Here is a 63,530-nt window from a genome sequence, read left to right as displayed (position 1 = left end):
AAAGATGCGGGGGGGGGGGAACTGGGGGAGTCCCACCAAATGAAACCAGCTTCTCATACAATGTTGGGGAATTTACTTAGGTCAAAGAACCTTGCAAAAGGCTGGGTAACTTGAGGATTGTATTCACCATTTTCTAACTGAGGAGCAGTCCAAGTTTGGGTAATACTAAGATTTTTATTTAGAAATATGGAAGAGTGCAATCAAGCACATGATAGTAACTCAAACAGACACACCATCCAGGACATTATCTGTCCTGGAGAGGTGACCACAGAAAGAATGTGCTCAGACAGAGTCTGAAGGAGACACAGGAGATTATCACACTGCCCATCCTTTCCTCCCAATCTAGGAGTGGATGTAAATTTAAACAGGATTTTATCAAATGCCTCTGTGCCCAGGCAGGAGGACATCCCATACCTGATCCATAAATCTCCTGCACCTTGCAAAGAATGGGAAAATCCTGTTCTTTCAAAAAGTGAGGGAGAAGTCCAGACAGGTATGGGTGTCCCTGCCTGGGCATGGAGGCATGCAATCAAATCCATGTTTAAAAGTTTCCATTCTGTTCCTAGCTCAGAGGAAAGGATGAGAAAGGGCAGTGCAATAATCTCCATAGTGAAGTCTCTCACTGGCACACTCTACTCACTATGTGCAAGAAGGAGGTTTAGGACTGATATTGTATCTGAGATCCTAGCCCCAAAGGATGTGTTAACTTGAACTGTAACAGAGGCCTGATGGTCTTCCAAGGAATCAGCAATGGGATTCTGGAACAACTGATGGCTTCAACTTCGGAGTAACAAAAACAGGGTAGATGGAAAGGAAGCTGGCTGGGAAAGTGGCAGCAGGTAGGTAGGAAGGGTTGGCTTACTGCTTTTGCCTTTTGCTTCTAGTGCAAGAGAAATTCTGAGAGTCTGGGAGAAGAAGGAGTGATCAGTGAACCCATTAGCCTTTGAACTTATCACAATCTTTTCCCCTGTATGGAACTGGAAGGGGACTCTCGGGGCCAGGCGTGACCTGCAAAAAACGGATTTATTGACAGCAAATTGTCCTCAAAAGGGCCCTGTTCCATCCCCCGGTGCCAAGCCAGTGCTGAGGGCATAAATGTTCTGGTCGGAAGTCTTCCGACTGAGGAAAATGGCACCCTCAGCAATGAACAGGGATGGCTTGGCACCGGGGGACGGAAAGGGGCCCTTTTGCGGATGATTCTCTGAGTGATAAAATCCGTTTTTCGCAGGCTGCGCGACCCTGAGAGTCCCCTCCAGTTCCCCATAACGGGGGGGTGGGGAGGTGTGCAATAAAGTTCTTTGTCTTGGCATTACTTGGCAGGAAAATTCACTGGGTGTTCCAAAGGTCATCGCCCTCTGTAAGACAGCTGACCCCGGATATGAAAATATGAAAAGATGGGAGACCCCAAATATATGCGAGGCATGTCGGGTATGCAAACTTTACTCTTAAGTCAGGCAACACGCCAAGAGAAGGGTTTCAGAGACACTGCAGACAGGGCCATAGTTGACTGGTTTACAATTACAGATAAAACAAATTCTATCCAGCCTCCATTTTGGGTTGACAAGATGCATGTCCAACCTCCTTCCCACAATTCCCACAAGCGGCCCTCCTTCAGGCGCTCCTTCCTGACTGTCTGCTTCGCCTTTTAGACTCAGACATAAAGCATGGCACTTAAGGAACATACATAGCATGCACAACAAGGGCGTTCTTTGGGTGTCAAAAGTAGGGAATAGGCCTCCCACACCCCACATCTAGTTGGTCAGCTATTCATATATGGTATGCAACAGCTGAGTCCTACACCTAGCATTTAGCATAAACAACCTGTGGTAGCATTACATGTTGGTTGCCCATTCAGTTTCTTAAGATCTTTTACATATATCCACATTTTTAAGTAAAACTTCCAGTCATCTAGGGAAAGCCGATGGCAAATTTGATTTGCTTGAATTATTTTAATAAAATGCCCTCTCGACACAACTGAAAACACTGTTTTGTATTCAAAGAGTTAACATTGGATATATACCATATTTTTAAAAGAATTATTTTTAAAATGTAATCAACTACCATGAGTTTCATATGTTCCAGCCATTTAATGCCAGGAATGAATCGTTTTGTTCACATTTGACGAAAAGGGCAGTGATATTGTCACCTCAGAGTAGGCTTGTGCCCCATATCCCGACCGGGGGGCAGGACTTTCCCGGTTTGGGGCAGGGCCACACACTCCCGCCCCGGTTTGTGGCCCCTCCCCCAAGGAACCTCCCCCCCAGCAAGGCCCTGGAGAGCAATCTCCACCACCCCCAACATGCTGTAATACCACCCTCCCTCCTCCCTGCCTGCTTAACCTAGAGAGCAGGTCTCAAAACATCGCCAACCAGAAGCTATGCCAGCCCACATTGGTATACATAACCCGCAAGAGCATTAACTTTCATAAAAACGCAGTTAACAGTGAGCAAAAAAAAAAGGCACATAATGGTTCAACATTTCACGGAGATCCAAATGACCTCACTTTTCAATCTACACACTCATATGTGTAATTCTTTATCACAGGGCTTTTTGAGGCCCAAACACCTTTCCGTAATGCAAAATCTTTAACTCCCCGAAGCGACCAATGGCAAAGAAGCAGTCACCCTCCTCCCCGGGTTGGTTTTCAATGGCTTGAAGGAAAGAATGTGCCCTGCAAGTTGCTAGGTAAACAAAGAAAGGCTTGGGTGGCAAAAGCGCACGAAATAGTTGACACCACCCCACCCCCCTTACAACACCATGGCTCATCTATGGGCATTCTGGGAAGTGTAATTTAATCCTCGTCGGCGCCAATAGCTCTTTGACAAAAAGGAGACTGAATGAGGCTGCCCTGCGGGGGCAGAGCATCTGCCAGCAGAAAGCTGCAAGATGAGGAAAAGCAGGGCTACCTCCTGTGGCCTGGCCAACATCCCTTGGCATCCCCTCCCCTCCTCCTCCTCCTCCTCCCCCCAGAGCCATCACACTCCCTGCTTTCTCTCCCCCCCCCCCCCCACCCCCCCTCGCACTGAGAACCCCTTTAACTGCCCCAAAGCCAATGCCTGGAATGCGGGTGTCCTGTGAGGCCATTGGACTTCTATGTGGAGAGATCTCTTGGTGGAAAAAAAAAAAGAAAAAAAAAAAAAAAAAAAAAAAAAAAAAAAAAAAAAAAAAAATAAAAAAAAAAAAAAAAAAAAAAAAAAAAAAAAAAAAAAAAAAAAAAAAAAAAAAAAAACACATAAACTACAATTCCCATGGAAAGGGGGGAAGGGGGGGAAAAAAAAAAAAAAATTGAAAAGGGGAAGGGGGGGGGAAAAAAAAAAAAAAAAAAAAAGGAAAAAAGAAGAAAAAAAAAAAAAAAGGGGGGGGGGGGGAGGGAAAGGAAAGGGGGAAGGGAAAAGGGGGGGGAGGGGGGGAGAGGGAAAAAAAAATAAAAAAAAGAAGGAAAGAGGGAGAAAAAAAAAAAAAAAAGAAATGTTCGGTTGGGTTGTGAAGGTGTCGGACTACACCAACAACCAAAATTATAAGTGTGAAGGGTGTGAAGCACAGGAAGGGTTTTGTAAACTGGGTGAAAAAACAGTAAAGGGGTCAATAAGAAATATTGTACCATCACCCCCCCTGTCATCCAACATCGGTTGAAGTAAATCGAACATCACACCCCCCCCCCCGCCTTTTTTCCGTTTTACCCCCCTGTCCCCCCCCCCCCCCCCATCCCCAATTCCCTTTTCGCTTGTGTCTTTTTGAAGAAGAAAGAGGGGGGGGAGGGGGAGGGGGGGGGGAGGACCCCCCTCCCCCCTGTTTTACCTCCGTTGGTCACTGGGGGGGGGTGGAGGGAGGGGTGACACCCCATTTTCGACACCCCTCCCCCTTTTTTTAACCCCACAAATTCCACGACCCACGTGTTATACCTGACCCAACCCCCCCACACAACTTTTATTATCCCCCTGTTACACACTGTGTCACACCTTCCCATCTCCCTTTATCGCCTTTCCTTCCAAAGCATTTTTTTTGGACACAGAGATCCAGTCCCTAGCTTTTACTATCTCTCTCACACCCACTGCAAATAATACACCCCCACTTTAACCCTCATGCTAGGAACTCCGAATGCTATTTGGGAGACATTGAGACTCTCTGTCAGGATGGCCTGAGGGCCACAATAGACTACAATTCCCAGCATCCCCAGCACTAACCCAGGACAGTTAAGCACTCTCAACGGATTCTTTCCTCAAGTGTGGATGCAAGCTTTGTGAGAACTCTGGGCATTCAGTCCAGCATTGTTTAATTTTCTGCAGTGCATTTTGATAGCAGACAAGTGAACCAGGCATCCTCCTCCTTTTCCAGGACCATGTCCTCCATTTGGATCATGGCTACAGAAGCATGGATTTAAATAACCATGGTGTTTTAGCTTTTATTTTGGCCATGTCCTACATTTTTGCTTGGGTGCCCACATTTTGGGGTGAGGGCAATGGTCACCTTGGTCGAGAGCTTCCAAGGGGTTTAACTGCCATTCTGCTGTGTGCTGGAAACAGAACCATTGCATTAAGCCAACGACAGTTAAAGTGGTCTCAAACCAGATTATTAATCAGTGTAATGCAGCCCAAAACCTTTGCACTGATATTTCAAAGCCCAGCCTTGGCACCCCACAACAAACTACCAAATCCCAGGATTCCATAGGAGGAGTCGATGAGCATGAAAGCCATGTGGCAGCAGCCTAAGTGTGCTTAATGCAGTTCTTAAGATGGTGCACACCTCTTGCCTACAGAGTCTCACAAAGACTTTTTTTTTAACAACTCCCATTTCATGTCTCCTTTCATTATGGGATGAACACAGACAACACACACAAGTCAAAATGAAGCAAAACCAAAGTCCCTTGACCAAAGGTTTGTGTGGAAAATAAGCCTATGAAACATGCAAGAGCAATGTTACAAAAAAGCCCTTCAATGCTCAACATGTGCTGTTGGAATGGGGGGAAGGGGGTGGGCCCAGAAAGGGAAGTACATTTCCGTGATCTGTCTACAAATAATGTCAACATGTCCTCCATTTTGATCATGCCTAAGAAGCATGCATTTATATTAACATTTCTAAAAAAAGCCTCAATTTTTTTGCGTGTCCTCCATTTTTTATAAAATGTGTCCTACATTTGAAAATGTTGTCCTGCATTTGTCCTACATTTGTCCTGGTTTGGAGGTCCTTACTTATGGCAACCCTACCTCAGAGGCAAGTAGGGATGAGAAGATGTTGATGTCTTTATTCAGGAAGTAAGTTCAGCATTATGACTCAACTATGGAGCAATAGTCTCCTGGCTTTGGGAACACATTGTAATCTGTGGTTCTCTTCAAGATTCCAAGAATCTTTCCTTTCCCCCAGTACCTTGTTAAAAAAGTAATAGAATCTGGGCAAAAATCTCTGGATTTCTTATAAAACTCAGCAGGGAAACCATTCTCGCTTGAAGACTTCTTGTTTTTCTAATTACTTCTGTGATCTGATGATGTTAGAAAAACCAACATGTCCTAACATGTGACTATTGTTGCCCCTTTTAAAACGGTTAGACCTGTACCACATTGTGTAGTGGCTCTGCATTTTGTACAAGCTGAGGTAGGATTCAAAGGAAACATATTTCTATTTCTGTAGCTTTTGTTAGCCATTTATAATTGCTGCTTCTGTTGGGAAATTATATTAGCATTCATTTTCCAGGAGTGCCGGTGATTTAAAAGCCTGTGCACTCTACTTCCTTTCATAAAGACCCTGCGTTGGATCACGTGTTTGTGTGTTTCATCAATGATTTCTTCTATAAAACAACAGAATAGCTTGTCCCCTTAATAGAGAAATCCAACAGAATGGCATCATTTTGATGGTTTATTGGCTATGTCTCGGCTTGCAAACCAATTGAATTTTAGGTACCAGGCTTTGAGTCCTTATAACCCCCCCATGTAGAAAAACAAATTTTTAATACTGCAATCCTATACAGTTGTCCCTCCATATTCGCTAGGGTTAGGGGAACAAGACCCCCATGAATATGGAAAAACCACAAATAACAAAAACACTGTTTATATCTGAGAGGACACCTCTCTAGGAATCTCTAGGTCCTCCAGTGCAACTCTGTGGTCAGTGTCCAACATACACTGACCATAGAATGGCACTGGAGTAGCTACAAATGGTCTTTCAGTGCAACTTTCAGTTAAAGTTGACCACAGAGTTGCACTGGAGGACCTAGACAGTCCTAGAGAGAACATATTAATGAAATCCGTGAATAATCAAAGCCGCAAATATCAAAGCCCCAAATATGGAGGGATGACTGTACTGTACATACTTACCTGGGAGTATCTTTCATAAAATATTTTGGAGGAGACATGTATACGGCTTCTTGTTGTTAACTGCCATCAAGTCGACTTTGACTGGTGGCAACCTCATGAATGAAAGACCTCCAAGTCTCGTTAACCTCAACTGTCTTGCTTAGGTCTTGTAGACTCAGGGCTGTGGCTTCCTTGATTGAGTCTATCCATTTGGAATGCCACCATCCTCTTTTCCTACTGCCCTCTACTTTACATTATTACATTATTGTATTTTCTAATAAGTCATGCCTTCTCACAATATGTGCTATAAAGTGTGACAGTCTCAGTTAGTCATCGTGGCATCTAGGGAGAGTTCAGGCTTGATTTCCTGTAGGAACCCACTGATTTGTGTTTTTAGCAGTCCACGGTATCTGTATAACTGTTCCCTCCAGCACCACATTTCAAATGAGTTGATCTTTTTCTGATCAGCTTTCTTCACTGTCCAGCTTTCACATCCATACATAGAAATGGGAAATACAATGGCATGGACCATCCTAATTTTAGTATTCTGTGATATAGCTTCCTTTATTGTTGCGCTTCCAAGTCTCAGGCCCTGTACAGACTGGCACTTTGTGCCGGCCTGAGAGCGGAGTCAGAGCATTGCGTCCAGATGACGCATGCCCTTGACGATGCCAGCAGGGTTCCATGATGCCGCGCACCACTCCAGATGGTGCGTGGCATCATGATGCCCCTCCAGCGCTGCGCCCAGATAACACAGCACCAAAGGTGCACCATATAGCCGCACCACCATGGCCATGTGCCCCCAGAAGGTCTTCTTCTGGTTTTTTGACTGCAGTCTCCATTCTGATTAATGACTGAGCCAAGATATAGAAAATCTTGAACTATTCCACTATCTTCATTGTTTACTTTTAAAGTTATGCAAATCATTTGTGGTCATTATTTTTGTTTCCTTAGTTGTTATCTATACACCTGGTTTTTCACTTTCTTCCTTGACCTTCTGAAGTAATTGTTCCAACTCTTCTGTTTTCTGCTAGTAATATGGTGTCATCTGCATATCTTAAATTGTTTACGCTCCTTCCTCCAGTTTTCATACCTCCTTCCTCTGAGTCTAATCCTGCTTTACATATGCTATATTCAGCCTACAAGGTAAAATGCAGACCCCCTTGCCAACTAGAAAGCATTCTGCATCTCCATATTCTGTCCTAATAGTAGGTTCTTATACTGAGTAAAAGTTACGCATTAGGACACGCAAATGGTTATAGGTCAGGGGAAATGCTTTAGTAATGCCTGCTAATCATGACAGGAAATACTCTGAGATTGGTAAGAGACTTTCAGAAAGGATTTTGTTCCTATTAGTGCTTGAATAGTGTGGTTTCTTTACATAATTTACAATGCTTGTTATTATTCTTGTGATTTTGTTGTTGTTATTAACTTAGAAGGCCTTAAAACAGACAAGAGAAAAGACATAAAATCTGGGGGGAAATCCTATGAAAATGTCTCCAAGATATCTGAAAGTCCCTTTTCGCTGGGACTGTTAAAATCCAGTTGTTATGTCATCTTTTGAAATGTAACTTCATTATGCCTTTGTTAGCCTCCCAAAAGGAGCTCTTTACATGTACTGCTGTTATTTGTAAGATGCTGGTTCCAAGCTCTAAAAATACTATGGTTCATCCATTCAGTCTTATTTCTCTTTCCGTTTTTAGTTAATTGACCCTCTTGGCATCCTTTTAACAGTCATAAAAACAAAAAGATAGTTAAATTATATTCACTTAACAGGCTATAAATCCAAATGACTTTATACCTCCACCCCTTTCTTCTCACTGCCTTAAATGTGTGTGTGTGTGTGCGCGCATATTTTTACACGCACCTGCACACGCACACGCACACATTTTACACAAAAATATAAATCTCCCTGGCTAACATAAAGAGGGTAACATAAAGGCAAACATAGAGAGTCTTTTTCCTGCTGTTACCTATTAAGATACAAGGCTATCAGATTTAGAGGTGTTAATTTATGGCTTGTCTATACAATTAAAATACCCCTCATTCCAGCTGAATAAAATGTGAGCTGGCCACACATGATTCACAGGAGTTCAGGCTTTTTTGCATCCCCCCAAAATAACCCACCCTCCTTAAACTCCACAGAAAAAGGCTTTGCATTCTTTACTGGATTATCCGTGAAAATCCTCAGAAATGCATATTATTGTACATGTGGCCAACCATTTGTTTCACATGAATTCAGATGGCTGCACATTTTTGGCAGCGGGCGGGTGGATAGATGTGAATAGATGTGAATTTGCTTAGGAAAGTGAAGACAATAACTCTTGATACAAATAAGAGAAAATCCACAGCAATACACATAATACACTTTTTTGTAGTCTAGTCTACATTTTATAAGCAAATAGCTCTCCTCCCTCAGGCAGAGGTTCAAAGCAGCCTCCTTGCTTTTCCCTTCCCCTCTAGGATAGAAAAAGGTTGGGAAGAAGGGGAGGATGAGAGAAGATCAGGGCCTCCAAATCTTGTGTTCCCCTTGAGCAACTGTCAGCACCTTGGAGAGGGGAGATCTTGCCCCACAGTTTGAGAACCACTGTCCTAGGCTGAATGAACCAAAGTGATCCTTCTGGGTTTGGTTTGGCTTAAATTACTGGGGTCTGATTTGGAGGAAGAGAGTGCTCTGTTTAGGCTGACAACCAAAAGCCTCTCATTTTCATTAAGGCTATCTTAAGGGCCCGTACAGACAGGCCAAAATAAAGCTGCTTCAGGTCAATTTGGAGGCAGGCTCTTTAAATGACACATACATCTTAATAAGGCCAGAAACTGCACCAAAGCTGCGCTCCAGTCCTTGGGACTGGAGTATGGCTTTGGCGCGGCTTCTGGCCTCTTAGGATGCATGCATTATTTAAACAGCATACCACCAAAGTAACCCGAAGCAGCTTTATTTTGGCCTGTCTATAGGGGCTCTTAAGTTACTCACTTAAAGTTGTCTTTGGGTGAATTCATGTGAGATTAAGATGATGCTCTCTATGCATGAAAGTATGCTGGTCTTCTCAGATTTAAATTCTTGATTCACATGACAGAAACGCATGCCCAAGGTCATCAGTAACCATTCCCATCATCAGAGTACCTTTTCATTTTCACTTCAAAAGTGGCAATTTGTATTTGTTCCAGCTGCAGTTGCTTCTTTGGGCATCACTTGCTTCTTTTTGTCCTTCTCTATATTTGTCACGTTCTATCTCATTGTCAAAGCGCTGCCTCCCCTCGTGCCTCTGGCCACATTGCCGACCACGTATTCTGGCTGACGTATGCTCACGAAAACCTCCATGCCGCAGAAACCACGATGAGCAGCAGCACCTTCTGGTTCTTCCCGCCATAACTCTCTCACTCGCTTGTGCGCTTGCTCTCCCACCCTTTTCCTGTTTCTCAGGGAAGAGATCCACTGTGGCTTTCTCCCCATTTGAAGTTGAAATAAGTTTGTGGTGTGTGTACAAGATCCCTCTCAGTTTTTCACTTTCAGTATTATATGTGGTATTGCACCAGCTTTCATATTGGTCCATTATTACTTTGGTGATGTATCTCACCAAAGTATACCTCATCTCATTGGATAAAGTATTCTTCCTGAGTGTGCTTCTTTGTGGAGAGGAAACCTGTGTATTTCATGTGAGCAAATGCCATAGTAATGTCTGAAATGTCAAAGAACTGGTCTGCTAACCTAAAGTGGCCAGGCCAGTCATACTGGGAAATATGGCTCAGCTATAAGGACAACTTGATCCTGAGCCATTAGCAATAGTTACAAATGATGTGAGAATGTAGAATCTGACAGAAACATTTCCATTGTGAATCAACAATTATTTCAGTGTTTGAATCACAAGATTTAAGAAAGCCCAAGCTGCCAAAAGCATAAATGTCTGTCGGGCCAAGGGCAGGGCCATTCATATAGTTGATTTCTAGGGACAAAAATAGCTGGACTCAGTGGGAGGTCTAGTAACACTAGTTTACAACAGAAGTCTTTTCAGATGACAGTTACACAGAGGTGCAATAAGGCATGCTGTGCACGCTCAGCGGCACTTTTTATTCTTTATGTTTCAAGTCTGAGCCACCAGAATGAAAACAGATTTTGGGATTCACAGTCCCAATTTGAAGTCCTGCTCTGTACTGAAGACCACTGAACAACCAGTTTCTTTATTACAGTTGTCCTCTTTTCTCATTGTATACTCACAACAATCCTATATAAGTTATGTCAGACTGATAGAAAATGTGAGGGGCCCAGTGAGATCACTCTCAGATCCTCTGGGAAGGATTTGTTGCAATCACAAAAAACCAGACTAGTAACAACTTCCCAGAGGACTTTTTCTTCTGCCGCTCCAAAATTGTGGAATGACCTGCCGGAAGAGATCTGTCTTATCAGTGCTTTAGACGCCTTCAAAAAGGCTGTCAAGATGGATCTCTTCTGGTGGGCTTCCCAATCTGACCTCTCGAAGGATAGCCCTATCCACCTTAACAGTCCATTCCATTGTGATTATTTTAAATCGTGTTTTAATTGAATTTTAAATGTTAATTTTTATTATGTTAAAGGTGGGAGGGTTTGGGAATTGATGTAAAATTTTATTGTTTTACTGTAATTTTATTTCACTTGTAACCGTGCCTTGATCTCACAGAGAAGCGGAAAATACAAATAAATAATAATAATTATTATTATTTCAGTAGCAAAGGGAAAGTCTTTTTACAACAATTAAGGTACCTTCTTCCCCCTTTCAGCAGTTGGAACACAATATTGTGTACTCTTAACACTTTAACTGTTGTTGTGGCTGCTTATGGAACGTGGCTGCAGAAGCATCAAAGGAACATGCTGAATATTGGCTGTAATGCAATTAATAACTGATATAATTCCTCTGTCTAGTTTCTGCGAATGTTGTTCCATTGTTGAAGACTTTTGCAAGCCTCGCTGATTCAATGGGATTGCTCTAGTGAGGATTAGGCTACTGCCACATTGCAGAATTAATGCAGTTTGACACAGCTTTAACTTCCATGGCTCCACCCTATGGAATCTTGGGATTTGCAGTTTGTTGTGGCACCAGAGCTCTCTGACAGAGAGGGCTAAATGTCTTACTACAAATCGCAGAATTCCATAATGTTGAGCCTTGGCAGTTAAAGTGGTGTCAAACTGCATTAATTCTTCAGCATAGATGCAGCATTGGATTCAAGCCTACATATTTAATGTAGCATCTAGTTTAACCCTGCATGATGTTGTTGTGTTCAAAGATTTGTACAAAGCAGGAAACTAAATCTAGCTAGGGCAGATGTCAAGTCTTATTTTAGGGCATTCTATAGCAACAATGTTGTCCTTTTCATAGAGGACTAGTTGCTGCTTGACAGTAATAAATTACAGTGGGCCCTTGTTATCTTTTGGGGTTTGGTTCCAGGCCCCTCCATGGATAACAAAATCTGTGGATGCTGAAGTCCCATTTAATATAATGGGAAAGGAAAATGGGAAATCAAGGTTTGCTATTTGAAATTTATACTTTTTTTTAGTATTTTCAGGCTATGGATGCTTTAATCCGTGGATAAAAAAATCCGTGGATAAGGAGGACCAACTGTACAAAGAAAAAGTCCTGATGGACCAAAGCTCAGAGATCCACCAAGTGCAGACAAATTATATTCTCATAGTGGCCAACCACATATCACTATGAAGCCCAAAGTTGGACATCAGCACTATAGCTCTCTTCTGCTATTGTTCCACAATAAATGGTGTTCAAAGGGGAGTTGTCGCTGAGCATGGATGATTGATTGGCACTGATAGCCTTATCGTCTATGGATTTGCCTAATCCCCTGTAAAATGGTGGCCTCACTAGACCCTAAACTCTAGTTGAATTATTTGACTGCCCACTTGAGAGCCCTTGCGTGACAGCAAAAAGTCCAGTTGTTGTGCAGGAGTTGTAGTGAAAAGGAGGCTGTATACTGTGTATACCTCTCCTGGCATTTCTCTCCAACACGTGGCTGTTCTCATTAGTGTGCAATTTCTGTCATATGTTCGTGCGTCAGTGCTGTGTGATCTACTTTTTTCTCATCCTCCTCTTGGGAGATCTACCCTCCAGGACTTTGTGGCCTTTGAGAACTTGAGCTGCAGTTCAAAAAACAAAGCGAAGTGTCAGGACAGGACTGGGGTCGGGGACGAGGGGAAAGGGAGCATTCCAAACACACGTTGCTCAACGCCACAGGATCAAAGTTTAGATCTCCGGCCTGTTGGATTCCTCTTTAAATACGACATACATTTGTCCCCCGAGGGTTTGTTTATACTAGGGTTATGTATGTGGCTGGCTTCTTGTTTATTGGTAGAATTGTCATTGCATCAAAAGTACGTTAACAAGTCATGTGATCTTGACACCGTTACCTCTGCCTGAACTAGTCCTCTGTAGGGTGTGTGTGTGTGAGAGAGAGAAAGAAACAGGTTAGGGTAGGCTTTTGTTCATGCTGCTTTCAATCTATGGAAGGAGTTGGGACCCCTTGGTATTCTAGATTTTGTTGGTCTTGGTGAGCCTGATAGTCACACAAGTCCTAAACATCTGGAGGGCCAAATTTTTGTCAGCCCTAATTTGTGGTTAGGTACACACACACACACACCCTCCTATGGATTTACCACACACACACACACACACACACACACACACACACACACACACACACACACACCCTCCTATGGATTTGCTTATAAATTTAAAATAAACTCCAGTAGTCTCCCTTTTTATCTTAATTCTTTAAAACTGTAGCAGCCTATCAGTGGATACTTGCAACTCCTATAATTTTACATCTCACTAACTTGCTAGGACAATGGGCTTTTAACCCTGATTGCTAATTTTATTGTATTTTGGTGGATATTCTGCGAGGTCCTTGGTGATTTTGCTATTGGTCAATATATTTACACACACACACACACACACACACACACACACACACACACACACGTATATATATAACATGCAGGGGTAGCTGTGTTAGCCGTTTAACAAATAGAAGCAAAAATCCACCAGTAATACCTTTACTAACCAACCTAAATGCACAATGTATATTGTGCATATTAAATTAATAGTATCTGTAACAGCAAGCCTCTTCTACATAGGCAGAACTGACCGTAGGAGCCCAAATCTGATTTACTTGTTAATGTGCTTGCATCTATTCAGTCGCAGGTCATCCCCATTTAATTCAGTATGGATTCAGATCTGTGTGCTACAACCAGATTGGCAAGTGAACTTCTCAACCCTTTCCTCCCTGAAACAGTCTTCTATTCCTAGAAATGCTACACTGTAGGTTTAGGAATCCCACTAAATGGGATAAGATCTAGGGAGGACGGGTCCCTGATAATCAGTTCGAGGAAGATCTACTATCCTTGCAGGGCAGGTCCACAGTTCAACCTATTGGCTTTTACTCCCAGAGAAGTGTGTATAGGTTTCTTAGGGTTCATCCAGACGTTGGCTTTTTTAGCACTCATACATTCCAAGTTTGTTATTTGGGCCTGTTACAGACTGCCAAAATAAAGCTGCTTCGGGTCTCTTTGGAGGTATGCTGTTTAAATGATGCATGCATCCTAAGAATCTGGAAACTGCACCAAAAGAAGCACTCTGGTGCTTAAGAATGGAGTGTGGCTTTGGCACGACCTCCAGACTCTTAGGACCCATGCATCATTTAGATAGCATACCTCCAACGAGACCAGAAGCAGCTTTATTTTGGCAGTCTGTAACAGGCCCTACATTATGGAACCACAAGTTTGGTTGTACACACAGAAGCATTTGAATAAAGATGGAGTCAACGATCCGAATACATTGGGAACATGAGGAGAACAGGGATAGTGAGAACTAGGTATGATGGCTTAAGAGGCAGAACCAACTTCATTCAACCTGTAGCCTTTCAGATATTATACAAATAAAAGCTAAAGTAATTTCCACCTGCAGTTTTTATTGATGTTTAAATATCAGCAATGATCAATGAGACCAACAGACAAGATGCATTTGCTTGAAACAAAGTTCTGGTGTGAACAAAATGGAGGTCTTTAAACAGAGGCTGGATGGCCATCTGTCGGGTATGTTTTGATGGAGAGTTCCTGCATGGCAGGGGGTTGAACTGGATGGTCCTTGTGGTCTCTTCCAACTCTTATGTTCTATGATTCTATGTTCAAGGCATGCAGCGTTTTATCCCAGGTCTATTTGGGTCTATTCGAATTGGTTATTCACACTATCATTAATGTGGATCTTAAAAAAAAATGGGGGGGGGACCCAATATCGATTATCCTGGATTGAATGTTTGTTTGTTTTTGCAGCCCCCTCAATTTTATCAGGTGTAATCAGGATGCATATGAACAATGGAGATTCAACTCAGATCCATCTTGGATTATTTTGCAGTGTCAATAACCCCTTAATATGCTTGCTACGAGGCAGCAAAATCACTGCAATCTTGTACCATATAACTGAGGGCAAGACCCAGTGAACACAGTGGAACTTATAGCATTTGCATGATCCAAAGCTGTGACAGTTTAGTGAATCCTTCTGATTAAAAAGGAAGAGAGAATTCTGTGCTTTATTAACCAATCTTTCAGAAATTTTCCAAGAACCAATACGTAGAAGATGAAGTCTGAAATCTCATTATGTTGATCTTGGGTGCCATCTAGTGCCTATGCCTCAAGTACCAGCAAAGCATAACCTCAACTCACATGCGATGAAGGCCAAGTGACTTTGAAGAATTTATATTGTGAAATGGATCAGCCTATGTATCTGAGTGACAGCCAGTGCTGTGTAGTGGTTTGACTTTTGGACTATGACATGAAGACCGTAGAAACCCAGTGAGTCCCACTCTCTCAGCCTCAGGGGAAGGCAAAGGTAAACCCATTCTGAACAAGTTTTGCCAAGAAAACACCATGATTTTGCCAAGAAAACACCACGTCTTAGGGTCGCCATAAGTCAGAAAGAATTAGAAGGCAAACAACAATAATAACTAATCTGGTTGTCAAACTTGACCATATGTCCATTACAGTGTGGCTCTAATACATAGCTGTAAAGTCTTCCTGGAGTATGTCCACACTACAAAGTTGTAGTACATAGTTTGACCATCATGGCTCTGTCCTATGGAATCTTGCGATTCATAGTTAGGTGAGGAATTTAAGATTTCTCTGGTAGAGAACTTTATGAAACTAAACCAAACTACACATTCCAACAGTCTGTAAGATGAAGCTAGGGCCATTAAGGTGGGATCAAATTGCTGTAATTATGTGGTGCAGATCCTCTTCCAGGAGTGAGAAACTTCAATACTGCTGGGTACACTCTTCCAAGGTGGAACCTAGAAATGTCAGACTGAAAACTAGAGAGGACCCCTGTACCTTTTATGACTGTGTAGAAGAGGGAATATTTTAGCAGGTGTTGCTGGTCATGCAACCAAGTAAGAAGCAACACCTGATGAAATTTCCTCCGCTACAAAACCATTAAAGGTACAGGAGCCCTCTCCAGTTTTCACTCTGGCAATCCTATGTGGTGTTAGAAGATTGCAGCCGGACAGACCTTTGGTGCTGCAGTCATCTCCCATCACATAATTTTATAGGCATGGGGCTGCCCAGATAACATGATCTTCCATCTATAACCATTCCATGTTTTCCCATATTCTCTTGTCTTTCCCCCTCTTATCCACACAATCTATTAAGGAAGGAAAGATTCAATAGCTGCAGGGAGGCTTTTGACTGATAATGCTAGCAGTCCTTAATCTGGAAGCAGTTCAAGAAGGGGGTTGGGATGGGAAGAATCACTTCCCCTTGTGCTGGAGTTCACTGAAGGTTTGCTTGCAGTGAAAGACTAACACTTGGGTTTCCTGTAGCGACAAAGTATTAACCAGAGCGCTGGAAAGGATGGAGATAGACAGGGATTCTAAAGTGGACTGGGAGTGATGTGGCCTTCCAGAGGTTGCTGGATTGCTGTTCCTAAACATGGACTATGCTGGCTAGGGCTCTTGGGGCTTGCATTTGGAGGGCTGCATAATACCCAAAAGTGTAGCAGAAATAAATAATGTGGGGTTTTTTGTTTTGTTTTTCTGGTCTCACACATTCTCTGCTCCGTAAACAAATGGCTGAGAATGCATTCCTTGATGCTCTTTCAAGCATCTGGAATGGGGGCCAATTCTACTTCTATCTGAATGCAGGAGTGATCCTCCCAATGTGGTTAAACAGCAGCTCTCTTCTCCATTGACTATGTTGGTGACTAAGGCTGAAGGAGAGAAAGCCAGCATGGCGCAGTGGTTTGAGTGTTGGACTAGGACTGTGGAGACCAGGATTTGATTCTCAGCTCAGCTATGAAACCCACTGGGTGACGTTGGGCAAGTCGCATACTCTCATGGGAAGGCAACGGCAAACCTCCTCTGAACAAATCTTGCTGTGATAGGCTCCCCATAGGATTTGTTACCCAAAAAGCTTGGGTCCTGAGAAGACACCTACAAATAATATTTGATAGGGGAATTAATTTAGCTCAATTAGATTATACCTTTGGCTGGGGCAACATTCAGGCTGAGAGCTTAACAGTTTTTATACCAGTTCCAAATCACACAGAACTCAAAAAGCAATTCCAAATAAGGTTTTTAGTTTTGTTAAGAAAATAAGCAACATGTACAAGCACACATGTTCACATGCAAGAACTAATGGAGCAAAAGGTGGGAGAAAGTGAAAAGCGGAGGGCTTGCTAATGGTAATACGGTACCGATCCTGGTTCCAGTCAATGGGTGTCTGAAACGGAGATTGCTCAATAGCCACCTTGGCAAATGGGGTGGCTGGCTTATTGAGGAGTCTAGCAGAATGACCAGAGTGTCTGCCCGGTCCCAAACTAGACCAAATTGCTAGTGTCTAGGTGGTGGTATATATACTCAAAATCATATCTTGGGTCAGTAATTTCAGAATGAATGGATTACCTCACTGCTAAATGATTTTCCAAGAAAAATGGTCAAAGGATCGAGGAAATGCCCAGACAATTGGCATGAATATCTCAGACAAAGGAAAATTGCTACTACTGTAAAAGAGTCCTTATACACAACCACCTTCTTTGGCTGGGATCCCATCGTTGCCCTCCATAAACAAAAGGGATTATGCTGATGCCTTTGGGTGATCTCATTATGGTGGGTGCCTTTGCTTCTTTCCTTGCTAGAGCCAACTGGATTTCCAGATATGGTATTGCCCACCCCAGCGTCCCTTCTTAAATTGACATCAAAATTGAGGGGTGATCAGGGCCCTGACCTTGGGATAACAGGTTGCCATAAATCGGAAACGACTTGCAGGCACACAGCAACAATGCTCTGGAGACTTAAGCCTACAAAAGCTCATGCTGCCAACTTCTTTCATTAATTAGTCTCAAAGGTGCTACAAGATCTCTCTACATACTATTCTACAGACTAACATGACCATATCTTTGAATTCTACTACTCTGGAGAGAGTTTAAAAAGAGGCTTATTCAGGGGCTGTATTAACTCCCCTAAGGAGAACATAATTCACAAGTTAAAAATCTGTAAGCAGATGGGCAAACAAGTCAGTCAACTGTAAAAAATACTGAACAAATACAATAGTCAGCACTCATTTGAATTTCACAGCCTCTCCAGAACAGGAGCAGGATTCTGTTTATTCATTTGCTGCTCATAGATGAACAGTGCATGATAGGAGGCATGAAATGAAGAATTGGTAGGAAGCGTGGGCTGTGGTTGGGGTGTCTGTGTAACTGATGATGTTCAGCAAGCTCTGCTCACTTAAGCCTGTCACCTCAGCCGATGCCCAAATCCATCAGTGTCTGAATGCACTCTTTGTCAAGTGGCCAGAAATACTGTACTCTTGGACCAATCTACATGCAACTTTAATTGAATAGTTCTGCACTTGGAAGCAGATAGGGAGGAGTTTTCTTCCTCCAGCTACAGTAGTGGGGCCCTTTCACACTACCCAGTTATAGCACTATGATTTCACTTGAACTGCCATAGTTCCACCCTGTGAAATCCTTGGGTTTGTAGTGTGGTGAGGCACTATGAGAGGAGCTCTCTGGCTGAGAAATTTGGACAGCCTTCCCCAAACTAAAATCGAGTCATACTGCTATAATTGTGTAGTGTGAAAGGGCACCTGCTTCAGATTGAAGCCCCTCTTCCTGCAATTTGTTGTTCTCTGTGTTGTGTACCTTCAAGTCATTTCTGACTTATGGTGACCCTAATGTCCTATCAGAGGGTTTTCTTAATAAATACAATAAAATTTTCTTGGTAAGATTTGTTCAGAGGAGGTTTGCCCTTACCTTCCCCAGAGGCTGAGAGCGTGTGACTTGCCCAAGGCCATCCAATGGATTTCATGGCCGAGCTGGGATTTGAACCCTGGTTTCTAGTGTCATAGTCCAACACTCAAACCACTACGCCATGCTGGCTCTCTATTAAGACAAAATTTGTCATAATCTGGTGAGTACATTGCAATTGCTTTTCTTCTACTACTTGCTGGATATGGGCTGGCAACAGATAGTAGTCTATACATTTGCTTTTGGACTTTATCACAGTTGCCTGCTGTCCCGCCACAAATGCACTAGTTTAATAGCAGAAGCATGCCATTTTTGCACCAGTCTTTATCACATATTCTCCTTCCCTGCAGGGAGAAAGTTCTCATTTCCTCTTTGGCAAGAAGAAAAACTCTTTGCATGTGCCAAAAAAGAAATAAGAGTCCTTCCTTGTGAGGAGAAGACTGTCATTTCTTCTTTGGGAGGTGGGGAGAAAATAAAATGAAGTGGTAAAAAACAGCATGCTCTTGAATATCAACTGCAGGAAGGAGACATTGACACCATCTGACTGCCCCATTCCAGAACTAATGCATGAGAAACCTATTGCATCTGAAAACGAATGCTATAGCACAGTCTTTGGCAAAAAGTGTTTGGAAGCTTATTGACAAGGTGTGCTCTGACAACACTTTCAGGACATGGCAATGACAAGACCGAAACAGTAATGTGCAATAAGCCAGAGGCGCTATTTTCAACTTTAATTGTTGTTGAAAAACTGCATGCGATAAAGTCCTGCATTTCAAGGTTTGTCACTACAATGCATGAAGACGTCCACTGGTAATTTATTTTCTCATTGTTCACACTATGCTCCTGGGGAATTTCTTGCAAAAGTGAAAAGATACTTTTTTCTAACAGTCCCAGAAACCTGAAACTACTATAGCCCCTGGGTAGGGGACTCTGGGAGATGTCACACAACCCCCCGCAAAAAAAAAAAAAAAACCCAAACCCCTAACCTTTTTCTGTCTTGATTCATTGTGCAATTCAAGGTGCTGTTGGGAATCTGCTAAGGCCCTGGGTGGTCTAGGTCAGTGTTTCTCAGGCCATCTGATTTGGAGGACTGGCATTTTTCCCCTCCAGTGTGACGGGGATTGACACCATACTGGTGCCCATTTGCTACAATTCTTTCTTTCCAGGAAACTCACCATGGACTGGCAGCCAATGACCCAGGGACCAGCTTGTTTAGGAACCACCACTTTGAGTAGCACTAGTCTAGATATAATATATTTCAGGGACCACTGCCTCCCATAGGTTCCTTTGTGCTCCTGGGGATCAAAGGAACCCCCTATAGTAATGTCATATTCAAAGAGTGCTCAGGAGTGCAAAGAGTGCTCTGTTTGGGGGAAATACTGGAAAACTGGCTAGTTTCCAAGCACAGTCCACTTTCAGAAGCACTGAAAGGCTTATCTCTTTGGACTGGCTTGAGGAGGTCAAGGATAGATTGGCAAAGAGTTAGACGAACTGGGTGTATTTTAATTCTTCAAAGTTGATTTTTTTTAACATAGTTTATAGGTTTGAATGTTTTCCCCTCTCTTATTTATCACTTTCACCCAACCCAAATATCTGGGATAATATCTACCTGACATTGAAACAAAGAGGTTAAATGGACCAGAACCAAACTAAACCGGCAAACCTGCAGAAGCCTTAATTTTATTTATTTATTAAATATTTATTTCATTTATTATATATTGATTTTATATTGATTTGATCTGATTTGATTTCACAGTGTGCAGTCAACTGACTTAACTGGTGGCTTGCTGATTTTCACTGTTTGAGAACAGACAGCAAGGAAAAGAGTCCTAGGCTGCTATCATGAATACTACCGTGAAACTTAATAGGCTTTTGCGTTTCATTTTGCTGATGGATGTTTGTTTGTTATAGCAGTACGCTGATTTCCCTTTCCATAATGGATAGAATGACTGAAACTGGAAGGACAGGAATAGAACAGGAGGATAAAAAGCAGGCATGCAATGCTTAATTTCCAACTTACCTTAAAAGCATTTGTTGTTTAGCAATTAATTAGGGAATGTTCTCTAATAAAACATCCAAAGAATTATTTTTGTCCAGTGATTACCTTTTCAGTTATTCCATGTATATGGTTTATTTAATAAAACTGAAGTTTATTGTTAATACAAATTCTCTTTAAATACAAGATGGAAGAGGGGAAAGCGACATACATTTTTCTTCTTCCTGAGGTCAAAAATAATTATTATGCCATTTGTTTTCAAGGGCAGACATGTTGTGAAGACAAAGTCTAAAGCAAAGTACATTGATTTACAGGAAATTGCTCACTTCCATACATGCTAGTCATTTACAAATGTACTTTTAGTGGGGCCCTTCAGTGCTGATAAGATTTGCACTGGTTGAGCCAAACTTGTTTCCAATAACGTCAGTGCCTCTTAGGAACTTAAATGCCCACTGCTGGTATTCAAAGTTCAGAAAAACATTTGCTTTGCAATAGCCTGCACCGGACAAAAGCTAACTGTTCCCCCAGCTGCAAAGCATTTGCCAGAAAGAAAGAAAAATGCAAACTGAAAAAAGTAGAAAAAAGAGTAGAAAAAGAGTGTGAAGTAATAGTTCTAGGCCAGTGATGGTGAACCTTTTAGAGGCTGATTGCCCAAACTGCAACCCAAAACCCACTTACTTATTGCAAAGTGCCATGTCCCTCTGGTTTTCTAGTAACAAACTCTGTGATGGGCAACGGCACTTGTGCCCACAGAGAGGGCTCTGAGTGCCACCTCTGGCATGCATGCCATAGGTTCGCCATCACTGTTCTAGGCTGTCCGGGGATCCTCAGCACTCTTCTCCAGCACATCTCAAATGTCTTGATTCTTCCTATCTTCTTTCTTGACTGTCCAGGTCTCATGTCCATACATGGTAATATGGAATACAATGGCTTGTATGATTCTGACTTTTGCGCTGAGTTATATGTCTTTGCATTTCAGGATCATTTCTAGTTCTTTCATAGTTGCCCTCCTCATTCTTAATCTTCTGATTTCCTGGCTATAGTCCCTGTTCCGATCCATGTTTGATCCCAGATACGAGAATTCTTTTACTATTTCTATTTCCTCACTCTAGTTTGACAATGTGTAAGTTCTCTGTGGTCATAAACCTGCCCTTGCACTTTCTTCTTTGATCTTCCTTAGTAGCTGTTTCCAGGTCTGTGAGGTTTTCTGCTAGTATTATGGTGCCGCCATCATATCTCAGATTATTGCCATTTCTTCCTCCTATTTTCACTCCTTCTTCTTCCGTGTGGAAGCCTGCTTTCCTTACAATATGTTCTGCTTTTAAGTTGAATAGGTGGGGTGATAGGATGCAGCCTTGTCTGACCCCTTTGCCAATTGGGAACCATTCTGTTTCTCCATATTCTGTTCTGACAGTAGCCTCTTGTCCACAGTACAGATTCTGCATCAGGACTATCAGATGTATTGGCACTCCCATGTCTTTAAGGGCATTCCCTAGTCTTTCATGATCTATACAGACAAAGGTCTTGTTATAGTCTACAAAGCACAAGCTGATTTTTTTTGGTACTCCCTGCTGTGCTCCATTAGCCATCACATATTTGCGATATGATCCCTAGTGCCTCTTCCTTTTCTGACCCCTCCTTGGACCTCTGGGATTTCTCTCTCCATGTATGGTTGGAGCATAATTTTGCTTGTGTGGGAGATTAGTGCTATGGTTCTATAGTTGTTACAGTCTCTTATGTTTCCTTTTTTGTGGATGAGGATGTATACTGATCTTTTCCAGTCTGTTAGCATTCGCTTTGTTTTCCATATCTGTTGACATAATGTCGGTTAGCACTTTTTATCTATTTTAAAAAAGGGACCCTGCTGCCGTTCTCCTTATTCTGGATATGTCCAGAACTGACTACTGTATCATGCTGTGTGTGGAGCTGAATGTTAAAAACAAATCAGAGGCTTGAACTGGTATAGAATGAACTACCTGGTTGTTCATAGGGGCTAAACCATCAGAGCACATAGCACTGACTCAGTACCAGCTGCACTGGTCATCAGTACATTTGCAAGCCCAGCTTCAAGACTTGATCACCTGTAAAGAGTCTGGTACTAGGTAATCTGAAGGACTGCCTGCACCTGATGGGAAATTTCTCAACTCTGTGGGACTGTAGTTCCCCTTATCCTTAACCAGCATAGCCAATGGTGGACGATCATGGGAAGTGCACTTCAACATCTGCAGAATTACGTTTCTCACCCTGATGTATATAAAAGAAACCTCAGGGACATCTCTTTGAGAGTTGATTTTAAAAATGCCTTAAATAAACAAACCTGCCTAGACCTCAAGGCTGTTGAGATTTGGCTTATGTCTGCTAGTAAGTTATGTTAAGTTGGAGGGTGCAATACAGGGCCTTATTTGTGCTGGTCCCATCTCTGTGGAATGTGTGCATGACTCTCTTCCTGACAATATTCAATGGACCTTAAAGACCTAGTTGGTCCAGGCTGCTTTTAACTGACATAACCTCACTTTTCAGTGTCTTTATTACTATGGTGTTTTATATATTTTATTTTTTATTAATTGTTTTACTTTACTTAATTTATATTTTTACTTTGTGAACCATCTGGAGAGGCCTCATCTTGAAAAGTAATATAGAAATGCCTTCAATAAATTAGATAAAATATCCCATCTAGTTATATAAATTGAGGTGACAAGCTGCTTTCCCCATTTTCAAGACTTCCATGTTTTTATTCATGAATATCAGTGAATGAAATCAGTTGTTAATGCCTGTTAATGATACCTTTCAAAAATAGAAATCCTCCTTCTATCCTAATTTTGCACACAGAGAAGGCACTCCTTGCACTCAAGATGGATGAAAATGATTTCATAGGTTTTCTTTCCCAACCATCTCCAAAATGTCTGAAATAACATCAGCCAACATTGTCTCCCTTTGTTTTGTATCAGCAGGAGCCTCTGCCAGATTTTGCTGAGGGCATGACAGGTTAGGATCTAACTCACTTGAAGCTAGCAAAGATTGCATTAAAAGAAGTCACAACTTTTGTTGTCTTTGGCTGATCAAGCCTCCCACTTATTTGTTCAGATGCTATAAATAGCACTTTCACAACTTCTTCCTGTGGAACAGAACCAGCAATGTAGTGAGCCAAGCATTCTTTTACTGTCCAACCCTACCACAAATGTAAAGGAGACTGCTAAGGAAAGCACTGTATTAATGATTTTGGGAGATGCCAATACCTTTTGTTTGCTTCTTGAGCCAAACAACAGTTATTAGCATGGCATTCCTTTATCATTTTAATTCACATTCTCCTACTTTCCTAAGGCTCTATCCTTACAGTGTTTTTTTTATCATCGAAAAAGAACTACAACTGACCATAACTAATCCCTGAGTTCTATATCCTAATGGTAATCTGAATCCAAGCTGTTCCGGCTCCTTTTTTTTAACCACAAAAAAAAAGTGGGGGAGAGAGAGGAATGCTTTTAGCAACATACAGCCACAACTACCTGAACAACAATATCTAAGATGGTAGGATTTTAAAAACATTTTAATTATTTCTACAGGAAACAAACACTAGCCAGAAAGCAGTTTGGATAAATACTTAGTTTTCAGAGACTTCTGATACAGAGCTTCCTTTAGTTTCTTTTTCATATAGTCGCATTAAAAAGCAAACCAACAGCAGTTCTCCCATGTTTGTCCTGGATCCCAGAAGGATACAATTAATCACTGGACATGTATATTTATTGAAATAATTAACAAAAAATATATATCAAGAGCAAGGCATTTTGGCTTCTACCTCCTTCAGTTGCCAAGATTAATTTGAACCGCATACAAGGCCACAGTTTCAAACACACTGTTATTAGCATTCTTAGAGGGTGATGGTATTATACAGTAAGGAGCTGTATGGTGTTATATAGTAGAAACCCCTAAGTCTAAAACTTCCCCCTTTTGTCCAAAATTAATAGACAAAATAAATAAAAAATAAATAAGTCTATAAATCTAATAATTTCCCCTCTGGTCCAAGTATTGGCAAAAAGGATAATTTTTGGATTTATGGACTGAAAACTCTGATACCACACAGCCTCAACTTAGAGGATAATACCATAATCCACTAAAAATGTTGATAGCGTAATGTTCTGCACTGCCATCTTGCATGCAGCTCAGTTTCATATTTGGCAACTGAAGAGGACAGATGCGGAATATGTTAAAGTTCTGTTTTGAATCACTTCTATATATATTTATTTGCAGTATGAAATCTTCAGCACAGTTACTATCCCATAACACAAAGACATTCACATTTGGATGGCAACTTTTATTGGTTTGAGGTATTTTATATAAAAGATATAGGATTTATTTACAGACAATTACTCAGTATTTATTATAAAAGAATAGAGGTCTAGTAACTATATCAAACTGAATCTTTTTTCTATCAACACATTTTTCCAAGGCTGCTTACATTAGCGATTATGCAACTAATTGCTTCATTACCCAGCTAGCTTTTAGATTTTTTTTACAAACATATCAGATTCAAGATCGTTTTAGTTAATCAATGATCTGAAGTGTAAAACATTCACTCATCACATGTACAGATACCTGGAAATTCCCAATCCATGAATTAAAATATCCATGACATATTTCTCCAGGATAAATACTAGTTACATTAGTTCTACTGAATCAATTAGGCAGAATAGCCTTAATTTATAGCCCACAGATTACATTGGAAGATCACTGAGTGTTTGAGTGTGTGGAAAATATCCAGGTTTCCTAAAGCCAGGCATACAGGTTTCATTTACATTGGTGTTGGCATCAAGACGTGAGCCAGGAATTGTAAAACATTATCGATACAACAGGGTAGATCCTACATACCTTATCAAAATAGAATTGATGAATGGTAGTTTAAAATGTTTCAGCCAGTTAAATGCAGCACGAAGTAACAGATAAGCAAGTCCTTTGATTGCTGAATATGATGCTTCTGGTTCATGAGAAGCAGTAATGCTTAGTGTACCTGCATTTTTGGAGTTCTCCTTAGTTAATAAAAAGGAAAACCAGAAACAATACTACATGCCAGCTTAACTACAGGCTGTCCACTGCAGAAATTTTGTCTTCCAAGGTGTGGAGAGAAACAATGGAACAGAGTTTAGAAAAGAAACCTTTCCGGACTACATTCATGCATTGCAATTCCTATCCTATGATGACTGGGAGAAGGACACACAAGCAACATCTATTCTTTCAGTCTCATTTCCGTCACAGATCTTGGGAAAGATACTGCTTTGGACTACAACACCCAGAATTCCACAAGTACCTATCTGAGGGGTTCCAGGAGCTATAATCTAATAGAATAACTTGTTCCAGCCTTCTCTTCCATACTGTATGAAGGGATGCTTTATTGTTTGCAAAGTCAATATTTTTAGAAAGTATTTCATTTGTGACTTAGATTTTCCAAGACTAAAGCTTTGGACTTACAGTATATTTTTGTTGCAAGTATATAAATGGCAGAATGAGATGCATCCAACTACTGGGCTTTTAACTACACTAAGCCAAAGTCTTCTTCCCTCAAGGATTAATAGTTTTCCGAACTACAGTGGACCCTCTCCTTACGTGGGGGATCCGTTCCGGACCCCCCCCCCCCCCGCATAAGGGGAAATCTGCGTATGCTCACACCTCATAGGAAACAATGGGGCACGTGCACACAGGCACGCACACCATTGTTTATATTGTCATGCGGCTTCCGCATGTAATGCGCCCACATATGGCGCGGGTGCACTGTATTAAAGAGCAGAATGGCTAAGTCACCAGAAGCAGAAACAATTCAGGTTGCACTTTATTTTTTCATCAAATTGTTATTGTGCTGTTTTTTTTAAACTTCCCAAGAAACCTGGATATTATCACAATGCTTTTCCAAACATATAATGATGAAACTTTAATTTTAAACCTTGGTGTGTTCATCTTGCATATGTCTATCAACATACTTAACAATTCTGCGATCAATAACTCAGTCTTAGTTCCACTAAAATCAATGGGATTTCAGCCAAATGACTTTGCACACAAGTGTGGTCCAATTGCAGACTGCCAGCAACTGTCAGTGCTTATCATGACTCGCATGGCTGCCTTCAGACCATAAACAATGAGAATACCTTAAGGAATGTCTCTGATGACAAGATTAGGACAGAAGTGCTTGAACTTGATGGGGAGATCTGTGCAATATTGTTTCTGGATCTTTATATTTATTGTCTGGATTCATCGTAGCTGCATAGACTTCACTGTATGCTCTGCAGACAAGTTCTGTGGACAGTTTTATTATCTGCTGTCTAAAAAAAAGCATACCAAAAATGGCTACGTAAGTACACAACTGATGACTATAAAGCAAAAGGTTAACCTCTAAATCTCAAAATCCATGTGCCAATTTCACAAGAGAGAAGCCTTGCCTTTGGTGAAAATATCAGTATGCAAAAGAATCTTGTAGCATCTCTGAAACCAACTGGCTGAGCAAAAAAATTGTAGCATAAACTTTTGTAGACTTGGTCTACTTGCATCTAAGGAAATAGACCAAGTCTATGAAAGCTTATGCTATAACCTCTTTAGCTCAATAAGTCTAAGGTGCTAGAAGTTCCCATTGCATACTAATGTGCCAGAATAACATGGCTATGTCTCTGAATTATATCCCTTTGGTGAAAATAGTAGTACGTAGATCAGAAAAACGTCTGCTGCTCCGCCTCACTGCTGTGGACAAACAGAGCACCTATGCCATTCCCTTAGGATCCTTGAAATAGTACTAACAGCATAAGGCAGCGAGCTGCTACACTTGCTAAATAAGGAAGAGGGAGGGGGCTGAGAAGACGCACACACTGTGGCAAAAGCATTCCTTCCTTATGAAATTTCAAGGTTCTGGAGGTCTGAATTGGAAAGATGGAAAAAGGGCTGTGTGTGCCCATCAATTAAACCTTGCAGTCTCTTCCTGGCCCTTGAGGTCTCTTCCAACTCTATGATTCTATGAAATCATGTTAGGAAACCATTCACCCTCCCATCTGACTTCCACAATCTAGGCAGCGCAAAATCATCAGACATGAGAAGGAGGGCATGCTTTGGGCTCAGCCTTAAGAGCAAGGCTCTTCTTTGGTCCTGGGAGCTGGGTGATGTGAGGGGGCAGGGTTATTGAGAAAGTCACTTTATATATTCCTCACTGTCATGTAGACTCTTTGCCACTCAAAGACTGATAAAAGATGAGTGCATCTGACGTATTCACTGGGTGCAAAAGCTCCTTAAATAACCTTTTACTGCCCCCTATTATGCCATTCCCTGAAACAGTATGCATCCTAGAAGATAGAGGAAGAGGCATGGTGACTTTGGTCAAAACTCTAGGAACCTCTCACCTCTGGTGCAGTGATTGCACATTGTAAAGCGTTTATCCAAAGAGACACAAAGAAGGATAATGAATTCTGTTACAAATCGTCATCTACAATCAGAGACAACCAAAATACTTACTTAACAGCAGTGCTTAGGAGGAAATTTATCTGTGGCATTAGCAGACCATCAGGTGCTGATAAATAACGATCAAACTGGACCTAATATAAACATGAGAAGACCATTACATTCTGTGGATGTGTGAGGGGGGCAGGAGGAGAGAAAGGGAGAGAGTGCCAATGTACAATTTATAGATTTTCTTGTCAACATGAGATTCAGCTGGCATCACTCAAGGCCATGAAACATGAAATTGCCCCCAAATGTCTAGGGGACTTGGAGAGCTTTCCAGAAAATATTGCCCCCAAATGTCTAGGGGACATGGAGAGCTTTCCACAAAATTTTGGGTGGAAAGTTTTAGTGAAATTTAAAAAAGTGTAAAATGGCTCAGGAAGCCTACACTCCACTCTGATCGGACATGGTGAAAATATGTCACATGTCTCTAGAGAGCATTTGGGGGCATAAGAGGCTTTGTGTTGGGGGGGGGGGTTGGTGGAGGATGAGGCCCTCCAAAGTCTCTTGTGGGCGGTGGGTTAATGTGTTCCCCTAGCCTTGAGGTTTCCCACCACTGAATTAGAAGCATATTCTCTCCACAATGTATTGTAAACATTTGGGGTGTGGGATAGGGAGATTATCTCAAAAAGCAGCATATCTGCTGGCACCTAGTACATATTGAAAGAAGGAGTGCTTCTTCCTAGTTGTATTGCAAAATGATTGTAAGGGAGCCTCAGTGTATCTTTTGAGGCCAATATAGAAATACATTATGAAATTAACTCTAGGGCAGGAGTGGGTAACTGCCAAGAGTTGAGAAGGATCCATCAGCCACCTCCTGCAGGATCTTAGAGGGCTGCATTCCACTGCTGTGTCTTACACTTTCCTGTCTTTCCCTACTCATTTTTTTTTATTTTTTAATCTCCCCTACTTTTTTTAGTTTCACTAAGAATTACTCCCACACTCTGTAGGTCTGAGAAAGGTCCAGATGGCTGGCCACTTTTACCACTCCTCTGGCTGTTTTAAGCGCAGGAAAGGCAAAACTTTCAGCTTGGGACTAGGCTGTTGGAGAGCATTTTTAGGTGTTTTTGTTCATTGACCCCTAGTTTGGGGGCAGGGAGACTGAAAAATAGTGTTGGGGGTCTGTATGATACAGCCTGTGGGTTACACTTCCACCCCAGCTGCCAGGTATCCCCTCATAAGTCTCTGTTCTTTCCCACGAATCATTATATGGCCTTCATTACTTTGTAAAGAAAAGTTCAACATCCTGCTCCTTACTGCTAACCTTTAAGTATGCAAGACCTTTTTCTTTATTTCTCTAGCTCAAAGTAAAACAATAGAAAATAGTAATTAATAGAACAACAGACATATCACAGCATGACACACTAGAAAGGTTAGGTCAGAATGGAATTTGGTGACTATCTCTTTTATGTGTTCTAGCTCCAACAGGCCTCCCTGGAAGAAGATTAACCATCCATTAAGAAGCCAAGCCCTCCCTCCAGTTCATCTGCCTTGGTCCAGGCCTTGGAGGTAGAGAAGAACTGCTGGACCTCATCCCCTTCCCCACCACCACTCCCTTCTCCTTTTGTGTCGTGCCTTTTTAGATTGTAAGCCTGAGGGCAGGGAACTGTCCGATTAAAAAGATTGTATGTACAGCGATGTGTAAATTTACAGCGCTTTATAATTAAAGGTTAATAATAATAATAATAATAATAATAATAATAATAATAATAATAATACCAAGTAAGTACATTATTAACCATTATTACAAGGGACATATTTGCTTTTACCCTCTAAAGCATCAAAAACAGTGGCAACAACAGAAGCATCACCACCACCTCCATCATCACGCTACTGTCCAAAATGACAAAGTTTATTTTAAAACATAACACAGCTAAATATGAAATACCAGTATCTTACCATTGCAGCTTTTAAGGACATAGCATCCATACTAGGTATATTTGCCAAGGGGCCCTAGAAATACAGCAGAACTAATTAAATACATATATACAATTAGTGTATCTCTGTGTATATCACTGCTAAAGTCTAATGAGAATGTTTACCATAGCAAATCCAAGGAATTGTGTGTTTGTTATATTGACTGAGTCCTTGCTTTAAAGCTTTTTTTCCACACACTCATAAGGTATAAGAGGCCCCCAGAACAGTTTTCAAAGGTAAGCAATAGGACAGTCCCTGTCCTGCTCAGCCTAACAACCCAAAAGGTACAAGACAAAAGTTAAGGAGATTGGGATGGTGGGGGAAAATTCACATACAGTTCATCTGTTTAAAACCTATCCCTGTGGATCCCTGGACTATACAAATGAATATTTCCATGAATATATAATATAACATGTGAATCTTGCTCTGTGTTCCTAGGGTGGAGAAAACAATACTGTTCAAAAGCCATGTGGATTATGTGAGAAGCTTCAACTGCCAGAAAGGGAGAGAGAAGATCATTATTGAGCCTGTGATGGGCAGAGGGACCTAGAACCCTAGAAGATCATGCAAAACACGATCATGCTATTTTATGCCTCATCTACACAGTGTAGTGTAGTGGTTTGAGTGTTTGACTATGACTCTGGAGACCAGGGTTCACATCCTGGCTCAGCCACTGGGTGACCTTGGGCAACTCGCACTCTCTCAGCCTCAAAGGGTGACAATGACAAATCCCCTCTGAAGAAACTTCCCAGAAAACCTTGTGACCATTTCGCCTTAGGGTTGCTTTAAGTCGGAAATGACTTGAAGGCACACAACAACAACACATTCAAGACATATAAAACAGGCTTGCTTTCCAAGTCTTGAGAATCAAATATTCTTTCTTTCCTTTCCTTACCCCAAAACAGTCAAGCATATGGTAAAAAACTGTTTATCTTCACAAATGTGGAGGCAAGACACTGGGGTCATGAGTGGAGAAACTGAAGGAAACAACAATTTCCCAAATACCTTTGATGAACCAAGTTGTTACTTACCATAATATTTAAGTTACTGTCATTCATTCTATGATTTTTGAGGAGCTACTATATTTCATCTGTGTATCAGTATTCCACACAAAGCACAAAAAAACCAAAATTAAAGATTGGGATTTAAAGAATGACTCCATTATGTCCATGTGTTCTGGGAAAATTGGGATGCTAATTGTTTTAATTTGAAAGGGTTTTCAAAGCCAGACCATTATTTTGTCTTTGAAAGTTCTGAAGTCGCACTATAGATCCCACTACAATTTAGTCAATTACTTAAAATTATGTTTTGCAACACTGAAAGAATTCCTACAACTTAAGAGAGACATACAGGCATATTCTCATGTCTTTATTGGACATGTTATCAGATTGCAGCTTAATTGCATAATAACAGCAAGCTACTCACAACAACATAGAAATCAGTGAGATTCAGGATTTCCAAAATTACACCGTACCTGTTCTGGTTTGTGCTGCTGTACAACATTATATATGGAACTCAATCCCACTCTAGTTAATACATAGGAAGCTTGTTCATTTATAAGGGTATCCAAGTGTGCTTCAATCTGAAATACAAGAAATGTTTATTTATTAGGATTGTGTTTAAAGTCATTGCTCATTCCTGAAATTAGGCTCAAGAAAACCAGTTTAATACAACAAAACCGTTTTTACTATAGTACAAAATTCAGTATTTTTAACACCCAAAGCAACTACAGACTTTAGGTTTTTTAAAAAATATATATGTTGGCTAAATGTTTATTACTTGATGTCAGCTCTTCTTCCCTTTGTAACCAAGTACTTACCTAGCAATGATCTGTGTACACCTTAATTAACCCATAGTTTATGAATTTTAAGGACAACTGACTTGCTACCTCTTCAACTGGAGAAACTGTAATACAGTCGGCCCTCCATATCCACAGATTCTGCATCCATGGATTTAGCCATCCACAGCTTGAAAACAGTTTTAGCAATCCAAAAAGCAAACCTTAATTTTGCCATTTTATATAAGGGACTCCATTTTACCACACCATTCATTGTTTTTAATGGGACTTGAGCATCCACAGATTTTGATATCCACAGGGGGTCCTGGAACCAAACTCTAGCAAACACCAAGGGACCACTGTAGTAGATCAGTAAGGGAAAAGCATTAATAGTATGTAAGATTCCCAGTCAAATTCCTGAATGCTACTCATTTTCTCAAACCTCTCTCTACGTTGGGGTAGAAATCATGCAGACCTCCAGAAGTTGCCAAGATGTAACTCCTAGCATTCTACACCACTAGCTATGCTATTTTGGACTGATGGGGCTTACAGTAAAGCATCTGGACAACTGCATGATTTCCTTCCCTGTGCTATGTAACACCAGCATTTCTCTGACTGTGACCAGCTTTGAAGTTAAGACTGAATTGGAGGCTCTTTTGAACACCTCCACCATTAGAGGTAAGGCAGGTTATTGTTGTTGTTGTTAACTGCCCTCAAGCCATCCCCAACTCATGGTGACTCTATGGCCCCCTTACCCCCCACTGCTCAGCTTATGTCTTCTGACTTCCCTGACTGAGTCTAAACATCTGATGTGTGCTCTTCATCTTTTTTCTACTACCCTCTACCTTTCCTGGCATCATTGTTTCTTCTAATGAATCATGTCTTCTCATGATGTGGCCAAAGTATGACAGTCTCCGTTTTTGATTTCCAGGGAGAGTTCAGGCTTGAGATGTTCTAGGACCCATTTGTTTATCTTTTTGATGCTCCACGGTATCCTCAGCACTCTTCTCCAGCATCACATCTCAAATGAGTTTATTTTCTTTCTGTCTGCTTCCTTCACTGTCCAGCTTTCACATTTGTACATGGTAACTGGAAATACAATGGCCTGAACGATTCTGACTTTAGGGTTCAGATGTATGTCTGCTCTTCACTATATTTTCCAGTTCTTTCATAGCTGCCCTTCCCATTCCTAGGCCGGTTACAAACCGGCATTTGGGACGTCCAGAGGACGTCCCATTTTAAAAAAGGGGTGTCTCTTCTAGACGCCCCTGGGCCTAATACGGACTCCGTCCGTACAAGATGGCGCCGGCCCTTCTACATGACCGGCGCTATCTTTGCGTATCGGACGCTGAGCGTCCGTACGCGTCGCATCCTTTGTGACGTAGCGAGTGCGCCCCTGGCGCCTCGCTACGTCGCAAACGCGACTCTAAAAGAAGCTCCATTTTGGAGCTTCTTTTTCGGTCCGCACGGGAGCCGCGCCGTGTGGAGGCTCTGGCTCCCCCGCGGACTAACCGGCGGCGGTCTGTAACCCGCCCTAGTCTTCTTCTTATTTCTTGACTGCAGTCTCCATTCTGGTTAATGTCTGATCCTAGATATGGGAATTCTTTAACTATTTCAATTTCCTCATTGTCTAAATTGAATTTGTGTATTTCTTCTGTGGATATTATTTTTGTTTTCTTTATGTTCAGCATCAGACTTGCCTTTGCACTTTCACTTTTGACCTTCCTTATTAACTGTTCCAATTCCTGAATGTCTTCTGCTAATATTAGGGTGTTGTCTGCATAATTGAGGTTTTAAATGTTGCTTCCTCCTGTCTTCACTCCTCCTTTTTTTTATTCTAATCCTGCTTTTCTTATTATGTTTTCAGCATATAACTTCCCTTTGCCTACTGGCAAATCTGTTTCCCTGAATTCTGTTCTGACGGTGGCCTCATGTCTTTGAATGCATTCCATAGCTTTTCATGACCTATACAATCAAAAGCTTTGCTGTAGTCTATAAAACACATGCTGATTCTTTTTGGGAATTCTTTGGTGCGCTCTAGTAGCCATCACATGTTTGCAATGTGGTCCCTAGTGCCCCTTCCTTTTCTGAATCCTGCTTGCATCTCTGAAATTTCTTTCTCCATGTGTAGTTGGAGTCTATGCTGCAAAATTTTGAACATTATTTTCCTTGCATGTGAGATTAGCACTATTGTTCCATAGGTACTGCAGTCTTTGTATCTCCTTTCTTGTGGATTGGTATGCATATCAAGTGTTTCCAGTCTGTTGGCCATCGTTTGTTTTCCATATTTGTTGGCATATTTCAGTTAACAGTAAAGTTGCATCTGTCTGTAAGCACTGTAGCAGTTCAACTGGAAAATCATCTGTTCCCAGTTATTTATTTTTTTCCCCTCTCCTTTATTGCAGATTCCACTTCACTTCTTAGAATTTGGGGTTCGTCTTCATACGTCTCCTCATTCCAAGTATCATTCATTCCCCCATCTCTTTTTTATAACTCTTCTGTGTATTGCCTGCAGTGCTCCAGTGTCTTTTTATTTCTTCTTGTTCTTTTTTTTCTCCATAGAGCATCCCTGCCCTCAGTTTGAATTTGGTTTTAATTTCTCAGATCTTTTGATACAGGTCTCGCGCTCTTCCCTTTTTGTTGTTTTCTTCTATTACTATGCATTGATCATTGTAGTATTTCTCCTTATCCCTGTGTGTCAAACGTTGGAGAGTTGTGTTCATGCTTCTGGCTTTGTTCCTATCTCTATTTGCATTTGTTTTTCTTTTTTCTTTTATTGCATGAAGTGTTTCATTTGTCATCTATTGCTTCTTATCTTCTTTTTGGCCACTGATAGTGTTTTTTTGCATTCATTCTTAATTATGTCTTTGACTTCTGTCTACAGTTCTTAAGGTTCTTGGTCAATTATACTCAATAGTTCAAATCTGTTTCTCACATTGTCCCTGAATTTGTCTGAAATGTTATTCAGGTCATATTTTGGTATAATGATGTTTTTTTCTTTCTTCTTCAGCATAACTCTGACTTTTGTTATGAGCAGTTTGTGGCCTGTGCACAGTCAGCTCCTGGTTTGGTTTTGGCCACAAGGATAGAGCTTCTCCATCTTCTACTTTCAATTATGGAGTCTATCTGATTTTTGTGTTCATCATCTGGTGATGTCCAGGTGTATAATCTCCTATCTGGTTGTATGAAGCCGGTATTTGTATATACTCAACTATAAGTCGACCTCATGGCTAGGTTTTGGGGCCAAAATTATGGATTTTGATATGGCCCATGGACAAGTCAAAGGTAAAACTTTGGGGGAATGAAACAAAGCAAAGTTTCCAGCAGAAAAGCAAAGGAAAACAATGCCAAAGCACTTATAAAATATCAGTAGAAATAAGTGTTTGTATTTATACTGAAGGCAAGATGGATTAGAGAATAGAGGGGGAGTCAGTGATTCCAGGACAGATTACGCTCTTACCTTTCACTAGGGAATGGTTCCTTTTTTGGTAAGAGTTAAAGCACAGTATTTACATTAACCCATGGATAAGTCAACTCATTTTTGGGGGGTCAATTTTTTGATTTAAATTTCTAGACTTATACATGAGTATACACAATACCTTAGATTGTTGATGTCCCTTATTCCTATTTTCACTCCTCTTTCTTCTCACTTGCTAGCACTGCAAATGATGCTGGATACTGAATGCATCTCTTACTGTGCTGCTGAAGATATACACATGACTGAGAGCAGGTTGTACACATCATTACCTATTTCCTTGCTCTCCAATGCCTTGGAAACAGCTCTCTGTGCATGCATAAGGTGGTACTATAAGTCTTCAAAGATACAAACTTGAGGGGTAGCACTGGGATCTGTTGCAGCTATGTCTCTTGATGTAGGATCTTAGCCAATGTCACATGCAGTTTTACATTAGCAAATAAAAAAACTGTAATATGTATGTCTATTTATATATCCATTTATGTAATATCCATTATTAGATGCTCTGTTTCTATAATATATTAAGGCCTGTTTCACAAAAAAAAAACAACAACCCCTAATTGATTAGTTGGAGATTAATCTCTACCATTCAGTTCTGAGGTTCACTGGATCTCTGGTTCAGCAAAAACCTATTAGTAACATCTAAATATGCACAATGCAACTACTCCTAAGAGGGACCATATAAAACAAAGATGGAGATTCTATCCAATAAAGCAAATGGTGGATTATGACAGCATATTGTGCTGCCTTTCTTTTAAAATTAGCTCATGTTGCAGGAATGGCTGAGCTTTACATTTCCTTGCTTCACTGCCTAGGGGTTCTTTTATCTTAACTCCCCATTAATGAAGTTTTTTGTGGTTGTATGCATCTGTATGTTTGCTTTATATATAAAGCTGTGAGGATACACACATTTATGTTTTATTTCCTGTTAATGTTTAATGGCAAAGAAAACACCAGGAGATTGACTTTGGGCATTTACCTGATACTGTAACATTTCTAGTCGTTTATCTGTGAATTCAAACAGAGCTAGTGTTGTCCTCATCATATGAAGTGAATTCACCATGAAGGTTGCCATGTCAGCAGATCCTAAGTTACTAGCAGACACAGTACAAATCTGTAACAGCGGATCCAGCACACAAGAGAGAACCTAAAAAGAAGACAGGAGGGGGAGAAAAGCACACATAAAAGAAATACTGTATCTGATAACAAGTCTTGGGTATTTCCTGTTCTATTAATTTCCCAAAGAAGAGGGGCAATGATGAAAAAGAAAATCATGTCAATCTCTCAGAGAAGACTCAGTTATTACGAACACGTTCTGTCAGTTGTTTAAGCAACCTTAGGCTGGTGATGCTTGATTGGAAGAAGGATGCTGCAAAAGTAAGTTGTAGAAGCAATGCCAGTTCAGAACAGAAGGCATTTAATCGTGCTTGGTGGTCATATTTAAAGGTGCTCAGGGGAAATGATCAATAAGGATGCACATCAGACCCACATAGCAGTAGAAAAGGCTGCCAGGCAAATTTATAGAATGTCTTCCTGGGCAGTTTGCAAAGTAAGGTTCAACAAACATCAGTCTGGGATGCCTCAGGGTGGCTGTGATATACAGCCGTCCCTCCTTATCTGTGGACTTGCCATCTGTAGATTCAGCCATTCATTGAGCTCAAGCCTGCATTGTCCCCAACGACGGCATATGCATATGGCCACACTGCCACTAGGGACAATGAGTCTTGTTGTTCCTAATGGTGGCACCGCCACATGCACACACCACCACTGGGGACAACGGGGGCTGTCCCTAATAGTAGTGCACCCATGTGCAAGCGTTGTCATTAGGGACAATGTGGATCTGAGCATCCACAGATTTTGGTATCCACAGAGGGAGGGGTCTTGAACAGATTCCTGCAGATACCAAGGCTGACTGTACACCTAAGCCCAGGACAGAATCACTCATTGTGAGTTGCAAAGCATGACTTTCAGAGCTCTGTTTTTAACAAGTAATTGCAGACTCCAATAGTCATAACTGTTGTGTATCTTCAAGTTGTTTCTGACTTAAGGAAACCCTGAGGTCACAGAGTTTTATTGACTGAATTTGTTCAGGGGGGTTCACCTTTGCCTTCCTCTGAAGCTGATGACTTGTTCAATTTCACTCAGTAGGTTTCCACAGCTGAGCGAGGGCTCAAACCCTGGTCTTCCAAGCGTCCTAGTCCAACACTCAAATCACTACACCACAATGGCTCTCCATAGTTACAGAGACTGAAATGCATCAAATAAGCATGTTAGATGAAACCTTAGAAATAGTGATCTCCTGGAGACAACCTGAGCAGTAGTAATGATTGATCATCCTTTAGACACTGTCCTAAATTTGTTGTTTCAGATCAGGATATAACCCTGGCAGGATTCAGCTAATCTCCTCCACTATTCGTCCTTTTATATGTGAAAAGGGCATTTTTTGCATCTTAATCTCACTCCCCTTGCCTCAGTTCTCACTTCCCTGATTCATAAGGAGGTACTAGAAAAATAAATGGCATAATGGGACTTGTTTACAGTAGCCTCATGGAGAGTTTTCTGTACAACTCTGCAATGGACTTGGGAGACACTTGTGATATGAGCTGATTTTTAGAAAAGCAAAAAACCTACTAGAATGAGCCAAAATGAGAGCCAGTGTGGCATAGTGATTTGAGTGTTGGACTATGACTCTGGAAGCCAGGATTCAAATCCCAGTAACTCATGAAACCAACTGGGTGATCTGAAGCAAATCACACTCCCTCAGCCCCGGAGGATGGCAAAGGCAAACCCCTTCTGAAGAAATTTGCCAAGAAAACCCCATGATAGGGTCGCCATAAGTCAGAAATGACTTGAAAGCACACAACAACAGGTTAAGAACATGGAAATAATTGTTCTTCCCACGAAAAATAGGGGAAGTGGGAAAAGTTAATGCTATCTGGCAAGAAAAGGCCCTGCATCCGTCTGTCAAACTGTTGTGGCTTGGCAATTTTAGATTCACAAACGGTAGCCATTAATTTACCTGTACAAAATCAGCTTGACGAGTATCCAAAGGAATAACACATGAGTCATGGGAGGCTAGAACCTCACGCAGCAGAGCAAGTGTCTGATTCAGTGCAGAGCTTGGACCAAGATCTGCAGGTGGCAATTCAATCTGCAAAACAAACAAGAATAATGAATCTTGTAATACCACAAATTTAGAAACTCCTTACATGTGATCCTAACAACATACAGAAAGCGCATGTCTCCCAAAATCTCACTTATGTATAGTATATAGTAGAGCAATGTTTCTCAAGCTATCTGATGTGGGGGAGTAGCAATTACTGCCCTCCAGCATGCCAAAAACTGGTATTATGTTTGCGCCATATGATAATGTAATATTTATTTCGTACCTGCCTCTCCCTATGGACAAGGCAGGGAACAACAACAAATTAACAAATACACAACATCAGTTAAAAACATTCATTAATTTAAAAAGACAAATAAGATACATACCTATTAAAACAATCCAAATTTAAAATTCATAGTTTAAAAATCACAATTTAAAAATCATCTGTATGGCCTATTTGCATAGTTTCCAGGGAATCCAGTGCAAATTGGCAGCTGATGGCTCGGACCACCACTTTCAATAGTAGCCAACTAGAGGACTCCAGTTTTTCTACTGTAAAACTATGTCTGTTCTCTGTAGAGCTAACACAACTCTGATCCCTCTACACTGTTTCTTGTTTGCTCCACTTTTTCCCAACAGGAAAAGGTAATTTGGACCTCTGGGCCAGCCATGTTCTCTACCAAACCTGGGGTGCCATGGAAGTGAACACTGCAGCTATTGGCTCATGATGCAGAATAGAACTGCTCTATTATCTTTAATAATCCATTTATAAAATCTGTATAAATGTCTTTGTCCAGAGGATGCATTTAAATTGTTAAGAAACATTTCAAATCTATCTTTTAATGGGACAAAAGTGGGACATCTACATGATACAATCAAAATATTTTGAAACTGATGTTCAGTTGCAACGTCTACATAAAAACAACAGTTCATGAGAAGTCTCCAAGATGCTTAGCCATTTTCTCAGTCCAATAATTACCCCTTATCTTAAAAAAAATATTGTTCTGAAATTAAATCTGCAATGATATCAGATGAAAGGAAGTGGCATAAGCAAGACAGCCAAAACTAAATGACCCAAGACTGCTAATGGTTCAAGGAGCCTGGCTTTAAATCTGAGAGAACAACAGAGTCTGAACTGCAGAGCAGTGAAGCTACAAACTACTTCTGCATAGTTTACAGACCTTGGTTGCCACCTTGCAGTATAGAGGCTCTTTGGCTGGCACTTACTGAAAAGCACCACATAAATATCAAGACTACTCTATGGCAGTAGTAGCATGTGCGCATAAGGTGATGGGGCAGGGAGATGACTCATCTATGAAAACAGACCTTATCCATCAGTTTACTTGCATGAAGGCTCAGGCTGTTAAAGAATATCTTTTTACTCAACAGATGCATCTCTTCTATTGTTGTTAACAGTACAGCTGCACTGCTTCCCACAATATTACTGAAAAAAAGAAGGGACAGAAAAAACTGAAATTATATTCTTACATTCAAAATTGCTGTGATGAAATATAAAATGTATCTTATTTAGAATAACCTTTCTGTTGTGGACTATACATTTGTTCATGTTAAAGAATATACAGTTTTGAAGTTAAGACTATAAAAGTGGGGATGGAAAACATTCCTCTTCTAGATGTTAAGACTGCAAATCCCAAAAATCTCAAGCAGCACAGCCGAAGATGACTGATGCTGGGAACTGTCGTCCACAAACTTCAGCAGAACCACATGTTCTCCACTCATGCCATGATGCCTACCAGAATGTAATGCACTCATTTTAGAAATTCTGCAGAACACCAGAAATGCAGAAGGAATTTAAAGCTGCATGTCCTGCAAAAATAGGCATCTTTTCTAAAGACGATGTCAGCCAAACAAGGCCACCAATATTAGTACAATGATTACTATTATTACTTCAAATACAAATAGACAAGGACACAGGTGAGAACCCAGAGGAATTATTTTAAATAACAAGCTAATCTGGAAAAAAATTAATGGACTTTGTACAATAACATGGAGATATGTTTATAAATTAAATTCAACTATCAATAATGGGAAGATCAACTTTTCAAAAAGTGTGGTTGTTTGTTTTAATAAAAATAGCTTTTGAGGAAAGGACTACTATTACTTTTTTTTCTCTCTTCAAACTCACACATTCTTAGCACTGCAGTCTCAAGACAAAGGAAAGCATTTTCTTTTAGATTTTGCATTTGCTTACCTGATGGTGTGGTGATAGAATTTGAGAAGATTAGATATTTTGTATAGGAGGACTGCTCCAGGTTCACCCACTATCACCTGTTCAATTCTAACCTATGTTGACACACAAAAACACATGCTTAATTTGTAAGACATATATATTTTTAAATTCTATATAACTTTGTATCAATGTACAAGTAAACTGCAAGAAAATAGAACCATTTTAGATTCCAGGACCCTGGCTCGGTGACCAGCAACCTGTGGAGCCCATATTTCATATCTCATGTCTAGAAACAACTTATTTTTGTCGAGAGATTGATGACCTTTTAAGAACACTAAGTCAGGTTCCCAGGAGAAAAGGAGCAGGTACGTATACAGCTAATGGGACAATCAAATCTAGATGGGTGAGCTAAGTCCTCCTTTTCCCCCTCAAGTCATATGCATTTCCATTTGCACTTTGAAACAAATGCTCTCCTTGCACTGAAAGTAGTAAGTCAGTCAACATCTCTCCCTAAGCCCTGTTGTGTTCCCTGCCAAACCTCCCTGTCCATCCACCTTGAGATATCCTGATCCAATCACTGTTTTTGTTATACTAAGGTTAAAGCAATCAACCAGACCACGATCCCATTGTTGATTCCTAGGAAAGGAAATCCAATCTTTGTTACTTGGCAAGATAGCCCACTGCTTGGGGCTAGATTTCAGGCATTAGTATGGGTCTGAGAAACCTACGTCTGTGAACCCAGCCAGCACACACCTCTGCACTCTGTGTATGTCCTGTGTTGCCCTCAGACCTCCTAGTTTGAACTGTTGCAGCTTTCCGCCTACTTGTCGGACAGGTAATTATCACCTCCTCCTTCCCCCCGCAAACCCCTCCACTCTGCTATCCAGTTTCCATATTTCTATTTTGTTCAGCTCTGAATGCTGTGTCTGTGAATTGCTATTGTGTGTGATTGCACTCTGCATTTTTCTAAATAAAACCCTCTCAATTCACCCCAAACCTAGAGTTTACTCAGTTACTACTGGTATAAACAGGTACAAATAGTCCTAAAGGTTACTCTTACTAAGCTAATTTCCCCAACCATTAAAATAATACTGTCATAACTAGCTGGAGAACCCCAACCCCACCCACCCCCTCCATGTCTCCCACCTTTCTTTGGGTAACACTTGGAGGGTCCTGGAACCAAATCCCAGTGGCTACCAAAGGCCCACTATAATGATAATTAACAGGATGGCTACATGTAATAGTCAATGTTCCCACCTTAAGAGGTCGGCAAACTCCTTCTGTGATGTGTCCAACCACTTCTTGCATATTTTCTTCTACTCCTGCAAGTAAACACATGATATTATTCACAGACCACACTAACATCAGTCACAAAAACAAATTCGATGGAAGCAACTTAGTCATGGACTGTACGAGAACCATGGTTTACATGAAATTACCCACATTCAATATGCTTTAGCTTCCACACATTTGAGCTGATCATGATCTATAATGCCTCCAAATAACTGGAGTACCAATATACTATTGAAAATACACTGGTAATTGCTTCTTATCACAAACTTAACTGAAGAGACCAAATAAGCATTTCATGTAACCAAGTAATACCTTCAGTAGTTATGTATTTTAAAAGGGCTTCCAGGTGCTCTTTCTCAGAGGCAGTAGCTTGATGTAGCCATGCCAACATGTCTCCTACATATCTGAAAAGAAGAGCCACGTCGCATTAATATTATTAATTTTATGTATTTAAAATCAGTTTAAGCTACTAGTAAGACAGCACAAAACATAACTAGAACGAAACAATATAATTTAATAAAAATAATTATTATAAATAAAACCAGGAGCGAAAACTAAGAAAAGATCAATAAATTGATTATCTTAACAACAAAAATACAAAGGCAGTATAAATTTCCACCTCTGCTGTACCTTAAAGGATCATGAGAATGCATTTCAATAGGACGGGGAGTTCCTCCTGGACCTCCTCTGGTGAGAGCATCTATAAAACCACGGACCACAGCACTTCTTCTGGCAGTAGCAAATTCATCAAGAGTGTATCTACAGTGGAAGTAAATATTATGCACTTATTGCCTTATTTTATGGGAGTGGAAACATGCCGGGCAAAAAAAATAACACCATTCTGGTAATTTACCAGACGACCCCCCTCCATCCCCTTATGCTTTTACTGGCCACAAAATTACATATAAAATTGTTCAATATCATGCCCTAACACACCCCCAAAGCAGATTATTATGTTATGTAAGGAATTTGATAATTAATAGAAACCTGAGGTAATCCATTTTTAATTTTTTTTTTTCTGTTTAAGGTGACAAATTACAATTGGGGGGAAAAGACATTCAAGCCACTAGCACATTTTCTTTTAAAAAAAGGAAAGATGGTTATAAATAATGTTAAATTTTCAAGTTTAACAACAGTTAAATTATTCAAGGGCTACACTAGATCAGGTTTTTTGTCATTCTTTGCATTAGCAACACATTTTTCCAGTGAGATGGATTAGAAAGCTGCAGGAGGACTGAATCTGAGACTGATTCACAGTTGCTTCCATATTAACAACAGATATTGCCCTCAAAAGATAGCGTCGTAAAGCCACAACTGTAATAGTGTCATAAAGCTACAAATGTAAGCACAGTTTTTCAGTGCATTTCAGTGTGGCATGTCCAGCACATGTAAGGAAACTAGTAACTTGAGTATGCAATTTGGTGGGCATTCCAGTATTGCCACCTTGTGGTCAAGAGCAAGCACTGCTTAAATTCTTCTCATAAAATACTGATTTAAATCCAATTATTCCTGGGGGCAGGAGGAGACACTCATTTCTGACAACAAAAACAACAAGCTTCATGTTTGTTTTTTTCTGGTTGTGGCAGGAGAGAAGAGCAGGCAGGGTAGAAAATGTGTGTGAATATCAGTTACAGTTCTTGGACTGGCTGTGAGATACAGTTAAATTTGCTTTGGGGGGGGGGCTGGCCTTTTCTCATCTACTGCTTTCAACTGAGGCCTAAGAGTTTGCAGGCTTATCTATTAAAATATAAAATAGAAATAAAATAAAAAGGGTTGTTTGTGGTTACAAGAGATACCACTCCATGTCTCTCTTTTCCTTTTATCTGGCAAGAAATGCACAATACAATGTGTGAGAGTACAAATAAACACAAAGAGCCTTTTACAGAGCCTATTACAGTTTGGTATTCTAAATATTAGCAGGAAGAGGAAAGGCAGATGTAGAGTTATGGAAATTCAGTGTCTCTTGAAGCACTTGATTCCGCCATGAACCTGTAACTTTTTAATCGAGCTCCTACTCTGGACAGGGTCTATTACATTAATTCCAGAACTATATTATATGTTGTCACTAAAACATGAAACATACTTATACAGAACAGGCCTGTCTTGTAAAGCTTCCATTGCTTGTGCTAGAACTGGAGAAATGTCACAGGATTCTTGGGTTAAAGCTCTGCATTCACCTACAAAAAAAACCAAACAGTGTCATGTCAGAATTTGGATTCAGGCCAATAGTAAGGTTCCTTTGGCATTAAACTTTTAAATCCCCTGTCTGCACCTTACTGTGTTAAAATCTTAGGGACAATTACAACTTCACTATCTTAGTTTTCATAATCTACTGTAAGTGTTCAACTATACTTGAAACACAGACATTCAACAGATGTCTACTATACTTTTAATGACATATATCTGCTTTTTATGATTTGGATGTTTGCTAAGGGAAGCATATGAATAACAGCATAGCTGCAGCAAACATAATGAATATATAAAGAAAGAAAAGACAGGGCTGGAGAACTTTTTTTTCTGAACGTAATAACTGAAGGCAATTCAGAGAAAGGTAATAGCAAGAGAACATGCAAGAGACAAATGAAGATGCCAAAAACAATAATAAATCTAGTAGGACTTACTGCCAAAGGATTACAACTGGAATAACAAAATTAGGATGAACCCTGAAGATTTGACATGTATTAAAGCCATACTCTTAAGTCTTTAAGCCTTTCATTTGAATCCCAAGTGAGGGAAGTTGTGTTAAAAATATGACTTATTATTGTTGCTGCATTTTATACCTAGACGTGAATTCTGCACTTAATATCACATCCCTGCTTACACTATTTGCAACATTAGTCTGTGCACTCCCTCTGGATATTGTCAGTTTTCAAATTTATATAAATAACAAATTTGTGTTATTTATTTACTTAAAATTTTTAAGAGTGAGGAATGTGCAAGCATATATTCTTAGTCAGCAGTATTATTGTAGTCTAGCTTTAATTATTTCCACTATTACAACTAGAAATTTTCAAATCAGAATGTTTGTTGTAAACTATCTTGTTCAGGACTTTGTCATTACATTAGTGTTTTGCAGCCTGCCATGGGTACTCACGCCATTTAAAGCACCTCCTTTATTTTTCCCCCAGCATCATATACAGTCAGCCCTTCATATCCAAAAATCCTTTATTCACAGATTCGAGTATCCACAGCTTGGACACATTTTTGTACAAATATACATTCTAAATAGCAAACCTTGATTTTGCCATTTTATATAAGGGACACCATTTCACTATGCCTTGTATATAAAGGCACTTGAGTATCCATGGATTTTGATATCCACAAGGAATCCAGGAACCAAGCCCCAGTGGATATAAAGGGCCCACTGTGGTCACTTCAGGTGTTCAACTGGCCATTTTTGTCCACGGGTTACGAATGAGATTTAGGGCCTGTATAACTCCCCCAATCCCCAAATAACAAACAAACAGGAAATGGCTATCCTGTCACTTCTTGTTTAAAATAAATGGCTGTAGAAACCTGCATTAGGTGAGGGATTTGGGTGTGTAAACCTCTGGGATCCCATAGAGAGCCAGTGTGATTCATCAAATAATGATAGTTGTCCACCATCTGCTTAGTTGGCTGACTTGGAAATATCACAATTATCTATTTCCAAAAGAAGCACTTTTATAATGTGGAACATAGGAGGTTAATAAGGGAACTTAGTATTGTTGTTTTTAATTAAGCCTTTCAAAACATCAAAATATTCCTTTTGTAACATTAAACACTGCATAATTCTAAGATGTGCCTCAATTTCACCTGTTCCCATCTAATTAAACAAAAGTTCTGCCTTTCAGTTGCAATGTCAATACCACTTTTATGGCATCCTTCTTTCCAATGGTGAATAAAAGAGAGTGCTAGATTTACAAAAGTAAATTCTGAAGCTCTAAGGAAGGATTCAGACCTACTCCTATGCAGGGATATTAGTGATGGCATGGAAACCACAGTAGCAAAGCTGGCACTTGGGAGATTCAGGTTCAATTCCCCTAAGGCCTTGAAACTCATTGTGCAATCTTTGATCAATCACTCTGCCTGACCTGCCCATAGGTTTGTTGCAAGGATAAAGTATATGAGACATCTGCAAATGCCATGTTCAGTTTACAGGATGAAAGTAAGGATATAAATCCAAAACTACTAATAAATACGTAAATATGAGAGACAGAAGAGGAAAGCAGAAAAGACAGTGGTAATACAACTGATTTTGCCCCTGGTTTCCTGCCAAGTGTTTCTACACATCATCATGCAGTGATTCCCAATCTTTGGTCCTCCAGCTGTTTTGGACTTCAACTTCCAGAAGCTCCAGCCACTGTGGCCAATAGCAGGGGATTCCTTGAGCTGAAGTCCAAAAGACCTAGAAATCCAGCGGAATAATGGTTTCAGAGTTATTTTTAATCAAGATGCCCAATATTACTAATTAAGGTTACACATTTAAAAACATAAGTAACTAACAGCTTGTGAACATAAGCAATACCCTTTAAAAGAAAAAAAGTGTCATCTCAAAAAAACTAAGATTACCTTGTGCCCACCGGTAAAGCTGTTCATATGCAGTCTCTTGAAGCAAAGCCATCTGTTCCATAATCTCTAGGCTGCAAATTTGTAAAATTTAAAGACTTTAACAGGACATGTTTGTGTAAACAAAAACATCTTCAATACTGCACTCACCTACACAGGTTGTATCAGTATACATCCCTATGCATTAATAATTGCTGCAGAGGGATTTGATTTAAGACATCTCCTTTTCTTAATCTTGGGGGATTGTGGATACTTGGTGGATTTAGAAGGATTAAGGGCTATAGATTGTAAGGACTCACTATGGTAATCAATCATATGATTAGAAGAAGTTTGAGTCAATGGAATGAGGGGATCTGCTAGGTGGTCCACAACTTACATTGTGTAATTTAACCAAAATAATGAAAACTCAGCTATTGCTTTATATCTGTTCTCTGAGAACTTACCCTGATCTCTGCTGGTTTGTGCGTAGAAGGATCTTGACATCATTGTGAATTTGCTTTACTCTTCCCAATACTTTAAAAAAATCCTTCAATAAAAAAGATATAAGATTAACATAATAAAAAGATGGCTTTTCTAAGGTCTGCTTCCATGAACATAAACACGATCTTCAAAAAACCAGAAATGACAATGAAAACTCTTGCTTTCATTAAAAATGACATGGCAGTCAGTAAACAAGCTGTTAGTAGGATGTTATATTTTTAAAATGGGACAGGGGATCAATCATTGTGATCAAGACAGTTTGAGATAGAAGTATAATCCATCACATCTAGGCTTGCCATAATCCCCTGGGGACAGGACTTTCCCGGTTTGGGGCGGGTCTGCACGGTCCCGTCCCGGTTTGCCCTGCCCCAGGATTGCCCCCGCCGCCGGGCTGAGGGGAGGATTCCCTCGCTGCTTGGGCCCTGCCCCTGCCGCCGCCGCTGTGAGGCCAGGGGCCCAGGCCGGGAGGGAAAGTCTCCCTAAGGGGAGGATTCTCTCATCGCTTGGGCCCCACCCCCGCCGCGGTGAGGCCGGGAGCCTAGGCCGGGAGGGAAAGCCTCCCCTCAGTGAGGTTCCTATTCAAATGTAGGGTACACAAAAAATGTGTCCTACATTTGAAAATTTTGTCCTACATTTCCCCCGGTTTGGAGGTCCTGAGGAATGGCAACCCTAATCACATCACCTGGTAAAGCCTCATCTGCATGTTCCAACTCCTGCGTTCCCTCTTAAGATTTTAACTATGGTCCAAAACACACTCCAATTTGAAACTGCTTTAACTGGCCTGGCTCAGTGCTAGGGAATCCTGCAAATTGTAGTTTGTTCTGGCACTAGAGCTCTCTGACAGAGAAGGCTGAATGTCTCACAAAACTACAGTTTCCAGAATTCCCTACCATTGAGCCAAGGCAGTTAAAGCAGTCTCAAATTGGATTATTTCTGCAGTGTGTTTTAGACCTATGCTGACATTATTTCAGCATCAAGTGATCCCAAAAATCTGCTTGTACTTGTGACCTCCAAATGGGCCTACTAGTGATACTGAGACAAAACTGTTTTTCTTCTTAGCCTCAAACTAGGAAATTCTGAATCTGTTCACTATAATGTTGTTTAACAGTGTTCTTATTCAAACAAACTATTGGCTAGAGTGCAGCCTACATTTTGTGCTACTTTGCTTGGTGGTGTGGCTAACACCTCAAACAGTAAAACTGAAATGCACCAATAAACACTGCTTTTCATTGGTGTTTTTTAGTGGTAATGTTCAACTGGCCTGGGTTTTACTTGTATAGACAACCGGACTGTGCTTTGCTTGTATCAACAGTCTCTGGTCAAAGCAAATAATTTGAGTATGCATGTTAGGGGCAGTAGCAGGAAATGAAAGAAGCAGTACAATGCAGATAAGCAGCAGAGACGAGCAACTTCCACTCAAATAACTACTACTACTAAAAAAATGAGATTATACCACTTCGATTTTTTTTAAACAAAATCCATATTTGTAAGTTTAGATCCCATTAAAGTCCTTCTCTCCTCATATGTGACTGAAACCTGTTCTAATATTTGACTAGTTTTTCTTTCCTTCCCACCTTGAGAGATTTGGTATCTCCCTCATCCATGGATTGCCAGGCAGCTGTTGTGTATGTTGAAAAATCCCTCAGCATCACCCATTTTGTGAAGCCTTGCAACAGGAAATATCCTCGTACCACAAGAAAAAAAGTGATAACTGGAAAAAGAAAACTTTGTGCCTATTCTTCTAGGCTAGCAAGCTATTACTGTGTCTGCACTGAATAGTTACCTCTGTAACAGGCCCATCTCTTGCACTTCGAAGGATGTTCATCTCTTCTGGAGAAAGCTGGAATTCCGCTATGAAAGCATCTGCTATTTGTGCTTTTAATTCCAATATCTGGCTGAAATAAAAACATTGGCTTGTCATGTTATGGTAATTCTAACTTATTTCACACCTTTTAAAAAATGTATACTCTGTTACAGTATGTCTGCACAATATGTCATACTGTCATAGTTTACTTACACCATGTACTACTGTGGTTACACTCAAGTCCTTTTTTGGAAGAAGAAAAACATTTCTTGGCATTGTCATTAGATTCAGATGATATGGCTCTCATGTGGAAGCAAAATGCATGCACAAACCAACAAAAACACATGTGATTCGTAAGCTTTTGTGAGCTAGTGGATCACACTAATCATCTGAAGAGTCTCTATGCTTATGCCATACACTCCTATTCATTTATTCATTCATTCAGTCATTCATTCATTCATAGCATTTATACCACATTCTTCTGCCACAAAGGCTCTCAGAGCAGCTTACAAATTGTTACTTAGACAGTTCTACAATCTAAAAAAGACATGACTGAGGAAGGGGATCAAGTCCAGCAGATACTGCTGGTTCTTCTGTCCCTCTGAGGCCAGGGTGGTATCAGCTGGAATGGAGGGAGGGCCCTTCTTCTGTCCCTAGGGTTAGGCATGCTAGAGCTGTGCCTTCTTCTTCTCTCCCTCCAAAGCCAGGGCAGTGGCAGTTTGTGTGGATTGCTACAGAAGATTCTGCCTGCAAGTCATAATAAGCAGTTTCTAAATAATACAGTTATCTGCATGGGCAACAATACTGTTATAATACTTCCTAAGAGGCAAGAAGCCTGCAACCTGGAATGTGTTCATGCCACTTGGGTTAAGAGAGAAATCTGAAAATGGACTACTTACAGCTCAATCCAACATACGTCTATTCAGAAGTTAAGTCCTACTGAAGTCAATGGAACTAACTACCAGGAAATACAGTCTAGCACTAGAACCTTCTTAATGACATGTGCTGGCATAAGCCCTAGTAACATCCGCATGTATAGTGCTGTACCACCTTCAATAATGGTTCTGAATTGCTAGGTTGGCAGAAGCTGGCACTAGCGACGGGAGCTCACGCCATCATGTGACACTTGCGCCTCGAATTGGCAGCCTTACAATCATCAGAATTGGTATCTTAACCACTAAGCCAACTAGGCCTAATCTACACTGTAGAAATAACACAGTCTGACACAGCTTTAACTGCCATTGCTCAATGCCATGGAATTCTGGGATTTGCAATTTGTTGGGGCACTAAATCTCTCTGACTGAGAAGGCCAAATATCTCACAAAACCACAAAATCAAGAATTCCATAATATTTAGCCACGGCAGTTAAAACAGGGTCAAACTGAATTATTTCTGCAATGCAGATTAGACCTAAGACTCAGAAACACAATTGGAAATGCTTTTATTGCTCAGAATGTATTATGTATATGGCTTTTTAAGCAAAGAATTGAGAAAGAACAAGAGGCTACTTGATTAACAGCAATCTAGACTGCAGAAAGTTTTTAATGTTGAGGTCCATATTCCCTTGTGGTTAATCTCCAAAGAGTCACATACCAACAATGGGCAAACAAGAAAAAAAAATAGGGTTGAGCCACTTTTCTCTCCCTATCAATTTGATCTTCCTCACCCACTATCTCTCATTCACTCCTTCTCTATTATACCCATTCCTTTGGTTCCAGAATCATGGACCCTCATCCTGGAAGTCACAATTTTGACAGCAATAATATTATCATTATGCTGAAGTTCTAGGAATCATATATGAAAGATGAATCAACTACAAATCACATAAAAGTTTTTCTTCAAATATATCCTGTGCAGATACATACAAAGAATAGAAAACATCACATACTGGCAAAGAAATAAATGTTGTAAACATGTGCATTCGTGTCTGTGATTACAGCAATAATGAAGAATGTCCCGCACTCCTAGGCTGATACCATTACCGTTACAACGTTGCAAATTAAGTACAGACAAACTGGCAATCCTATAAGAATTAAAGAAATAAATTGTTTCGTTTATTTTATGGTATCACACATTTTGTGAAATGTTCACAGAACTCGGGACCACTGGGCAGCACAAAAATGTAGTTAATAAATAACAAAATCTTAGGATGTGTCATATTAACTTCTCACGTGACACCTTTTGTTAAAACGTAGCACCCTGATACAGAAATAACACTTTTCAAGGCACAGTAATGTAACATCTTCTCATCATTTCCATGGTAATTATTATCTGAGACTTGGTAGCATCCAAAGTGGCTTTATGAAACAGCCTTAAGGTGATATTTATTATTCAGTGTAAAGGAGACAGCATTCACGAAACTATTCTGATTTAACGTGTCAAGTAACAAAAAGGGTAGAAACATACTTCTCTGCTTGAAGTTTAGTTGTCTTTACGATTAAATCCTGGGTTTGTTCTTTGGTTGCCTGGAATTCAAAGCACAATCATCAAAATCAAATACTATTAAGACCTTAGATACATTTCTACTGTTTTCATCTTGATTCAATTATAAGTCATTTAAATACATTAAAGATACATTTCCACTGTTTTTATGTTGACACAGTTTCAAGTTATTTAAATGTAGTAAAAGGGTGAATGAGAATAAACAATTATAGATTTTTCCACTGCCTGGCAAGAAAAACAGGATTCAGTTTATTTACATACTACATCTGTACACTGCTTTTCTGTTATTCAATGTGTCATATTAACTTTCCACGTGCCACCTTTTGTTTCCCAGGTTAGGACTGTGAAGACCTATGTTCAATTCCAAACTCAGATATGAATTTTATTTACAACCTTGGGCCAATCACAATAACCCAGGTTAATGTACCTGACAAGGTCAGTGTGAACATAAAAATGGGAGAGGAGGACAATGTACATTTGTGAGCATTCTGAAGGGCAAGTTTAAAATGTAAATAGCAGTGAAAAGTCCATACCATCCAACTGATTATAATGAATCACTGAAATAAAGGAGCTTAACTTTTAAAAAATTCATTGGATGATTTACTGACATTCCAGTGCAGAGTGCCAGATGCACTGTGATGTCAGGAGCTCTTGTGCATATGGATTGCACAAGTAGTCCTCTTTAAAGTAACATATGGGGTTAAGTATTGTCTTATTGAAATTACAATTTCTTAGGTGTAAAATGGCCCAATGTGAAAGCCCACCCACCCCTCCACTGTACCTTCAAGTGATTAGTCATCTCCTGACAGCAGTTATTCATGAACTGCACATCTTCATTTATGCTTTCAAGCTCCTAGAAACAGAGAAGCAGATGTTACAATAAGTGACTTACCATACTAGCATATAGATGAGAAGTCTCCCCACCACCACCACCACCACACACAGAGACAACATTTACTATCTTTTGAAACACCAACATTTTCTGGCATTCTTCCTACCCAACATATTTGTCACGCTTATGTGGCATACTCATTCCAAGAATATCCAGCGGTTTACCTCCATGAAGCTCCAAATTTGGCTGCTTTCCAACTGGGAGGAATTGGATATGCAAAAGTATAACATATGACTTTCAGCATCCATGCTTCTTTGCCACAAGCATTTGAGAGGTACAGATATGCAATAGCTTTTCTTCATACGTTTATTCTGATATAGTGCCATTCTACATGCCAACATAATAGAGCAGGCTTTAAGATCCTGGGGCGGCAAATATAGACCTGCAGCACTTTACAGAGATTTGTGAGGGGGTGTTGAGCTGGCAACAGGCGACTGGTAAAAAAAGATTCTTCTGGCTAAAAGCAGGGTGACAGCTGACAACACTTCTATCCTTGATGCCTTCTGGACCTCCAAAATGTCAGGCATAAAACAGTTTCTACCTATCAATTTCTTATTCTCTTCCCCCTCTTTCTCTAATTCTCACAGTCTGCTTCCCCCAGGATTTTTTTCAGAAAGCTGAAAGGGCAGTTAACAGTTCTTTCACTAAGTTTTTGTTTTACCAATGAGTATTTTTTTTTAATTTTAGAATATGGCCATAATAACAACAACAACATAGCTCAGTCCAGTTTCCCAAGCTTCTTCCTCCTCTCCCCATAACTGAGAGGATAGAGTAGGGGTGGCAAACTAGCAGCTCTCCATTGGACTGGCTCCCATCAGCCACAGTCAGCACGATCAATGGCAAAAGAAATGGGAGCTGTGGGCCAATGGCTTCGGGAGAGTCACACATTCTCCACCCATGGGGTGGAAGTAAGAGCAGCTGAGCCAAGCACTGGAATTGCCATCCAGTTTTTGCCTTAGGTGTGTACTGATTGTCCCACAGAGATCCAAGAAAAAATGCAACAGCAGCTGAGAAAAGCTAGTACAGTGTTGTTCTGTGATAATGTGGAATTACAGTGGTACAAGTTATTATTTCATGTACCTATATAAAAGATGTATAATTTGCACAGGCAACATAGTGAATTTGTTGTTAAGTACTAGGCTGTGAACTGAAACCCTACTTTTTTCTAATCTTTGTTCAACCATAAACTTCCTGGATGGCCTTAGGCAAGTCTTATACTGTTTCTCATCTTCCCACACATCTTCATCAGCAATCTATATTGGGATAAGCATGCTGGCCTACTTTACACTGTGAAGTAAGAAATATTCACAGACAAGTTTGCACTCTTGGAGGGGAAGAAATCTGCAATGAAAAGTTTGATGGTATTGGCTAAGGTCAAACTCATTTAAGTCTCATTTTTAAAGAGAATTGCAAGCCCAACCTGAATTTCTTCTTGAAATCAATGCAATTTTAGGACCAAAATCCTCTGCCAGCACCACTGAACTTGGTGAAGCTTACTTCTGTGCAGAAATAAACAGGATTGCTGTATAAAATATTTAATTTAGGCCTGCAACCTTAAACATAATTACTTGAGGGTAAATGAACATAGGGATTTGGCTGTGAATAAACACATATGTACTACCAGGTGTATAGCACACCCTTCCCATCTGTGAGCATTCAGTTCTGGGGGCCTCTGCAGATGAAAAGAAATACATCTGCCTCATTATACTCAATGGGCAGGGATGTATGTGTGGCCATGTTGGTGCAGCTGCATGCATGTCCCACCAATGTACTACAGTCCTCAAGTCCCATTAAATACAGCAGCATAGTAAAATGGTGTCCCTCATATAAAATGACAAAGCCAAGGGCATTTATATATTTATTTAGGAATATTTTCAAGCCATGGATGGTTGAATCTGTGGATCCATGGATAAAGAATCAGTGGAGATGGAGGGCCAACTGTATCTGTATACAGTAATTATTACGTTATTTTTCTTCTATTAATTCTGAATTGCTTTTCAGCCATCTCTAATAAGAGAAATAAAACATCTAATGAAGGAAATATAGTATTCTCCTTACTATGTCTTTAAAAAAACCCAGTCAATCCACAGTATGAGGCTTTTAATGTGATAATATGCATTAAGGTGTTGAAAGATTGTTCTTTTTCAATGAAAGTATAATATATTATATAATAAAGACAGAGCCAGTGATGTATAGTAGTTTGAGTTTTTGACTATGACTCTGGAGACCAAGGTTTGACTCCCCACTCGACCATGAAACCCAATGGGTGACCTTGGGGAAGTCACATACTCTCAGTCTTAGAGGAAAGCAATGGCAAACCTCCTCTGAACAAATCCTACCAAAAATACTTCATTATAACCCTTAGAGTCACCATAAGTTGGAAACTATTTGAAGACACAACAACAACAACAAAAACGATAATATAAAAGCGAACTGTACAGAACTCTGTATCATAGCCAGTATTTTCCTTAAGAACAGGAATTTTATGGTCAACTTCATGCTGCACATTTAAAGCAATACCTGTGACCTTCAGGTATTGCTGAACTACAAATCCCAGCATTCTTCACCACAGGCTATGCTGATTAGGATTGCTGAGAGGTGCAGTCCAATAACATCTGGGAAGCTTCATGATTTTCATCCTTTATAAATTAAAATATAATACCTCTTTCACTTGCTTGAAAATGTAGACAAATTCTTCATTTATGGCTAAACTGCGATGTTCTATATCTCCACGCAAATTTCTTCTGGTGCGCAGACTATTTTCTACAAAAAAGGCTGAAAGAGCCTTGAGCGCTTCCAACATTTCCTATAAAATATGTATCATAAAATATATATTAGAGACCATGTTGACAGCTCATACACAAAATGAATTTTTAAGATATATAGTTTCAGATTCACAGATATAATCATATTTTAAGATTCCTTTGTTTGTTAAAGAAACAAATTCAGTTTTTTTTAAATGTCCTGAACAATTTGTGTACCTCTACTTGTCACCTTTTTGCATATCGAGTCCAACAAAGACAAGGATCCCTAACTAGAATTTGATTCATCACATGCTTTTTTAAAGAAGGTGATCACTAAACCAGCAGATTTAATTAAGAATTTTCTCCAAATGGTCCAGAGAAATGGAACCATATACTGTATATATAAAAATTTGCTCCTGGTTTTATCCTTAGAGATTCTCATTCATAATGTACAGAACAGCTGATTAAGCACAGTCCCACCAGGATACATGTCTTCACAATCTTTATATGAAAGAGACAATATGTACTTCACCATCACGTCACATTTATTCTCTGCAATTACAGGATTAAACAAGACTGGAAAACCTGCAGTCTCCCAAAGTACTGTCCAATAACATCCAATGCATGAGAAGACACTCCACATTTGATACAAAAATTATGGCTTTGGCACCTAATTGCACTACTTTGACTCAAGCACCTAAATCTTAGGCAAGGGTTTTTATGGATCTATGTGGCTTTTGCCTGGAGACACACTAATAGCTCCATAGCTATCAAGTGGACTGTAAAACCAGGAATAGTTCTATGATATTTCTTTATACGTACAATTTATATCCTGCCCTTCCAGCACCCCTACACTGTTCAAGGCAACCAGCAATGAGAACCTATAAAATAAAATTGCTGAACACATCATGAAAATCCAATTTATCATCCTGTGGATGGACTCCAATTTTTACAGTGCTCTCGGGATCTGTGCGCAGCAATCATGACACATCCTTTTGTACCATGCAGCTTTTTCTATTTAAGCATCCATGCAGCTATCACATCATCATGAAACTTTTCACTTCAGGGACTCTTCCAGACTGGTCTAAAGAAGTTTGAGTTCACGGAGGGCCTGAACAGACAGGCCAAAATAAAGCTGCTTCAGGTCACTTTGGAGGTATGCTGTTTAAATGACACACTTGTCTTAAGAGGCCAGAAGTTGTGCCAAAGCTGCGCTCCAGTCCTTAGGACTGGAGCGTGGCTTTGGCGCAGCTTTCAGACTCTTAGGACACATGCATCATTTAAACAGCATACCACCAAAGTGACCTGAAGCAGTTTTATTTTGGCCTGTCTGTTTGGGCCCAGCATTCACTGGGTTTCGCCAATTGCCACTGCCTCTGCATCCATTTCTTCCATTATTTTGGTGGGGCTGTTTGTACTGATTTCTTGGTTCTGCACTACGGCTCTTCCAAAGGGTTATTAAACCAGAGCTTGGTTTGCTCAGGTGGCCCAATGGCTTGAAAATTAAGCTTACCTTCTCTGATTTTTTAAAAAAAGATTCTTATAGTGCAACACTAACATTTCACTGATGCCCTATAACCCTAAATAAATTAAAGATAAAAGAGAGGAGGTTTTTTTTTTTTAATTCTCATCTGTCTCAGAATTAGAAAAAGAGTGAGAATAAAAAGGTGTAACTGGTGCTGGGAACTGTCAGAAAACAGTCTGGGATGTTATTTGGATAGTTTAAAAACAAAACCCTGAGAACTACAGCAACTAACACCAAAACCTTCTGACACATTTGCCCTCTCTGGAGGAGCCCCTTATCAAAACATGAATATCCATGACCAGTGAATCAGATCCATGTCTTTGTAGCACAAATCATTGTATTAGGGAGTGTTCCAGGATAATCCATGTATATAAATAGTGATCTGATGGTGCATTTGAATCATCCACATAAAAACCACAAGGTTCCATAAGAAGATCTGTGCCTCAGCGTCACTTGAGTCACGCCATAAAACACTAAATCCATGGCCAGCCCAACACAGTCAATATCAAGGAGATTGTGATCGGAGGATGCGTGTTGAGCTATTGTATGTATCTGGGGGGGAAATTTTAATTAAAAGCCATGCCAGAAGGTACTTGATCTACACAGATCTCAAATTAGAGCTCACATCTTTCCACATAAGCTATATTGTAAAGATCATTTAACTAGCACTTCACAGTGCTTCTACAATATAAAACCTTGAAGAGAGACATACATAAGATCCTTTAAAAATATCCACTGGACACTTCAGCTACAAAGCCAATAGTCTCAATACTCTTATATTAAACTAATCAGGTCATTAATTACTTTCACTAATATTGTGTTTACTTTTTAACAGCCGGGGGGGGGGACATATTATTTACTAGCTGAGTAACAAACAAATTTCACAGTAGCTCTACAATGGTTCAAACATGAATATTATTCATTTGATGACGGCAACCTCAAGCGACAATATGCCTGTGGGATATGGCATGACAGTTGGATATCACTCCAAAACAATTCTTTTAAATGGAGCTAGTATATAGAGTCCTGTCACTGGGTGAACAGCAATCAAATGTAAAGCACAACCCACCCTGGTTTTAACACAACAGCTAAAGAAAAATATACTCAGACGCTCCTAATTTAGCAAACATGCATTTTTTAGTCCCTCAAATCAATGTGCCTATTTAGAGAGAAACTTTTGGGGTGCTTTTTTTGATGCTGTTAATATATATATGTATACATATATAAACTACAACACACCATTCTGTAAACATTACTGACTGCGTTGCTCAAAATAGTTGTGGCCGTTTATTCAAGTAGATTGTACTTGTGAATAAACGCCCACAATTTTTTGAACAACACAGTCACACAACAACAACACAACAACAACAACCAGTTTTATTGTAACACACATTTTCAGAAAACACGTCTGGCCACTTTCAAAAAGGACAGGCACATCAAAAAGATGACATGTTCCTGTACTTTTGACATGGAAAGGAGACGTTTCAGCGAGGTCCAAAACACACTTGAGGAAATAACCCAGTTTGAAACCGCTTTAACTGCCCTGGCTCAATGCTAGGGAATTCTGGGAACTGTAGTTTTGTGAGGCATTTAGCCTTCTCTGTCAAAGAGAGCTCTAGTGCCACAACAAACTACAATTCCCAGGATTCCCTAACATTGAGCCAGGGCAATTAAAGCAGTTCCAAACTGGGTTATTTCAGGAGTGTGTTTTGGACCTGCGCCTCTCACTTACCATTTGTTTTATTACCTTCATTTGTTTGTATAGGGCCATACATTTTACAGGGCCCTTTCTTGAAACAAGTAATGCCAATACAATCCTGCTTCCTCCTTGTCTGTTACCCCCATCCTAGTAGATTACTGCACTATACTCTTAAAGTGCTGCTATTCCACTTTTACAGCTCTGGCTGCCTCCTGTTGCATTCTGGGATTTGTAGTTCAGTGAGGCCTCAGAGCTCTCTGGCTGAGAATTCTAAATGCATCCTCCTTAAACTCCAAATCCCAGAATGCAACAGGAGGCAGCCAGCGCAGTCAAAGTGGCATAGCAGCCCTGTAAGAATGTACTGTGGCAATCTATCTAATCTTAGGCTGCATCCACATTGTAGGAACAATCCGGTTTGGCCCCGCTTTAAACTGCCATGGCTCAGTGGTATGGGATTCGGGGAAACCGTACTTTGCTGTGGCACCAAAGTGCTGTCAAAGGAGGGGGGTCCTCCCCCAATTCAGATATATTATACAGTGGTCCCAAAACTGTACCCTTTATTAAGGGCTTTTGGACTCCATCTCCCAGAATCCCAGGCCATTGGCCAACATGGCTGAGGCTTCTGGGAGATGGAGTCCAGGAGCTCTCCTCTCTGTGTCTCACCTTGTCCGCCTCCAGCCGCGTCTCCAGCACTTTCCGGAGCTTCCGAGAGAGAGGGTTAGGCCCAGGGCCTCCTCCGCTCAAGGCCGAAGACGACAAGGCCCCCGACAAAGGCTGCGAGGGACGCGGAGGAGGCGGCGCCGGCTGCGGCTGCTGTTCTTCTTCTGGCGCCGCCGCCATTTTCTTTCCCTTCGTGGCGGAGCGGCGAGGAAACGGACCTGGTGCGTCGCTGCACCGTTCCCCTTCCTCCCTTGGGCCCCAGAAAAGTGGTTCCGACCACTTTCTGTTCCGTTGGTTTCTATAGAGATCTTGAGTTGACGACAGTGTGGTTTCCCCAAACTGTGGTCCCTTTAAAGAGAGTTTGGGCTTCAGTTGCTAGAAGCCTCAGCCACGTTGGCCAATGGTCTGGGATTCTGGGAGCTGGAGTCCAAAAGCCCCTTAAAGGCCACAGTTTGGGGAGCACTATGATACACACACATTATATAGAGTGTATGTATGTATGTATGTATGTGTATGTATATATGTATATATATATATAGTGTGTGTGTATATATATATTATCTCATATATATATATATATATATATACGAGATAATATATACTATCACACACACAAGATAACATATATCTAATATATATAATATATATATACTCTATAGAGTGTGTATATATTATATAATATATATAATATATAGTATATATTATGTATAGTGTGTGTATATATACAGAGTGTATGTGTATACAATATATTCATACTATACTATATATAATATATAGTATATATTATATAGTGTGTGTTTATATATATATATATAGAGAGAGAGAGAGAGAGAGAGAAAATGTGTGTGTGTATATATATAATAGTATATATAATATGTATTTATATATATTATATATAGAATATATAGTATATATTATAGTGTGTGTATATACCTATATCTATAGTATATAGATATATACACACACACTATATAATATATACTAAATATTTTATATATTAATTATATGTATAGTATTCCCTTTCCCACACTACACTCTTATAGTGTTGCTGTTCCACTTTTCCTGCTCTGCCAGGGTAGTGCAGTAATCTCCCAGTCCTTATAGTGCTGCTGTACCACTTTTATTGCCCTGGCCTGGCTGCCTAGTCTTGTTGCATTTTGGGGTTTGTAATTCAGTGAGGCCTAAGAGCTCTCTGGCTGAAGATTCTAAATGTCCCTCCTTAAACTGCAAAAACCACAATGCAACAGGACTCGGTGCTGCTGTTCCAGAATAACTGCTCTGTCTGCCTCCTGTCGCATTCTGGTTTTTGTAATTTAAGGAGGCATTTAGAATCCTCAGCCAGAGAGCTCTTAGGCCTCACTGTCTGAACTGCAAACCCCAGAACTGTTGTGGGGAGGCAGCCAGAGCAGTCAACATGGAATAGCAGCACTGTAAGAGTGCCTACAAAGGGCTACTACAAGATCTCTCTACAAACACCGAAAGAAAGAATTTATCAGCAGGAGCTTTCCTGAACTAAAGTCTACTTCCTCAGATGCATTTGGTGTTTAGGAAAGCTCATGCTGCCAACTTTTTTCTTTCAGTTAGTCTCAAAGGTGCTACAAGATCTCTCTACATACTGATTCCACAGACTAACATGGCTATATCTTCAAATGTCTAATTGTTGTTATTATCTTGTGCCTTCAAGTTGTTTCTGACTTATAGCGACCCTAAAGTGACTATCCTAGCGTTGTCTTGACAAGATTCGTTCAGAGGGGTTGGTGGGTTTGCCGTTGCCATCCTCTGTGGCTGGGAGAGTGTGACTTGGCCCAAGTTCACCCAATGAGTTTCCATGGCTGAACCTAGATTCGAACCCTGGTCTCCATATTCCTAGTCTAACCACTACGCCATGCTGGTTGTCATCACTTTCTATCCCTGTTGGGAATTTATTTTTTACTTTTTTAAATTAGGTGTTTAACTGCCATGGCTCCATCCTACAGAATCCTGGGATTTGTAGTTTTGAGAGAGAAGGCTAAATATCTTGTAAAACTACAAACCCCAGGATCCCATAGGATGGAGCAGAGCACTTAAAAGTGGTGTTAAACAACTTTTTCTACAGTGTTGATGCATCCACAAGTAGTACTTTGGCTCCTACTATGGAGTTTATCACACTGGGGGAAAAAAGACAAGACCATTGCAGGATGCTCCCATCAATATCACGCAATTTAGCAAAGATGATCCCATGATGTTGTGCGATGTCGAAAATATCCTGCAATTATCCTGTGAATGAAGAGGAATTATAGCGCTGCTTTTTATTAATGGGATTTTCCGTAAATAAAAAAAGTGGTGCTATAATTCTTCTTTATTCATGGGATAATCGTGGGATATTTGTGACGTCGTGTGATAATCTTTTCCAAATCACGGTATGTTCACGGGAGCAACCTGTGATGCTCCCATCTTTTCCCCCACTGTGATAAACTCCTATGTCTCCCTTTAGCTATAGCCAGTCACCCAAGGGGAAGGAAGGGTAGCTGGGAATCATGCCTCAACAACATCTAGAGAGTCAATTGCCATCCTTGGAGTACAGCCCTATCCCAAATGTCATTGCTGTTGTGTGCCTTCAAGTCATTTCCGACTTATGGCGACCCTAAGGCAACCCCTCTCATAGGGTTTTCTTGGCAAGAGTTGTTCAGAGGTGGTTTGCTATTGCCATCCTCTGAGGCTGAGAGTGTGTGACTTGCCCAAGATAACCCAGTGGATTTCCATGGATGACCTGGGAATCGAACCCTGGTCTCCAGAGTTGAAGTCTAACTCTCAGCCCACTACACCATGCTGGCAGATAATTGACCCTAATGATAATTATGCAAAAATTTTTACAATTGTGTATTTTAATTGCACTGATTGATTAATTGCACTAATCCCTAATTTTCCTGAAAATAGATGTTTTCTTGAACATTTGAATCTTCCTGTTTATTAATGTAATACATTTTCTTTTCTGATACGCTCCATTTGGGCTATTTGTTTATTTTTTAATAAAAATTGCACAACAAAGTATGCTCTGACACCAGAAAGCAAATGTAACAATAAAATTGCTAGGTTTTGTTTTTTTAAATGCCAGCATCTTTTTTATTTCTACAACAATAAATTAATTGCCTTTTCCAATAATAACAACAGCAACAGTAATCAAGTATTTCAAGAGCAACTTTAGAAAAATTGAACATTTGGTCCACAACGTTTTGTGGACTTTTACTCCCAGAAATTGAAGCCAGCACAATCAATAATAAAGAATTGTGCACTTTGTCGTTCAAAAATCTGAGATGTTACTACACTTTGTTAAGAACAATCAAAATGTTGAAATGCTTTATCTTACAATCTTTACAACCACGCTGTAACATGGATCACTGTTATTATCCCCATTTTTGCCAAGGATGGGTTGAGTAATAGTCTGGTCTAAAGCCACCAAATGAGTTAATACCACAAACAGAATTCAAACTCCAGAATTCCTGATTCATTCCTTGGCTGCAGCTTACCACACCAATACTTCCAGACAAGGCATGTATTGTCTCTCTACTCAGAGCAGACGTCACTACACTGTCAAAGAGATTCCACTTGTAATTATAAGCAATTTATAAACTATATAGCAACAGGAATGCACATGGTGCTTTAACCAGTGCCTAGGTCCCTACACCAAGGAACATACAATCTGCATTCTGATTTCTGAATGAAAGCAGAAATTTAAGGAATTAAAACAGCAATAGAATGGGGATTTGGGAAAGTGAATCTGTGATAGCAAAACTCTGACCTTCGTTTGTAAGACTAGAACTAAACATTACTGTATTGGAGCAGAATCTGCACCATCAATATCATAATCATTCATATCCCGCCTCTCCTCAAGCTCTCCTTTCTGAAATGCATGCATCTTTTACCTGTAAGGAAATAAAATGTGCTGTAGTGCTGTTCCCAGATATTGATCTCATTGAAAGGTGGGCTGTGAGGGACAGTAAGTAAACATACAACTCAGAAGGAGGGTGAAGATCTAGGATGTCTTTTGCTCCTAGGGGAAATATGCAGACTAGAACCATAGAAAGCAACATGCAAAATATGTCAATTAGTTCCATTAACTATCAAGATGAAGGATCAGAGCTCCATGTTAGGACATTGTGTGCACCCATTTGTTTTTCCTACTCAAAGCATTCAACCTTAGACATGTGCAAGACTGAGCAATGTGCAACAGAGATGGGGACTGTGCAGCCCTCTAGATGTCGTTGAAGTGGAACTCCCAACATTCCTCACTATTGGTTGTGATGGCTAGTGCTCTTGGAAGTTGTAATTCAATAAATATCTGGAAATCCACCAATACCCGCTCCTTCACTAACAGCAAGAGTGCACCAATGTGGGGGCAATTATCAGGGCTGGCTGAACACATTTTGCTCCCTCTTCCTTCCCTATAGACAAGCAATTTACCCATACAGCGAAAGTTTCCTTCATCACTAGTGATGGAATAATGTCTCAAGGGGAGCATCCCTGAGGGCAGCAGACTAGTTTAGGGAGTATAAACAAGGCAAGGCCTGATCCTAGCAGCTTGTTGTTCCATATGAAAAATGAGGCAAATGATTAATTATTCTCAGGTTTGTTTTTATTCACTGCCAGGGACGATACAGAAGTGTTTGTGAACTTCCTGCCTCATGTGCCACACTACGGTCTAAAGCTTCTTTTAGTCCTGACTGGAGTAGATTAATTGAATCATTAGATTTGTCTACATGTTGACTTATCATTCAGCAACTGATTAAACGTGTCTACTTTAGCTGAGACTAAGGAGATTACTACATAAGGCTTTAAAACCGTGATTACAGCTGGAAGAAGGAAGCTTTGGCAATACTTATTGCATGATGTTGTCTCCAACCCGTAGCTGCATTATCCTTGAAGCATAGTTAGGGCATCCCTTTTAACTGATATGGGAAACCCATCAATGACCT

At 40.3% G+C, this 63,530-nt stretch overlaps 1 protein-coding gene across 2 annotated transcripts; it reads right to left on the bottom strand.

Annotated features, from left to right (window-relative positions):
* Positions 1–23,953: 23,953 nt before the first annotated feature.
* On the bottom strand, positions 23,954–58,779 carry COG6 (component of oligomeric golgi complex 6). 2 transcript variants are annotated; one of them, XM_042439940.1, is made up of 19 exons: positions 58,582–58,779; positions 54,613–54,756; positions 51,840–51,911; positions 51,023–51,081; positions 48,596–48,707; positions 46,776–46,858; positions 46,336–46,406; positions 43,868–43,961; positions 42,415–42,543; positions 42,097–42,188; positions 41,749–41,813; positions 40,513–40,604; positions 39,627–39,744; positions 38,214–38,345; positions 36,174–36,341; positions 31,417–31,524; positions 29,925–29,978; positions 28,038–28,117; positions 23,955–26,863 (listed from the first exon to the last, which is right to left on the bottom strand). In XM_042439940.1, exons 1-19 carry the CDS (start codon positions 58,756–58,758, stop codon positions 26,716–26,718), a joined length of 1,998 nt encoding a protein of 665 aa, XP_042295874.1. In that variant the 5' UTR covers positions 58,759–58,779; the 3' UTR covers positions 23,955–26,715. The 2 variants fall into 2 exon arrangements, with proteins under 2 accessions (XP_042295882.1, XP_042295874.1); XM_042439948.1 differs by lacking the exon at positions 29,925–29,978 and having other exon boundaries at positions 23,954–26,863.
* Between the last annotated feature and the right edge of the window lie 4,751 nt (positions 58,780–63,530).

Source organism: Sceloporus undulatus, chromosome 1 (assembly GCF_019175285.1).
Source record: "Sceloporus undulatus isolate JIND9_A2432 ecotype Alabama chromosome 1, SceUnd_v1.1, whole genome shotgun sequence".
NCBI lineage: Eukaryota > Metazoa > Chordata > Lepidosauria > Squamata > Phrynosomatidae > Sceloporus > Sceloporus undulatus.
Note: the sequence above shows the minus strand (reverse complement) of the source record. Positions and strands in the feature narration are given on the sequence as shown.

Bases quoted from the DNA above. Each gene is read 5' to 3' on its own strand.
- COG6 (XM_042439940.1), bottom strand. From the start codon at position 58,758: ATGGCGGCGGCGCCAGAAGAAGAACAGCAGCCGCAGCCGGCGCCGCCT. The intron at 51,082-51,839 runs GTACAGTGGAGG...TTTGAATTCCAG, and splicing joins AGATGACTAATCACTTGAAG to GCAACCAAAGAACAAACCCA. The intron at 46,859-48,595 runs GTAACTATTCAG...TTTTTATTGAAG, and splicing joins GAGATGGGCCTGTTACAGAG to GATTTTTTTAAAGTATTGGG.